General features: G+C 41.3%; 5 protein-coding genes across 19 annotated transcripts; 1 reads left to right on the top strand and 4 right to left on the bottom strand.

The window, feature by feature from the left end:
- Nucleotides 1-3,199: 3,199 nt before the first annotated feature.
- On the bottom strand, nucleotides 3,200-8,812 carry cipcb (CLOCK-interacting pacemaker b). 3 transcript variants are annotated; one of them, XM_080881871.1, is made up of 4 exons: nucleotides 8,434-8,812; nucleotides 7,561-7,710; nucleotides 7,289-7,461; nucleotides 3,200-6,066 (listed from the first exon to the last, which is right to left on the bottom strand). In XM_080881871.1, the coding sequence occupies exons 2-4, from the start codon at nucleotides 7,667-7,669 to the stop codon at nucleotides 5,227-5,229; spliced, it is 1,122 nt and encodes a 373-aa protein (XP_080737997.1). In that variant the 5' UTR covers nucleotides 7,670-7,710; nucleotides 8,434-8,812; the 3' UTR covers nucleotides 3,200-5,226. The 3 variants fall into 3 exon arrangements, with proteins under 3 accessions (XP_080737997.1, XP_080737998.1, XP_080737996.1); XM_080881872.1 differs by having other exon boundaries at nucleotides 7,340-7,461; nucleotides 7,561-7,721; XM_080881870.1 differs by having other exon boundaries at nucleotides 7,561-7,721; nucleotides 8,434-8,810.
- A 5,321-nt stretch (nucleotides 8,813-14,133) lies between these two features.
- Nucleotides 14,134-20,855, bottom strand: LOC308397468 (vascular endothelial growth factor A-A-like). 10 transcript variants are annotated; one of them, XM_080883391.1, is made up of 8 exons: nucleotides 20,776-20,855; nucleotides 20,536-20,629; nucleotides 18,377-18,404; nucleotides 18,089-18,285; nucleotides 17,228-17,295; nucleotides 17,081-17,122; nucleotides 16,928-16,997; nucleotides 14,134-14,609 (listed from the first exon to the last, which is right to left on the bottom strand). In XM_080883391.1, exons 2-7 carry the CDS (start codon nucleotides 20,593-20,595, stop codon nucleotides 16,931-16,933), a joined length of 462 nt encoding a protein of 153 aa, XP_080739517.1. In that variant the 5' UTR covers nucleotides 20,596-20,629; nucleotides 20,776-20,855; the 3' UTR covers nucleotides 14,134-14,609; nucleotides 16,928-16,930. The 10 variants fall into 10 exon arrangements, 4 of the variants coding, with proteins under 4 accessions (XP_080739517.1, XP_080739514.1, XP_080739516.1 ...); XM_080883388.1 differs by lacking the exon at nucleotides 20,776-20,855 and having other exon boundaries at nucleotides 16,928-16,994; nucleotides 20,482-20,635; XM_080883390.1 differs by lacking the exon at nucleotides 20,776-20,855 and having other exon boundaries at nucleotides 16,928-16,994; nucleotides 17,077-17,122; nucleotides 20,482-20,635.
- Nucleotides 20,856-25,112: 4,257 nt separating this feature from the next.
- On the bottom strand, nucleotides 25,113-39,964 carry actr10 (actin related protein 10). Its single transcript, XM_080882315.1, has 13 exons — nucleotides 39,760-39,964; nucleotides 38,704-38,776; nucleotides 38,528-38,610; nucleotides 38,323-38,431; nucleotides 37,348-37,455; nucleotides 37,102-37,169; nucleotides 36,847-36,926; nucleotides 35,952-35,987; nucleotides 35,291-35,370; nucleotides 35,110-35,183; nucleotides 34,855-34,936; nucleotides 25,737-25,938; nucleotides 25,113-25,564 (listed from the first exon to the last, which is right to left on the bottom strand). Exons 1-13 carry the CDS (start codon nucleotides 39,834-39,836, stop codon nucleotides 25,383-25,385), a joined length of 1,254 nt encoding a protein of 417 aa, XP_080738441.1. The 5' UTR covers nucleotides 39,837-39,964; the 3' UTR covers nucleotides 25,113-25,382.
- A 2,418-nt stretch (nucleotides 39,965-42,382) lies between these two features.
- Nucleotides 42,383-53,357, top strand: armh4 (armadillo like helical domain containing 4). Of its 3 annotated transcripts, none has more exons than XM_080882314.1 (8): nucleotides 42,383-42,532; nucleotides 43,640-44,544; nucleotides 45,792-46,163; nucleotides 46,701-46,853; nucleotides 46,981-47,133; nucleotides 47,313-47,344; nucleotides 47,789-47,923; nucleotides 48,053-53,357. In XM_080882314.1, exons 2-8 carry the CDS (start codon nucleotides 43,662-43,664, stop codon nucleotides 48,125-48,127), a joined length of 1,803 nt encoding a protein of 600 aa, XP_080738440.1. In that variant the 5' UTR covers nucleotides 42,383-42,532; nucleotides 43,640-43,661; the 3' UTR covers nucleotides 48,128-53,357. The 3 variants fall into 3 exon arrangements, with proteins under 3 accessions (XP_080738440.1, XP_080738438.1, XP_080738439.1); XM_080882312.1 differs by having other exon boundaries at nucleotides 42,385-42,532; nucleotides 47,789-47,938; XM_080882313.1 differs by having other exon boundaries at nucleotides 42,389-42,532; nucleotides 43,643-44,544; nucleotides 47,789-47,938.
- Nucleotides 53,325-60,531, bottom strand: naa30 (N-alpha-acetyltransferase 30, NatC catalytic subunit). 2 transcript variants are annotated; one of them, XR_013971617.1, is made up of 5 exons: nucleotides 57,860-60,531; nucleotides 57,056-57,179; nucleotides 56,791-56,846; nucleotides 56,269-56,406; nucleotides 54,873-55,013 (listed from the first exon to the last, which is right to left on the bottom strand). XR_013971617.1 is itself a non-coding variant. In XM_080882316.1 (4 exons), exons 1-4 carry the CDS (start codon nucleotides 58,691-58,693, stop codon nucleotides 54,876-54,878), a joined length of 1,152 nt encoding a protein of 383 aa, XP_080738442.1. In that variant the 5' UTR covers nucleotides 58,694-60,516; the 3' UTR covers nucleotides 53,325-54,875. The 2 variants fall into 2 exon arrangements, 1 of the variants encoding a protein (XP_080738442.1); XM_080882316.1 differs by lacking the exon at nucleotides 56,269-56,406 and having other exon boundaries at nucleotides 53,325-55,013; nucleotides 57,860-60,516.
- Nucleotides 60,532-60,948: the final 417 nt, after the last annotated feature.

Raw genomic sequence — 60,948 nt, forward strand, 5'->3', positions numbered from 1 at the left:
GAGATGTGTAATTGAATGTAAAAACTGACCTCTCAGTCAGTTCAATAGCTTATTGGCTTCCTTGTTCCCTTTTACAAATAAATATATCAGAGGTAAAAAGCTTAAGTTGAACGGTTTGGAGTAAAAGTTAGAGGGCCGTGGATATGTGCAGAGGAAGAATACTGGGTATGCTGGACAAAGGATGTTGAAGATAGAGCTGCCAGGCAAGAGGAAAAGAGGAAGATCAAGTAGTGAAGGAAGACATGGAGAGGTATGGTGTGATAGAGCAGGATGCTATAGGGATAGGGTGAGATGGAGAATGTTGACCCGTGAAGACTGCAGCTGAATGACGAAGATTCCCTGGTGGTGACATGCAGTACATTTTACATAAAAATAAATAAGATATTAGCATACAGTTAGTTTTAGACTACCGTGGAGCAAGTATTAATGGCAACAGGGTCTACAGGATCTAAAGCTTGAAAAAAAGTGACTGTTTTACTGGGATATACTGATCACATTTGTTTGGCACTGGATTATTAACATTTAAAAACAGTGTTCATGTTCATTACATTACATTACAAGTAGGTGTAAAGCCTGAGTTCCAACTAAAATTAAAGAAACTACAGCTACCCTCTGTTCGTGTCTTATTTTTATGTCATGAAAGCAGAGATTTATTTTTAACCACTTCCTTTTTCCACACTCAGCTCTTGTGATGAGAGAGGTGTGCTGAAAGAAACGCAACACGTTTCACTGTTTCTAATCTTGTTTCCAGCTGAGATTATACAATTCAATGTTTTCCTCACTATGTGACCTCTGAGTGCTGTTTTAAATGTCAACCAAGCAGCACTACCATTCAAATGGACATGTTTAATTGTAGAAAGGAAAAAAAGAAAGAAACCACAGCAGCTTCTTTGGAAAGACATTTATTACACAAACAATGAGTCTCTAACTTAAAATGTACAAAAAAAGAGCCCTAAAGCATGTAACATCAAACCTTTTCAGTCTTAGTTTATAAGATCTTTGAATGATATAGCTGAAGTGTTTTATAACAAGTTACTTATAACAAGTCTCATGTCCTCAGAGGTTTTAAGACGTAAAACTCAAAAATTTCCCACTTTGGAAAGTATCATGAGGACTTCAACAACTTCCTCTATTTACATTTTATAAAGGAAAAAAAAAGACAGCGAGCTAGGCACATTACATTCAGTCTGCATGATCCTAAAAATATATATTTGAGCTGATATTTAAATATATTTTTGTCCATCGTTGTTGCTGGTGTACTACTGAAACTGAAACCAGCATCTTTAAAGTGACAAGGCAGACTGAAATGCACTGAGGAACCAAAGCTGCCAGTACTCAACTCAAAATCCAGTGTTACCAAACTGTACTGCTCTACAAGCTGACCGTTTAACAAAGAAAAAAAACTGCAGTCACACAACATGATCAGGAACACAGCATGTGGCATACACACTAGTATCATCAGAAACATAAATAGTCCATTACATAAGCACATCTGCACAAAAAGGAACTTCATCCACACAAAGAAACCTGGACAGCGACATGATAATGGCAACGATTACGCACGAGCAGGTAGCAACAAGTACATGTAAAGAAAGCACAGAGCGTTTTTGTGCTATTTTCAGTCGAAAGTTCAGTGACCTTTTCATACGTGATTTATTCCACTGGCAGTGAACCAGCCTCAAAACAGCTAGAACTTCAGAAGAAGGCCGTCCCGACATTTTTAAGATGTTTTTCTTTCTTGTTTTTGAACTGTGCAGTGAACCGTTAAGAAAACAAACTCAAAATTTATCCTAGAATCATTTACAGCCGAGGACAAATCGGTCAAGAGTGTTTTAAACAATTTCATAAACTCGGGTAAAAGTGCGAGGTGGAAACCTGGTCCAAGGAAAAATAAAGGGAATTCTGCAAAGACAGCACCTGAAAGTACAGAAGAAAGTGAGACAGTTGTAAAATGATAGTATTTGCTGTTGGCTGAGGGGAGTTAAAAAAACAAAGAGCAAAATCGTAGCGGCCATCCTGCTGCTCGAGTATCTCAATAAGGCTTTCACCAAGAACATAGGGTAGACAAATTACTCATCTAGCATTACAAAGCCATATGAAAAGTTAGATATATAGGCTACGGCGTGGAAGAATTTAGTTTTCTTCCATTTATTAAAAAAATGAATTCATAACTGAATGGTGGGTCTGTTAACATCTACTGATTTTAGACCATATAATCCAGTCATCATATTTAGCTTGTTATTGTAGAAAAGTTTAGAATGTCACTGTGACACTGCCTCGACATCTCGTCTGTGGTTATTGCAGAAAGTCAGTGGAAACTTATATGAGCCAAATGCATCAAACAAGGCGACACATGGAGCTTATTTGAGATAAAGTGGGAGTAAATAACTGATTACAAGTCAGGAATTTCATTTAGAGCCAAAGCGACTTCGAAACAACTTATTCTCAATACAGCTGTCTCGAGTACAAAGGATCTGAAAGAGCAGACTCAAAGGTCAGGAAAATACTCCAAACTGTTGCATGCTGGACGATAAGGTCACAAACAATCGCAGAAGGATCAGAGGGAGTGGGGTGGGAAGCTGTGTTATGTATTACAAAGTCGACTTTTACAAATTGTTTTACAAGGCCATGAGCTGAAGAGTTTCAAAACTCATCTGAACTTTGTTGCAGATTATATGGAAAATATGATTTCTGAGGGTCAAGCAGTCATTTATCCAGCCACAATAACCACAGCACTCTCAGTAGGAGAGACGCTAAGCCACTAAATCCTTCCAAGATTGTTGATGCAGATGCATCTGTATCTGTGTTGCTGACAGTGAAATTGGTGCACTGCAGTAAGAAAGTGGGTGGAGTAAGTTGGATGACCTCAAAGTCTTGAGTGCAACCTAAAAGGCTGGATGTCAGATAGCGCAACCTCCCTAAACTCACATTATAAATTTGGTTTGGGAGTAGCTTAAGAAGGAAGCAAATCAAAGAATTTACTGTGTTCACTTTAGAAACTTGTAATCTGCAGCTGGCACTTCCCCCAGAGTCAAAATATTTGCGATGTTGAGAGTTGAGGACAGAAGTGTTTACATGTTTGCCTACTGATAAAACACAAGATGTAGGCTGAGAGCACTCCAAATAAGCAAATACATGACAAATGCGCAACAATACAGAGTACCAACAATTCATTCAAGAAAGAAACCAAACCTCTGAGTTTTTGTTTGTGTGACAGACACCTCCACGTTTTATGGTAACATTTTAAATAAACCGTATTCATGCTTAGATGGCAAGTTTAAACAGAAGGTATATAAAAGTATCCCTCTGCACTAAGAGACCATTTTAAGTCAACGTAAGCACTGTAGAAACAGAACCGTCACATCAAATATTACACAATCACATGCACAATGTACAAAAACACTTAACACTGCAGAAACTATCAGTAATAGAAAAGATGAAAATGTTATTTATTGTTATACTACATAAGTCATATGTATAGATTAGTAGTGTGCTTATGTGTTGTAATACACTTCATGTAAAAAACAAAACAAAACAAAAAAAGCTACAGTACCATAGCTGCCATTAATTTCTGTCCAGAAATTGCTTCAGAGCTACTTTTACATTTCTTAGTGCAAATGCAAAGTTATCTGACATACACTGGGTTTGGATTTTAAGGCCATGATTACAAAAGAGAAACTTAAACTTAACTGTACATTAAAAATATCTGGATTTTGAAAGGCCATTTATGCACAACGACTGGTCTTCATCAAGAGTTCTAAAAGATGGGGTTTTTATTAGTGGACTAAAAAAAATTACAATAAAAAGTTGGAAAAAAGTAGCTCTATAAACACATGTAAACATACAGGAAAAACTCTGCTCTTGAAGGCAGTCAATATTGAAATATTAATATTACGGCCATGTGTTGTTTACACTCAAACAGGCCTTAACTACAAGTGGAAAAAGCCAAAAACAAAAACATTTACAAAGGGATGTCAGGGAAGCATTTAAATGGCCATGAAGACAGTTCACACAGGAACATCTGCCATCAACATGATGGGAAAGACAAAGTTTAACTGTCAACTGGCCACACCATAACTTTCAACTCACATTTTCCAAATTGAGCTTCAACAAAAGACACTGTGTAGGCACATGTAAGTCTGACTACGCTGACAGGCGAAGAAGCCCTGAACACATTCAGTGTGACACAAGAAACCGTCAGAGTTTTTGTTGCAACTGTAACTGCTGCATGAACTCAATTGGACTTGAATTTCACTGTCAACTTCGTGTCTGTCAAGCAACGCAAAAGACAACTACCATGAATGATGCAAGTAATTTTTGCAACAAGACATATGATCAGACTGATTTATACATAGATTCTCTTTTCAAACACCTTCTCATGTTGTATCCAGATTTAAATGACCAGTGTCAGGATTTAAATTAAGCTTTGTTGTACTACAACTACACTGAGAGAAGAAATTCTTAGAGCTTCTGAGTTTTGATTGCTAAAATTGTCACCAGCACGGACACAGCTTCAGTGGAAGAGATCTAGTCCGGCTCAGTGAGGAAGAACATTGAGCTGCGTCTGCCTTATTTGGTCCCCAACACAACAAGCCAATAGTAGTCCAGCAGTCAGCACTTGAAGTATGTGGCTGTCCAAAGCTGTCATTTTTGCAGCGTGTCCTTCGCAGACAGGCTGTTGACCCATACATTGCGTTTTTCACCTTTTTTTTTAAAGATTTCTAAAAAAAAAAAACCCAGAAACTACAGGCTGACAGCAAAGTGTACAATGTCCACCGAAAAATTTATAAGGGTGTTTTTGTATTTTCAATTTATAATCTTAGCACACCGACTGCTTCTTTCAATAAATATTTCCCCTCATACAGGTGCACAACACATGTGCACATTGGTGGCCAGCTGGCCGCCTCCTATAATGTTACAATGAGTGCGACTCTTAAATGAGAGACAATAAAAAGTCAACACCAACTTTTTTTTTTAGGTTAGCTTGGTGTGTCAGGGCCCTAAGGCAGCCAGCAGCCTAAATGTAGGCCACAGCATGCTGCCTATCTGAGAGTCCGGGGGGTGGGTGTGTATTGTGGGGCACGCATTACTTTCGGTCCATCTGTCTCTGTATGCAACCAACCACCAATCCTTGTCTTCCTTCCCATCTCAAGTCTATAGGATTACTATGAAGGCCTAGTTCAGGTCTAATCTGCTTTTAAACTGGACTGAACAGATCGCTCTTTCTCATTCTCTGTCTTCTTCCAAAAGAGTGGCCTGCAGTTTAACACAGATGCTGGTGTCTCCGCTCCGCAGAGCCTGAAGAAAGAGGTCTGTTTGTTTTTTCAGCCGGTCTATGTCGTTCTGCGTGCGCTGGTTCTGCTTGAGGAGCTCCTTGGTACGGAGTGTGATGTCTAGCAGGCCAGATTTGCTCAGGATGTTGTAAGTGTTGCAGAAGCGCTTCCTTCTTGTGTCAGCATCACCGTCACTGTCGTTACCTTCACTCAGTGAGACGACCGCTGGGGAAACAGGGAGTGTAAAGTTTTTGGATCCAGTAGCATGACTGAAAGACAGCAAAGTCGTACAGTCTGCCTGGCTGACAGCCGATGAAGGCCTCTCCCTCACAGGAGTGGTGTTGGTTTCTCCTGTTAAGAGACATGATCTGCTCTGGAGCAAAGGAGACATTGTGGTGGGGGTTGCAGGAAGACCAGGAGTGGTTGGGCCAGAGTTACCAGCACTATTACATAAACTTCTCTGTGGCTTCTCTCGCTGACAGTGTTCCCGAGTGATGGAGGTCAAAGTACTACATTTCTCTGACCCTGAAGAAGAAGAGGAGGAGTAAGTTGAGGGGGCAGTTCCTCTTCCTGAGGAGCTAGAGCTGTCCCCGGGATGTGGGGCAATCTTTGGGTAGGATTTTAGGATTGGAAAATACTTCTTAGGGCGTCTGTGTTTAGAGTTGGCCTCTTTGGTGCCTGAGGAAGCTTGACGAGAAACCACAGGCTGGATAAAGACCACCTGAGGCTGCTGAACCACCTCCACAGTTGGACTAAACCCCCAGGGCTTCAGAGCAGGAGGATTCTCTCCAGGCTGCAAACAACAAGAGGGATATTGAAAGCTCTGAAAATCAGGTCAGCATCACAGCTCATACAGTTCCTTAAGGAGCTCCTGGGTGCTCACATAGCAACCAGTTGTTGTGTGATCATCTCATTTCTTTCTGAAGAGTACCCACACAGTACAAGTCTACATACCACACTTTAACCCAAAAAGGACATATTTATGAGACAGCTGTCATTCTCCACTTGCCATCACTAGCAGAATCTCCAGTCTTCAGTGGGTTTAAGCAGTTTTCACACACAACCTTGGGACAATGTTGGAAGAATCAGGTCAAAACATCATCCTAAGTTACCCTTTCTCATACAACACATACAGACCCAAGTCCATTTCAGATGTGCTCTCATTACAGGAAATACAATGATACAGTGTTATAGGTGTAGGCGCCGGAGCTAATACACATGACACCCACTCGCTGAGGTTACACCATGCAAATACCTGTGCACAATCAAGCATCACACAGTGCTCTACTAGGTTACCAATCATTTAATGGAGTACTGACCACTTCTGACTTTGTGTTCTCACATGTGTCCCCGTCTGCTAATGTCTAGAAAAGCTCAAAGCTACAGAACATGTGTGAAAATGGTTTTAGAAACCACAGAATTACAGTTAGCAAATAAGGTTTTCGTTTCGCTTTTCTCAGTAGCTCCCCCATATTCTCTGTCACACATTTTCACACATCCAGTTACTTGCCATCTCTGGGGGCACTGAAATAAATCTTTTGCACACAAATATCGCTAAATCAACTTCCTTGTCAATATAGATGGCCTGGCCCACCAATTTCTGACTTTAATGTCAGGCCCTGACATGTGGCTCATTCCTTAGGAGATAAACAAGTGTGACCCAATCAGTGCACCCGAATTTATTATTTCTGCTAAAATAAACTGGAAAAACAAGGCAAAAAAAAATAAGCTTGAGATGCACACAGTTACATTTTATGAAGACAAATCCTTGAAAGCTGTACTTTATCAAAACACCATGTTGGTATCACCGAAACACAATTAAGAGCAACACCACTATTCCTAATGAAATTCTTCAGATGCCATAAGAAAAAAAAGGCATAATTAAGACAACGTAGTTCTTGGTTTGATACTGTGAATGGAATTCAAGAGATTATTTATTTTGGGGGTTTTTTGTTTGGGTTTTTTTTTCTCGTTGGAATATTGTGGTTTTATAATGAAGTCTTTCCCCAAATTACCTGCTTGAGCAGGACATTGTTCATGATGATCATGGGAGAGAGCCCACCCACCACTGCAAGTCCAGAAGGGTGGGTCCCTGAGCCAGTGGTCCGTGGTCCCTGCTGTACAACAGGGTGTGGTGAATCCTCAGAATCTGTGGTGTCCATCGTGCTCATGTGCTCTGAGCTCGCATCTATAGATCAGATGAAAGGGGTTAATTGGGGTTCAATTCAAATTAAATGTCATCTTCAGAAACACTTCAATATTTTGATATGAAGGAGTGTAACTAAACCTGAAAAGCCAGAGTCTCTCTCTGAATCAGCTTGGGAGCGTCCAGGCTTCATGATGACAGGAAGGTTTCCTGCCCTGGTGTGATTCTCTGCCTTCCTCTTTGTGGTCATCGCTCTTCCCGCAGCACTGACAAGGTCCAGCTCTCCGGAAGCTTTCACAAAACTACATCAGCACATCAAAGGCGAAAGCTGAGACAACACTAAGTAGGCCCTCTTTACATAGCAATGGCAGGACATAAAGTTGTAAAGTCAGAAATAGACACTGTTGGTCATCTTTTTAGCTGACGCGACCAGTTACATAGACATAAAGTTTTTTAAGACTGTAATAAACAACTCCCTCTTCTTGGTGTGGGTGCTTTAGATTCATTTGACCTCATTAAACAATTCCAGCTGAATTTATAAGAACACAAACCCACAATATTAGCCATTGGGTCATCTTTTATTTATATTTCACCCAAAACGTGTGTGATTAACGTAACTAAATGGAAATACAAGAAAACTTCGCCTGCATAAAATATAAATGTCAAATTATTCAGCTGTACCCAATCTACATAGATAAATACAGTCACTAAATAAAGCTATTACAGTGCATGCGATGAAGGGTAGTTCTTTGGGATAAATAACTACCGTTTAAAGTAACTTACAATAAGACAAAGAACACTTGTGAAACGCAAAATAGACGACCTCATTATTACAGTCAGGATTAGCTACGTTAAGCTAACCAACTAGCTAACCATTGTTTACGCTAACCAAAGGTTGATAGCCAAGCTAACGTCAGAGCGTCAACTCGCACTAGTACTATACTGTCACTATTAGTAGTGACAGTATACACACACAAAAAACCGCAAAACGTTTAAAACTTCGAATACACCTACTTCGTCCTTGGTGCTGCTTAAACGTCGTAGTCCTTAAAGCCGACGTATACGACCGTATATCCGGGTAGAGGCTATAGCTGCAACTCAACAACTTCTCTTCGGTGGGGTCGCTGGTGCTGCTGCCCAGATACGTTGACTAGAACTCGCTGGTCCACGGTACCGTACACGAGACAGACCGCCCCTCCCTGCCCTGTCTGCTCGGTCACATGTGGAGCACGGTGGCAGCCGCCTATAGCAGATAGGTTTAATTATCCCCTTTGAGGTTCAAAGTCAAAAGCTGGTAACCGATGGTGGATGAGTTTCTGGTCACCTCATATAGCAGCCATTGTTCAAATACGTCGAAATGCAAAGGACGGTATATTCGTTAGAGCCACTGTGCCATATTTGGTAGTTAAAGGCGTGCCCTTGTCTGGAGTGTCAGCCACGTCACGTTCTCTTAGCTACAGTGCCCGCCCACCTAGACTTCTCCTGCCTCTGATTGGACAGTGGCGCCAGCAGCTGAAAAACGTGACCGCTGCCAAATGTGTGGCAAGTTAAAGGACATTGTGTTCGCTGTGCAGTTAGAGGTGTACTGTACAGCGTAGGCATCTCAAATGCACCGTTGGGGAATCCAGTGACGTGAGAGTGATCTGTTAGACTATATTACATAATATCGTGGCTGGCCTGCAGCTAACCCAAGGAGCTCAAGTCTCCTCTGCAGCATGTCTGAAGAAATAAACAAAAGACGAGAACCTCGGAACGAACTAGAGGCCTCAAGTGTGCCGTATATGAGTAGACAAAGCCACACAATCTCATAAGAGAAGGAAAATGCTCATGTGTAAACATTTAAAATAATCAGTACCTATTTCGTTTAAAAGAAAAACATGTAAAACAACAGCCAAAAACAAAACGTGGTTTATTCTTGCGTACAATTGTGACCAAAAGGATAACATGAAAAGTTAAAACTACTTTTATAATCTTAATTTGAATACAATTTGTGTAGAGTAATGGCTATAAGGTGCTTGTTTGCATTGCACGTGACCCCAGAAAGAAAAGGGGGCAGTCAAGCTGAAGAATGAATCCTATGAAACTTGGTATAGCTTAGGAGGCAGCGGAGACTTGGGAGGGAGCTGACAAGTACCAGCAAGCCAAGCAGAGTACATTCATGGGAGTGGCTGAAGAAAAACCCGGGTGTGGAAGGAGTTCAGTGAGACCATGGAGCTGGACTTTCATTCAGAGGACAAAGAGGCTTCCCGTGTACATTGTATACTGTGCTGCTGACTACACATGGCATCATCCAGACATTGCTCAAGTGTTGTCCATCATATTTGACAACCACCAGTCTTTAGGCCTGTGTAGCTGGGGACTTATTCACTTGGTCCCATATCGTCACCATGGTTGTCACAAAGTGGCGGATAAGATATTGCCACGGTCACATGTCTTCAATACCTCAATAGCCAGGTCATGGAGTACTTCGAAGATCTCCTCAATTCAACTGACACACCTGCAGTGGAAGCTGAGACTGAGGACAAAGAGGACAACTTCCCACATCCCTGTGGCTGAGGTCACTGACGTAGTTAAACAACTCCTTAATGGCAGGGTTTCCAGGGTGGATGAGATTCACCCTGAGTTTCTCAAGGCTGTAAATATTGTGGAGTTGTTGACATTAGGTGGACGTCAGGAGCCGTCACACTGAACTAGCAGATTGGGGTGGTGGTTCTTGCAGACGTTCTTCTCATTACGAAAGGGGGCTGGTACATGTGTTCCAACCTTTGGGGATCACCCTTCTTAGCTTTGCTTGGAAGGAGGAAGGAGGAAAGATGTGGTTTTTGTTCTTGTCGTGGAATACTGGACCAGCTCTTTGTCCTCTGAAGGATATTCAAAGGTGCGTGGGAGTTTGCTCAGTCTACATGTGGTAGACTTGGGGAAGGGATTCAGCTGCATCCCCCTGCATGTTCTGTAAAGAGTATGGGGTACCAGGAATGATTTTATATATTCTGGTTATCTGTTCCATGTATAACTCTGGTGAGAGCTTGGGTCACATTACCAGTCATGAGTCAGAGTTTTTCTCTGTGGATGTGGGACTGCACAACACTGGCTGCCATTTGACACCATTTCTGTTTATGGACAGAATTTCAATGTACGGCCAAGGCATGGAAGGTGTTGTCAGAATGTCATCTCTGCTTTTTGCAGATGATGTGATTCTGTTGGCTTAAATGTGCAGAAACCTTCAGCTCACACGGAGGCAGGTTGCAGCCAAATGTGAAGCAGCTGGGAGGAGAATTAGATCCAGAAAAGGGTTGAGTGCTCACTCCAGGTGATGTCCTGTTAGTCCTATGTTAACATGTTTTAATAACTTTTCGTTTGGGGACTTGTGACACTGAATGTGACACTACACATTCTGTTTCAATATTTGCTTAAAATGCATTTAAACATAATTCAGAAACATTTTTGAAACTTCTAACTACTCAATTTTTGTTTGTTTTTTTGTTTTTGTTTTTGTTGTTGTTGTTGTTTGTTTTTTTTGGGGGGGGGGCATAAAGAGAGTAATACATGGTACTTATTTCTCATCTATGAATTCAGAATTCAGTGATGACTGATTTAATTCATTAAATGCTTGCTCCTTGTCTAGTGAGCTTGATAATCCACATTTGTGAAATACTATATAAGGAAGCGTTGCTTTCAACCACACTCTTATCTCACATGAACCTGAAAGGCCCTGTATGCAATACAAATAAGTGAATAACAGTACGGTGGCATGGTGGTTAGCACTGTTGCTGCACAGCAAGGAGGTCCTGAGTTCAATTCCGCCATCAGGCCGGGGTCTTTCTGTGTGGAGTTTGCATGTTCTCCCCGTGTTTGCGTGGGTTCCCTCTGGGTACTCTAGCTTCCTCCCACCGTCCAAAGACATGCACTTAGTAGGGATAGGTTAATTGATTAATGCAAATTGCCCATAGGTGTGAATGGTTGTCTTTCTGTGTGTGTTAGCTCTGCGACAGACTGGCAACCTGTGCAGGGTGTACCCTGCCTCTTGCCCTAGGACAGCTGGGATAGGCTCCAGTGCCCCCCGTGACCCTGAGAAGGATAAGCGAATGGATGGACAGTACTCGCCTGTTCTTTGCACACTGTTTTCTGCAGATAAAGGTCTTATAGTGTCCTCACATTACATACCCTAATCGTCTGCAAATCTAGATAACAGAGAGGGGGTTTAGGTTTTTTTTTTAAGAATTGGAGTGGGTTTTATTTCATGACCTTACTATGTTTCACAGTAAACCACCATTCGTGTATTCGGTGTTCATGACAAAAAAACAAAAATACTGCATGTAAAGAATTATCCTAAGTTTGCTGACTCTTTGTTAAATTATGCAATAGTTTTCTTGTGATTCTTAGCCATTTTGTGCATTTTCTGTCCCTGCATGGTTGATTTTGGTCAGAGAATAACTAGAAAATCAGTACTTTAAAAAAATGACTACGTGCTAATGTACTAATACATTCTACACTAACCGGAAACAACATTAAAACCACCAGGTGAAGAAGACATGAAAAGTAGCTAATACTGATTGTCTTATTTTAGTGGAAACTTTGAGTATTGGACTTTTCCAGGAACCACTTAGGTACATGGCAATCACATGCCTCGCAGTTTCACTCCAAAAACATAATTTTCATGGGATTGGTTCAAGAAATGCACACAAAAAATATTATAAAAGATACGAAGAATTTCCCCCATGTTTAAACTCTTTAGATCCAATCTTGTGGAATACCTACCAGATGGACTGATCAAGCCTGTGTCACTGAAGTCCCACCGTGCAACCCAGAGATTCGTGGATCCCTGGGAAGCATCAGTCGGACCTACACATTACAATTTCGTGCCTGAAAACTGGGGACCGGAAAAGACTTCTATCCTATTCTTTAAGTGATGAAACTCACCGGCATGTTGCAGTGAGCATTTACCAGTCAGTCAGGCACAGCAGTAATTTCGTCTTTGACAGCCTAATACAACTTCCTAAATTGCCTAGAGGTGCAGCATGCACACACAGACGTGTGCAATATTTCTTTTTTAAACATGCAATACACTATACGAAAAGAAAACAAGCATCATTTTTGATTTTTTGGTTTGCCTAGCTTCTCCAACACATGAATTATGTCTTTTTCATCCCAGCAAATATGTTTTATTTTATATTCCCTGAAATCTTAGCCTGATGATGTTACTGTCAGTTATTGTTAAATTTACAAAACAATTCACGATACAGAATGGTTTTTAAACAAGCGATTTATTCAATTTTTTATTCTGAGCAAACAACAAGTTAATTTTCATACAAACACTTCATCCAACAGCCAAACTGTGTGTTTGTGTGCGTTCATTCAGCATGGGTTAGTCTGTTGGCCAGTGTGTTTGTTTGTGTCTGACATTATATATACTATGTGGAACTTTCTGAATCTGTTCCTCAAAACTGTTCCTAAAACCTGATGCTGGGGACTTTTACTCGCTCTCACTCTGGGTAAGTTCACTGTCCTCACTGAGAGAATAACCCTAACTGTCCAATCACAGTTCTTGTGCCCAGTGACAGCACTGACAGGAACTCCCCTCTTTTCACTCTCTGTGCAGAGCAGTTTATACACCACTCTGCATTTAATCCTTATTTATTCAAATCTGTCTGTCTTCCAGAATGTGTCTTTCGTCCCCTCCCCTCCCCTCCAGCAGGTCACCCCTACCTGAGTCTGGTTCTCCTTTTAAAATGGAGTTTTTCCTTCCCACTGTCTCCAAGCGCTTGCTCATAAAGATTCGTCTGATGTTTGGGATTTTCTCTATTTTTTGTAGGGTCTTTACCTCACAATATAAAGCATGTTGAAGTGGCTGCTGTTGTGATTTGGTGTTATATAAGTAAAACTGAATTGATCCGAAGTTAGTATAAGTTCATATTAGTGGTTGGTTTGACTATGTATACACACCACCACCCAGTGCTCTCGAAACATTAACACAGAGGTTCTCATGAGGACTCCAGTTCCTGTTCCAACACGCCTGATTCAAAAGATCACCTGGGTATTATATGCTGTAACAGCTTGTTAGCAAGACAATCATCGGATCAATGGTAGCAGGGTGGCGCCTAAAGCAATCAGTTTCCATAACAACAGAACCTCTGCTTTAGTTTTTGCCCCAAGAAAAGTGATCTAACTGCATAATGTTTCCCTGAGGTAAGAAACCCCTAAAAAAATGCTGTTTTAGGAAACTAATTATATCAAAATCTATTTACAAACAACCAAATATACTTCTTTATATATTTGTGTACATGCTCATAGGTTTTAATTTAAACTTGTAAAAATAATATTAGTCTTGGCAGTAGCTGGCACCACATCCAATGTGGATTTTGTTCCTGACAAGAGTGCTTCGCCACCAGGTCAAAGGTCAGTCCCTCATCTCCTCCTCATTTTACTGAACAATAGGTTGCCTTCAGTCATTAAATTAAATGGACACTGCAATAACCCAAAAAATTCTGGTTTGTTGTTTGAGGTTAACACCACGCCACAGAGGGATAAACATGCGACCTATCCAGAGTGTTCCCCACCTTTCCTCCTATCACCGCTGGGATAGACTCCGATCAGAAAAAGATCATTTTCCATGATAAAAACATGATATAGGATTAAAATAATAATAATAATAATGACTTGGCTGGGGGGGGGTTCTCACTTTTTATATATTTATTTTTATTTTTAGTCATTGTGAACAAAATAGATACATATATAAATATTCTTTTATATACAAATGGCACAAAAATGCAGACAGCAGAATAAAAATCACAAAGACACCACATGCCATTAATCTGACAAGTTAATAAACACTTAAGGGATGGATTTAGGCTTTAAACCTGGTTGAAAAGCTCAAAGCATTCCAGCCATTATCTCTGATCCTATTCTGTATGTGTTCTGTATACTGTGTCTGTTTTGAAAACGTAACACAGCAGCAAGCTTAAAGTGAAAAGATAAATAGATGAAAACGGAAAAATGGAGGCCATGGCCAAAGGAACTGTACACATCCAGGGTTAGGGTTGCTTTGGTGATTACTCAGCAAAAAAACCCAAAACAAAACAGTATATAAGTTATAAAATATATGGGAATGGATGGAGATATGTGATGTTCACCACTCCATATTCACCAGGTGCAAATCAGCGAAGAGTGATCTTCTTGTCTGGAACTGGCACCTAAAAAGACAGAAACATACGAATGAAGGGGTTAAATTATTATTTTAAATAAAGATGTTCCGAATTGCTTGTGTCCAATCCCGCTCTATCTATAAAACTCTGGACGTTAAAGTCAATATGAGACTGGAGAGTATAAAAAGCTTCCTCAGATGACAAAATGGAAGGTTTTCACCTTGTTTTGTGTCCACTTGTGAAGAAAAATAGTCCTGAAGTTTTACAGGTGTTTAGTTAACATTAAAAAGCAGAAACCACCCAAACACTGCATCCAATGCTTGCCCCTTTCAAGATAACTTGAGCATATGTAGAGCCATTCCCTCCTATATAGTTAGATGTCTATGAGGTTGAGTGTTTTTTTTAATGTCACATCCCAAACTAATCCTCAAATTTCAAATGGGATTTGAATGCTATGATACCCACTGATGTGCTAAATTCAATCTCAGCCTTGCACATCACCACTAAGTTGGCAGTTCTGATATTTTACGATTGATTACAAAACAAGCCGACAGCGCCTGCGAGGTCAGACAGCGCCACGGTCTAAAGTGAAGTTTCTTAGAAATTAAAGGTAAATCATCCTCCTGGACAAACAAAGTCAACACTCAAACGTTCGCTAAACGTTCACATGACGACATCAAAGAGAATATTTATGTCCCTCAAGTTGCAAATATAGTTCAGCCTTCTGAATCTGATGGAAAAAATTAAAGCTGTGCTGCAACTGTGTGGTCCCCGGACCACTAAACAGTGGGTTGCGAGACAGCAGCTCTCCAGGCCTGAGTTACGGCGTACAAATCATGACCAGAACAGGCAGAACACCGAGACCACACGTGTTCCTCGGCTGCTTTTGTTTGAAAAACCTGCAGACCACCACCAAGCAGACAAACTGAAGTCCAAACAACTTCAAACTTAAAAAACCCCGAAACAACCTAAGTTATTTTCAAGCCAGTACTTAAAAGACCCAACTCAGTCACTGCAGATCCTACTGGCTCTGATGATATGATCACCGTGCTCAGCTGAAGCTAGTATCAAGTTTAAAAACTCATATCCTCTTGAGGCTTCTAAATTGAAATTCCCTTCTTGTGTTACCACAGTTCAGACAGTGACAAAATGAATTTCTCCTTTACTAAGGAGGCTGTGACTTTGGAAGACATCCAAGTGATTCACCCAGCGGAGACTGCTCAGACTACATTTGCACACCTCACCTCTTATGTTAGTTTCACCCAATGCAATTTTGCCCTAAAAAGAAAAAAAAAAGACTGTGGATTTCATCTTTCACTGCATGAATTTATTTGATAATAAGAGTTCCTTTCAGGAGGTGATGAAAAGACGAGCCTATTATGGGAGCGATTTCTGCGTGCAACAGTTGCAGAGAGCTACTTAGTGGCATCGTTTCTTTTGTTTACCTGCAGTACAGACACAGACTTCTTTCCAAATCTCACACCGGCCATTAGCAACCAAGGTTTTCTGTTATAAATTTGAAGCATCAAGCTCATGTTCGGAGGCACATTTTTGAAAAATCTGAATGTATGAGGAGGCCATTATGCAGAGCAACTTCATAAGGTGCCACCTGATGCTGTTGGTTACAATGTACCCATTTCACTCTTTGAGGCAAAGTTGTAATTGTGCATTAATTTACTGCTCATTACATAATAATTCCCCTTGTAAAAAAAATCAATAATAAAAGAAAAAAAGCACATTAGAGAGAGAGAGAGCTGGTAGTGTCTCTGATCTGTCTGTAAAATGATGGCTCTGCTGTTGCTCTGGGACTGAACTGCTTGGATTTATTGAAATCCTGATAAATAAAATGTATCTTCCCCTGCGTAGAGGTTAGATTTGAACATGTTGTCAGATGCGATTTCAAAGTCAGAGTGGAACCGTTATCCCCAAATGCCAGAAAAAAAAATAAACCTATGAGTTAGTGCAAACATAGTGAAGAGTTGTGCGCTCAGAGGCTCGGCTGCCTGCTGTAACTAAGAATGTAGATATAGAAGCCTCGGCGCTTCCTCATGCATGATATTTTTTTCTCTCCGATAAAAGATTTTTAAACTTAACCTTCAGACTATCAGTAACCCTGGACTATTGCAAATACTTCGCGACCTTACAGAAGCACAGACTCATCAGAAGTACTTGTTGAATTTATCCAGGGTCATCAAAGGGAAGAGCAACACAGCAGCACCCAGACTATTATGATATTGCTTAGCTTTGCTGCCCTTGGTGGTCTGGCAAAGGGGAGGAAACACTGATGAATGTAGCTGTAAATGCCCAAACATCATTTAAAAAGAAAAGTGTGTGTGAGTGCCACAGGGGAGCAATCAGTCTCTTACTTTCTACAGCCATTTCTTGGTATGTTTCCTCCTCCGAGGTCTGCTCTCAGTGGACTTGCTGCTGCTGCTGCTGCAGGAGAAAGACATCAGAAATATTGATGTTTTCAACTCTGATAGACAAAACACTCATTACTCACTGTGTTACTTACTGACTTAATTACTGATCTTTCATAGTACGGAAGATTCTCAGGGTCTCTAAGAGAAGAAACAAACCACAGACACATTTAGAAGTCAGCTGTGGCATAACTAATAATCTTGGATCTAGTGTTTAATAGAAAGATGAGGTTTTCAGTAAAGGACCTGCATTGACACTGCTGATGTTCTAGAAATGTGAGCTCCACGGGCTGTTCTTGGGAAGAAATCTTCAGCTGAGAAAATAAAAAAGAAGAAGCTGAAACTCTACATGAAGGTAAACACTGAATCTAAACAGAAAATATTTCTCCAATACTGGCTTCACTTCATTGGATTCCCATTAAATCTGGAATCAAATTTAAACTCTTTCTCAAGGTCTTGAATAATATCGCTATCATATCTTGAAGACCTCATCATACCATATCAACCCCAACAGAACACTTCACTCTCACACTGCTGGCTTACTTAAGGTTTCTAGGGTATTTAAAGTAGAATGGGACGCAGAGCCTTCAGCTTTCAGGCCACTCTGTAGAACCAGTTTGGAGGCAGGAGACAAACACCCTCTCTATTTTTAATATTAAGCTTAAAACTTTCCTTTTTGATAAACCTTATAGTTTGGGCTGGATCAGGTGATCCTTAACCCTCCCTTAGTTATGTTGCAATAGGTCTAATCAGCTGGGGCTTCCCATGATTCAGTTTTTCTTTGTCACTCACCTTTTTTGACTATTATACACTGCTCTGCATATCATCATTACTTGTTTTTAATCTCTGACTCTCTGCTACATGGTCACACAACCGATCACAGCAGATGGCTAACCCTCCCTGAGCCTGGTTTGGCAGAGGTTTCTTTCTGTTAAAAGGGATTTTTTCCCTCCCACTGTCACCAATTGTTTGCTCACAGGGGGTCGTCTGAATGTTGGGGTTTTCTTGCTAATATTGTCGGGTCTTTTTCTAACAATAAAGTGCTTTGAGGCGACTGTTGTTGTAGCGTTACATAAATACAATTGATGTGAACAGAACTTGATTCACCTGCAGAGTGGCGTTGCGTTCGAGGGTAGGAAGGCACTTGAATTCCTCACCCGAACAGTAACCAGAGCATCGGCGAACCACCACACAATGAGGTATGTAGTTGTTCTCCACCGACTGGGGGTACTCATCGTACACATACACCAGCTGGTCCATGACCTGACACGAGCACTTTGCCATCACCTCAGACAACTGAATTACTACATAAGAGGTTGGATCTTAATCTTTAAGTCATTTGCAGCAGGTAGGAGAGCCTTTTCAGTGGGCCATGATAAAGGGCATCACTCTTACCTGTATTGGGACCCCCTTCATCTGATATCTGCAAATAATAAAAATAATTCAATTTGTTTGTTTTGTTTTTTTGTTTTTTTAAAAAGAGCCAAACATTGTTGGAGATAATACAGGACCAGCAAATAGCCAGGAGCCTAGAAGTTGGTAGATCAATACAGACACTGATAACACCTATAATAATACCTATACCATCTATCTATCTATGAATGTCAGTATGTAGCCCACTGAATTGTGTTAAATTAAAAGATCTTGGGGGGGATGAAACGAATAGACATGAGACATGCACTTTGAAAAATGTTGTGTTGAATATCCCATCTGTTTGATTAATAGTCTATGGCAGATCATGTCAAGTTACAGTACAAAATGAAACGAGAAACCGTTCCTCCAAGACCATGGTGCTACATGTAAGATATAACAGACCATCAACACAGGACTACATAAAGCATGTTTGTATGAGATTTAAACTACATAATGTGACCTAAAGTCCTGGCCATGTATTTACTTGGTATCAGATCATTATCAATATTTGCAGCATTGCACAGCACTTGAGGAGACTTTCTCTAGTCAGAACCAGGCATGGTGGAAATGGTTTTCATTGCAGCTACGGAGCACCCTCTGGTGTAAAAATAAAACTAGTGCAGGCACATTGATGAGATAATAAAAAAAGGATGACGCAATATGGTGTGAGGAGCGCACTGCTGTGCGGCTGAAAAGCGGCAGGGGAAAAAAAGCTGTAAAATGAGCCAGCAAACAACAGCAGTGCTTCTGATTTCTCAATTGGTTTATTATCACGCGGTCAAAAAGCCTTGAAAACATGCAAAGAATAACAGTGAAGAATAGCTGCTGAGAATAGCTGAGCATTCTCTCATGGGACTGTTACACACTAACCACAGCCAAAGTAAAAGCGATGCTGAAAAAGTGAAAAGTAAAATGTGACACAGCATGAATTTTCTGAAGTTCTCACAGCCCGGCCTGCAGACTCAGGACTGGCAAAGTTCCCGATTTTTTTGAACCACAAATTGGGGCGTGCACAGTTGATCTTGGCTCTCTTCTGCCTTTTGAATGTAAGAGATCTCTTTCTCTTTTTTAAAATTCTCTCTTGGCCTCATAACCCTGCGAACACGGATGGGAACGGAGGCTTCCTAATCTCACACACAGACACTGCTTCTATAGCTCAGGCAGTATAAAAGAGCATAATTTAACGAGTTGGCTTCTGCCAAGAGTTGTTAAATGTGCCGCAGCATCCACCAGTTGGACCAGCTGCATACAACAGCTGTATTCAGCCATGACGTGCTGTGAACAACACAGTGCATTGATTAGGTTTGTAATTTATGAGGAAAGGAAGGGGGGCAGATTCATAAATGGCCTCCGGTCAGACTAAATCTGTGACCCATAGTGGAAATTCATAATAATGGTACTAACCAGTGGTTCTGTCTCACGCAGTCTGCATAGCACAAAGGAGATCTTCGTTAGTCTAATGCAATATTTTTGAAGGTGACTCTAAAGTCTTCTTCAACTCACATATCCCAGAAGCTTTTGGGAATGGATACTAAAACTATTCTGCAGTGTGTTAAAAAAAACCAACAAACCCTACACCTTATCACTGTAACCGATACTCGTTGTACGCTTAGCGCCCTGCTGGGTGATACTAAATGTGCCTATGTGGCCTCGGGTATGAAGCTGCACACCAAGAAGAAGCACCCAAGGGAAAATCACGCAGAAAATGTCACGATCTCCCTCATAACAGCCAGGAAACATGCAAATCGCATGCAAAATTACAGCTTGTGAGCGCGGTTTCAGCCACATTACAGCCTCTAGCTGAGCTCTGGGGCCCGTTAAATCTCTGTGTGCATGAGCAACACACATCTGACGCTATAGTTACGTCTACACAGATTATTGGTAACCCACTATGAATGCAGATAGCGCATTCACTGTGGGGGTACAGCTGTTTTATGCTGTCACGCGTGGAATCAAGTGAAAAGTCGGGGAAAAGGACAAGGTTAATTCTCTTTAACTTCACTAAACTCCAGCCAGAGAGATTCAGTCTTAAGTTTAGCCCGCTTTAACTTTGATAAGTAATGCAGTGATGGGTCTTAAACCCTTACCTTAAAAGGAAAATGAAAAAAAAAAAGAGAAAATCCAATTGGTGGTGGAGTTACCTGCGCAGGTACCCGCTGAAGGACCAGCAGAAGCAGCAGGATTCCGAGGAAAGTTTGCATGCTGCTGCTGCCGGGAATGAGTTCCTGCTATCCCCTAGTCGGCCAGAAAGAAATGAAAATGTTGAAGGGAGAGCGGAGAAGCGGCTGGAGCTTTTATAACGAGCACAGTCCCGCTGGGCGAGGAAGGCTGCGATGAAAAGCGCGCGCCAGCATGGCTGAATGTATACTATATACGCTTACCATTAACCGGTGACTGTTGCAGAAAAGAATTCAAGGGAAGTGGTGATGTAAAATCAGTCCGTCCTGTCGCTCACGTACACCAACACCAGTCCCTGGGGAAATGATCCTAATGAAGCCTCGTGACTGTCTAAACCTGAGCTTAACGTTTCAGAAGTCAGTCGAATACATTTATACAAGTTTCCAACCTTCTCTCATTTCTTTATATTTTGTTCCAAACTTTTTTCTCCATTCTGGCTGCTTTTTCACTCGTTTTCAGTCCAGTTCTTGCACCTGACCATTTTCAGTGGAAAGTTTTGGTTGTTTGTTAAACCACTTAACGCTGACCTGTGAATCATTAAACCATAAAAAATAAAAAATAAAAACAACTTGATAAAGAACCAGCTTTAAATTGTATCCTTAGGCTCTTTCGTATTTATTGTATAAATATTTCTAGTTTCTTTTAGAAATCCATTAATTCTCTTTCGCTTATCCTTTGCTTTCATAATTAAATAAAATATGCTTGTGTATTTTGATGTAGGCTGTCGCAGGGCTAGAGGCGGGGTGCACCTAAATTGCATAAACTCCGTTTCTGTTTTATATTTTTCATTGTATGTTTGCACATGTTTTAATAAAATCACTGCATCCATTACCTTTTTGAGGAGCAACATCTAAACAAATGAGGGGTGACTCAACTTTTGCATAGTATTGTACATACAAAAATAATAATCATCTTATGCAATTTATCAGCCTACATCAGAACACACAAGCATATTTTATTTAATTATGAAAGCAAATAAAAGTCAGTGAAGTGTCATCTGTAAATTATGATAAATTCTTCAGATATCCCAAAGCTGTTTCAGCTGCTGACCACAACAAATATTGAAGTTAATCACCCAGAGTTCATAGCATCATATAAGCAGCGCTTTATATGCTGTGTTTAATAAAATAAAATAAAAATACATGTCAGAATCAGAAACTTTATTGTCATTGTCACGAGAACAACGAAATTAAGAATGGTCCCCGATCACAGCATGTGCTGTGTCAACAGATTTTTTTTATGTTACTAGGCAGCCATCAATAACAACAGAGGAATACACTCAGTCATGTCAGCGGTTCAATGAAATTTACAGATTTCAATGAAAATCTACAGAAGTTCAAACCTTGCTTCAGAATGAGGAAGGAAAGTGAATGAGTCAGTTGCTGATGCCAGACTGGTTCTGGTGAGTATTTGAAAAACTGATGATATTTTTTTGATTTTCCCACACAACCAAATCTAGGGTTTACAGAGAATGAGGCGAAAATAAAAAAAAATACAGCATTTGTTTTCTGAGTGAAAGGTCTTGTCGAGGTCTGAGGGGAATTAACAGTGTTTGAGCTGTTAGAAAGCTAACAGTAACTCAAATAACCACTTCTTGCCATCTGCATACAAGGAGAAGAGCATATCTGAATGCACAGCACGTTGAGCTTTGAAGCAGACGAGCTACAGCAGCAGAAGACCAATACAAGCTAAGAACAGGAAAGGCTCAACAAAATTAGGCCAAAAAAGCCTGGGCATTGATTGCGTGATCCGTTTCTGCTGCAACATTTTGATGGCAACAACCGAATAATGCAGTTATGCAATTTACTTTGAGTGACAACTACAATGACGTCTGCAGAGAACAAATCTGTTAATAGATTTTTCACATTACATATATTTTAAACCAAGAACTCAGACTTGATGCTGCCTTGTGTAGTGGATTAAATGCTCAATGAAAATAAATTCATGTCAGTTTCATTTATATAGCGCCAAAGTACAACAGTTATATTAGTTTTACAATAGTTTTTATTTCAATGTTCCAGATTTCTGGAACATTGAAATACAAACTGGATGGATTTCCAAGCATGACATTCCTGTGATTTGATGTTAAAGAGCTAAAATAAAGAGATCTAATGCTTTATTCAGGCTCGATTACAATACTGAAATACTAACTGGCACAGCACAGGGAGCACAAGGTGCATCTCTACTGATGTGGCTCCACTTCTGGATCTGGTTGTTAGTTTGAGAAGTTTATGGCTCCCAAACATTGTTTTTGCACTCGGGGCCTTCGAGTGTTGCGTGTTTAGTCTCGGCACACATGCAGCAGACCTCAGGTTATCAGAACTGATGTGACAGGAATGAGCAGAATGTCTCAGAGCTACCCTTTCGCCACGTGTATGTGCACTCATGTGTGGCTGTTATCAGGACGTCTACTTTAGCTGATATATAAATGTCTCGTTTTACTTTACACAACACCTGCTCTCTTGCAGTTTGCTGATCCTCCTACTTACAGTTGACGTTGATTTCCTGATTACACGCATGTCCGCAAGTGCCGCGAGCTAGCCAAATCACACTTCTTGTTCTCGGATTCTGCAGGGCATGGCCTTACATTTATAAGGCGGGCTCAGATGTGCTTTCACAGCCACTGTGATTTATGGGATACTTAGTCTGGTGCGTTCTGAAAAATAGCCTCTGTGGAGGCGATACCAAAGACGGAGGATGTGTTCCCTCTCACCACAAAACTGATGTTGGTCTTGTTTGGTGCTCTTCAGAGAAAAATTACATTCAAATCTTAAATCTTAAATGAACAATGATAATCTTGTTATTTTAAAAAGAAAGCAAATATAGTGTACTCACCAAGCCTAGCACAGGCCTACAATGCAAGTTCCAACTTCATATATTTGTGGATTCTTCAAGGCAGCTTTGCACGACTTCTTATTTGTCTCTTATACCAAGTCCTTTTGAAGCCCTTCAATTCATCCACTGTATGAAATAGGCTGTTTTAGTGTAGTTTCCCTTCCTTACCTTTTAAACCAACTTTCTTTTGACTGGCTGCCTCTTACAAACAGAAGGTTTGAATGGCTTCCATGCTGACAGCCACAGCTCTATGGCTAAAATGACTGCATAAGGGCTGTCTGATCTCATTAACGTCAAAGATTTTGAGTATAGAAAAAAGTGAAGCCTGAGCTTTTGGCTCACATTACTTGCACATATGGTGAATTCATATGGTTAAAATTATAAAAAGTCATAACCGATCCTTTTTGATCAAATAAAGATTTTGTGTAATGACCGCTTATTGCAATCTAAAAGGAAGGGCTGAACCAATATCTGGGGAGTCCCCTTTCCAAGTTCCCACCTAGGCTTCCAAATCAGATAGACAAGAGGTCAGAGAGACGGACAGCTGCTGTTTCCTGTCTCTGGGAACCACGCTGATACTCCAGTCCCACTTCTATTCAGGGGAACGTGGGGTTTCCCTCAGCTGCAGCAGAGGGAGCAGGTGGGACAGCGCTGCTCTGTATGTGCAGATGTGGGCAAGTCTGTTTTTAGTTGATGTTCAGTAAAGGATCATTCATGTACGATCAAACTTCTGCCTGTGCCTGAGCATTCACCAAAGCTTTCACTTTACACTCCAAATTGAAATGACGGCTTACTGCCGTCACTAAAGAAAATGAAAAAGAAACAAATGCACACCTTCGTTTCATCTGCATCACTCAGTGTTTATTCCTGTCACTGAAATCCAAACATTTGATTTCCCACAATTTTGTTTGCCAGTCTTGATATACAGGTGCATTGTGGGTAAATGCTACTGGTTCCCAAGCCGTCAGACAGAGCAGCACTGAGTGATTAATGTGACCCAAAAGGCCAAACAGATGTGACTCGGTTCCAGGACATGCAGGCATTAACAGTGTGTCGGGGCAGGGCTGAATAAGAACATAACCTACACCGTCATCTAAACACAGTGCAGCACGAGTGCAGAGGCAGTGGATATAACTCAATTTCTTCATTTTTCTTTTTTAATCCCAGAACTACACAAACATCCTCCTGTCAGTCTGGATATTTATTTATAAAACATTACAGTTACCACTTTTCATGGGAGAAAAATCACTGAAAGCATGTTTGACTGTGTATTTCCACAGGGTTTGAGGACTACAGAACAACACGATAAAACACCACACACACACACAAATCTTCTCAGTTACTCAGCCTGATTACACTTCATCAATATTGCGTACGTGTGGGCAAACACTTTGCATCACGCTGACCCACTAAATAGAAGCAGGAAGCGTAGCTTGTGACCAAAATAAATGACTTGCACAGCAGCATTTTCTGTAAGTCTGCTGACAAATCAATGACTAAGTTTACCTTGGTAGTGACTAGAAACTTTTCAGTGGATTGTGCGACTCACTTTAAGTGCAAAAACAGTACAGGAAAATAAAAAACAAAACAAAAAAACCAACCAAAAAAAAAATAAAACAGGAGGTGTGGATCAGAGTGAGAGAAGTACATACAGATTTAGCATCTCGCTAAATGAGGCTTTAACAGAAGACGCAGCTTCGTGGAGCTCAGACAATATTCCAGATTTAATAGAGCGAGAATTCATGTGCAAAAATATTCCAAATGCTGAAAAATCCAAACATCTGCTCTTTTCTTTTGATATTCTTTCCAAAACTCTGCTTGCCTGATCAAACAGTCAAAATAAAAACACATACAATAACTGTAAGGTTGATGACCTGACATTAAAAACACGTTGAGCTGTTTGTGTCGTTAAGAGTGAACTTCAAGTGTTGTGATGTTATGTTACAGATTACTGAAATGTTGGAATTAATATATTCTACTTCTCTGTAGAGAAGGCTCTCTTCATCAGTGGAGGAGGGGTCTTTCCTGCTTCATACAAAGACTCGGGAGGAGGGGAGCTCAAGCAGCACCAGTCTGGGATTCGCCCCATCTGGTTGTAGTAGTCCCGTGACACAGACCTGCTGCCTAGGATGTCCTGAAGGGCTCCAAAGATGGCACCTGGTGAGGAGTTTACAAATGTTACAAGAGGAGCCACAAACTTTTTTTTCTTCTTACTTAAAAGTAGAAAAATGCTGGCAGTGTGTTTTATCAGAAGTGATGATTGTGATGGATTTTTTAATCCACAAGCCTTCACTTCAGCATGAATATTCAATTTAATTTCATATCTGACCTCCAAGCCACGCAGTGCAGTTGGGCTTTGCAGGGGGAGAATGAATACGGAAGCTCTTGCTGGCCAGCACGTTACTGTATTTGGGTTTCTCCACCAGGAGGCGAATCTCTGCCAGCAGGCGGTGCAGGAAGCCGGGCAGCATGGCGGTGCCTCCGATCACCACCAGGTTCTCAGAGAGCACTTTACGGGTGTCGATGGGGCACTAAAACAAACACAAACAGATATTTTGAAAAAAAAAAACAAAAAAAAAAACACAACGGTGGAAAACTGTTCTTCACTATCCGACTGCTGCTACGGGGAAAAAGAGGCAGGAGGTGGGAGTCATCCCAGCATTACAGAAGGATTCTGGTAAAATGGGCTAAAACAACATGATACATAACAGGGACTGTGACGTTATTGTGAGTGGTCTCAGGGGAGCTGCAATACATCAGAACATTATGAGCAGTTCACTATTGTGTAACATCCGACTTAAACGTTTACATCATTACAGTAAAAGTGTGAAGTTGTGTGAAGTCGGCTGTTTGGGTTTATGAGTTTAAATAGGCTGTTCTGGACTGACTGGATCCCCGTAGTGAAGAGCAACAATGCTTTTAGTTGCATTGAATGGTTGCATCACAGCAGCCAAACAAAGTCAAACTGCACAGCCCGTTTAACTGCTGGATAATGTGCAGAACGACGCTGCGGGGGTTGCTAACTTCCTCCAGCCAGAGATGCTAAAGGTTCAGTAAAGGAGAGCAAGGAACAAACTAAAATCCACCACTAGGAAAGATCAATGAAGCAAAAATCAAAGGAATTATGAAGCCTGCATTATAGTACATAACACACTGAGCTGAAGCACACCAAATAGTGTGAACAAACGTTGTAGAATCGACGGGCGGGACTGTATGCATTAGATTAGGCTGACAGAGATCACTCCCACCTTCACTATTCCCAATCTAACAGATGTTCTATCAAAATCTGGTCATGTTGGTCACGGGTGGTGCTAATACTCAGTTTAACTCAATTTTAAACTATATCAAATGAGTTACTAGTAATAACAAGAGCACGCAGAGTGCAACTCCCCCAAACTTTGATGTCTGATAATGCCTCTATCACAACATACTTTTAAAACTTTTATAAAAGCTTGCTTTTTGTAACCACATGCTGATGTATGACCTCTGCCTGACAACCTCGAGTAACAACCTAAAATGGTATTTTTTATGATTTTTACCCAAATGATTCAAAAAGCTGTAAACACTTGAGATTTCAAAATGCTCCATGCTGTTTGACCTTGCTCTAACACTGAAGGTCAAGGTCAAACGCTCAGCCAAACTAGGTACTCATATTCCCCAAGTAAGAAGGAGAGTGAGAATGGCATTAGGGCTGGGCCATATTATACCGTTCACGGTAATACCGGTATAATGTTAGGCAACGATAGGAAAATGAAATATCGCGATAGAATGGGAGTAAAACGCGCATGCGCAGTGCCTTTGTTTTCATACGCACATGGCCGATTGTTGAGTGAAACAGATGAACCAGAATTGGTTTGTAAAAATGGTGCAACTTCAGTGATGTGGAACTGGTTTGGCGTTTGTCCGTCAGATACACGACAAAGCACATTTTTTTGCAGAACATGCAAGCGGCCGTCGTTATTGTCGTATTTGTCGGACTAAGATGCTCTTAAATCTGGGAGTAATCTGGGTCCTAAACTCCGTACCTTCAGGTCAAACGAACACTGCAGCATCACTGAGAGTTTAAAAACTGTCTAAATTCTTTCATCTTTAATAAAACGATCAGCATTGCTGCTTTACCAGGTGTAACTATGAAGTTTAACTTCCAGGCATCCATGAAAACAAAATTTATTACATTTAACGGAGTTAGAAGTTAGCAGGAAGCTAGCGGAAGTTAGCTCGCTAGTTTCGCTAGTTACCCAAGCATGATATAGCATGTTCTGACTGAGAGATTTCTGAATAAATTCAAACGTACAGCTCTGCTATCACTTCCAACATAAATGAAGACGGGAAACTAAACAGCAGTGACGTTTGTAGGGTTACTGAAGTTGGGCTAGCTGCTATATAATGATGTGCTACGTGATCGCTAGCGACACAGCTATGTTAGCATGACATAAACAGTGAAGCTGGAGGACGAACACTAACACTTTTCCACTTATAAAAGTTAACGTGCCTGATAGTTAGAGACAAATGCAATCGCATGGCAGGATGCTGTAAACGGACCAAACTTCAGTCAGGAGAACAACTGAGATAATCCATAACAACTGAGATAATCCATCCACAATACGAGGTTAGTCATTAATATACTGCAACAACATGGGAATAGAGCAGCTGCCAGAGAATTCAACATTAATGAATCAATGGTACAGAAGTGGAGGAAGCAAGAAGAATGAGTTTAATAAAGTTTGATTTATCTGACTGCCTTGTTTCGCTTAATGTGCCTTATAATCCCGTGCACCTTATGGTCCGAAAAATACGTACTGCACACTGCAGTTTAATGTTGCAAAGCACCTCTTTTTAACTTCAATGGATATTATACATGGTTATGCTCAGGATATGTCAGCCCATTTCTACTGGAAATGCCTTTTGGTTAAACTTTCAGCAAGGAATTTGTATTCGCACTGTTAAATTTTTATATAGCTTTAATGTACATAAAAACCAGCTTCTTGTTTAAGTGAAAATAAAAGGAAGGTTGTCTTTTTGCACTAGTAATGTTGTGGAGTTGTATTTTGTCTTGCATCAATTATATCGTCAGTTATATCGTTATCGCAAATTTTCAAATATATATCGTGATAAATATTTTTGGCCATATCGCCCTGCTCTAAATGGCATCATGCTATGATACAGAGCTGACAGTGATGGTACAGGGGTCTGGAATTAAATGGGATTTGCAAACAGGCTCAGAATCAGTAAATGCCTGGACAAACTTCGATGCTCCTTGTATTTAGGAAAAATTCAATCTGAGAGAGCTGACAGAACCTTCCTCTTATAAAAACAAGGCTAGCAGGGGCAAGCAAACACATTTTAAGTTGCCCCGTGTTTACAGTCAGTGCACTCCAGTCATGGCTCATAGAGCAGGATCTTTAAAAGTGTTGGCTCACTTTAATGTGTTTAATGCAAATGCATCCAAATCCAAAACATTAGATGTAATAAGGCAGCGTTGTGTAAGTAGTGACACCGGCAACCTCTGGAAAGCTTATCAACGCCTTTTTTTCCCCTTTTGTTTTACAGGAGCAGTGCAGCAAGTATGAGTATTTTGCTTTGGTGGGAGTTTCCAGTGCGGATGGGTTTTACAAAACAAAAAATGCCACCGTTTCCACTTCAAGTCAATTATCACTAGAAAAATATACATTTCCTGCGAAAATGCTGTGTGGATGCCTTAACGCTGAAGATGTCTGCTGAAAAAAGCTGAAAAAGTTGGAAAAAAAAAAACAAAAAACGTTGCCCTGAGCAGGATTCGAACCTGGCCCTTCTGGTCTCAAGGCGGCTACTCATCTCACTGCGCCAAACTCTCTCACACAAAGAAGAGGTGGAGAGACTGATAATTCTGCTGAAATGAGCAGAAGCTGCAGAGAATTGTGGTGATAAGAGGTGAAAAGGCTAAAACTTTGCAGAAAAGAGGTGAATCAGCAGAATTTCTGCTGAAAAGAGGTTTTTTTTTCTGAAAACAGCTGAGATTTGTGCTAAAAAGAGGTGAAAAGGCTGAAAATTTTGCTGAAAAGAGTTGAAAAAGCAGAATTTCTGCTGAAAAGAGTTAAAAAAAGTTTAACTGTTAACCGAAAGAAATGTTGCCATAAGCGGGATTTGAACCCGGGCCTCCCAGTCTGAGAACGGAAGCTCATCTCACTGAGCTAAAACACAGCTCAACCCGGCATGCAAAATCAGTGACCACATTGATAATGTGTTCCATTCATTTCAATAACACACATTAGCAGAAATAGCAGAATTTTTTAAAGTTTAAACATAGTATTTCTGCTAAAACTTAGTATTTATACTAAATAATATTTTTTTCCTGCCAAATCATAGCATTTGTGCTGAAACACAGAAAATTCTGCCAAATCATAGTATTTGAGCCAAATCATACAATTTGTGCTAAAACATTATTTATGATTTAGCAGAAACACTGGGAGTTGGTAGAAATACTATGATTTACATGAAATACTTTGACTTAGCAGAAGTACTACAATCTAGCAAAAAAGTACTACAGCACAGCAGAAATTCTATCATTGAGCAGAATTACTAGGATTTAGAAGAAATACTAAGATTTGGCACAAATACTATGTTTTAGCACAAACACTGATGTAAATGGTAAATGGTAAATGGCCTGCATTTGTATAGCGCTTTTCTAATCCATACGACCCCAAAGCGCTTTACACTACATTCAGTCATTCACCCATTCACACACACATTCACACACTGGCGATGGCAAGCTACATTGTAGCCACAGCTGCCCTGGGGCGCACTGACAGAGGCGAGTAGTGGCTCAAGAACCTTTATTGTGCAATTATACTATGATTTGGAAGAAATACTATGTTTTAGCACAAATACTATGATTTACCAGTAATACTATGTTTTGGTACAAATACTAAACTTTGTCACAAATACTATAATTGAGTACAAGTACTATAAGATTACAGAAATACTATGATTTAGCAGAAATGCAATATTTTTGCACAAATACCATGATTTGGCACAAATGCTATGATTTAGCAGAAATACTATGATTGGGTACAGATACTATGATTTGGCAATAATACTGCGTTTTAACAACAACTACTGAGATTTGATTGAAATACTATGATTTAGAAGAAATACTATGACTCCATACAAATACGATGCTTTGGCACAAATACTATGATTTGGCACAAGTACTATCATTTAGTACAAATACTATGATTGGGCAGAAGTACTATGTTTCAGTACAAATACTATGATTGGGCAGAAGTACTATGTTTCAGTACAAATACTATGATTTGGCAGGAATACTCTGATTTAGCAGAAATACTATCTTTTGGCAGAAATTCCTGCTAAAAGGTACTATTTCTGCTTTTTAGCAGAAATACTGTAATTTGGCATAAATACTATAATTTGGGATAAATACTATGATTTGGCACATATAATATATTCAGCACATATACTATAACATAACAGAAATTCCTCCACTTAGTAGTAATACTATAACATAACGGAAATATTATGATTTGGCCCCAAAACCATGATTTTGCACAAATACCATGATTTTGCAAAAATACTATGATTTAGCAGAAATACTATGATGTAGCAGAAGTACTGTGCTTTAGCAGAAATACTATGATTGAGGAGCAGTGTTGGTCAAGTTACTTGAAAAAAGTAATCTGTAACTAATTACTGATTACTTCCCCCAAAAAGTAATCCCGTTACTTTACTGATTACTTATTTTCAAAGTAATTAATTACATAGTTACTTTTTAAAAACACGATTTACAACCTGAAGAGGTGATAAAGCGATAGATCTTTCAGCCCAATTCTACTTTTTCTACATAATCCATCATACAAAATGTAATCAAATGGAAAAGTCTCTTTTTTTAACTTGTTTTATCAGTTTTAATATTTTAACTTTATGCATCAAGCAAAAATTTAATTATATGCAACATTCTCTGACTTGAATAAATTAGTTTAACATTTAAACCTATTTTCTGCACATTCCAGCACATAAAATAAAATATTTTTTGTGTTTACACTCAGTCTTTCAAATAAATGCAAGTAAAACACAGCAGAAAATAAATAAAGTCAAAGACTCAGCGGTCCTGTTGCTCTATTTTCACCTGTAAAGCAGGACTGCGGTAGGCGGAGGTTTACCCTGGTGCAGAAGTGCCGCGGTCAGTGGAAGAATCCGCGAGTTTCTGCGAGTTTCCCATTACGTCGTTGCGCACTCGGTGCTTGCTCGGAAGTTTAGGGGTTTTTTCGCTGTAAAAAGAAGTTTTCTTCCCACGCACGATGGACGCTAATGTTTTTGTCACTTTTTATGGAATCAAAATCAAAGTAAGGTCAGTACTTCCACGCTTTAAACGCTGCACGCTCATACTCTCTCCCACAATCGATATGTGATCCATTGTTGATCTGCACACAGCTGTTGTCACTAACGGCGCACTCGCTTACGTCACTGTCGTGAGACATTCTCGCAAAAAAAATCACGGTTTTAGTAACGCAGTAACGCAGCGTTCCTACGGGAAAGTAACGGTAATCTAATTACCGTTTTTGCAATAGTAATCCCTTACTTTACTAGTTACTTGAAAAAAGTAATCAGATTATAGTAACTGACATTCAGGATTTCCCTTGAACAAATGGCCATAATTTCCTAACCGTAGAGGCTAGAACGGTCATTCAGGTATTGTTTTGTTCAGAAGAGATGGGGGAATCTTCAGGTCTTCATAATTCAGAGATAAAATATAAATTATTAAAGATATATGACTTGTAATACACTGTAACTGAGTAGAGGCGAACCAAAAACTGCCTTGACTTGCTCTCAAACAACCTTTGGTAACTCTAAATCTATATGGAGCATCAAAATCATTCTTTCACCGTAAGAAACAGCAGGCTTTGGTGAATAGTCATGGAAATTTTCAGGGATCTGTGGAAATCCATCAAAAAGATATGACAAGAGAAAAAAAGTTCCTCATTTCCAGAGTTTGAAATCTGAAGAAATCTGAGCGGGGGACAAATTTCCTACCCTCAAACAAGTCTAACTCATCTCAGAACGGTAATAGGTGAGAAAAAAAATTCTTGAATTGTGAGCATCAGGAGTGTCTGAAGATATATCGGGACAAGCCTTAAGTCTTGCTTAAAGCATCCACACAATTATCATTTTTAAAACACGTCTGTAGTCATCAAGTTGGAACAGCATTAGTTTCTGTTCTCCAGTAAGTGACAAACGGCTGCCACGGGTTGTTAGAGGACTGCACTAAACACACTTAAAGAAAACCTGTTCACGAATGGTAGACAAGGGAAAGTGATACAGGACAAAACAAGCATGACATGACTTTCACCAAGTTCACTGGGGAAAAGATTTCAGTGCTGGACAATGTGAGTACTTGTGTGCAAAGAGTATTTGGAGCTGTGTTTACACCTACAGGCCAGTGGTTCTTGTTACTAAACAGGGAATCAAGGAAGCCTTTTAGGTGAAAAGGGAAAGACCATCTCTGAACCGAGGAGGGCGCCTAGGGTACATTATTCAATATCTTACAATGCTGTGATTACAGTCACTCCCCAACTCTCCAAGAGTGAATGGCACTCTTGGAGACTGATCAGTGGTTATGATAATTTGCATATTGACGATCATGAAACTGAGCTCATTGATAGTGGTGCTGGTTTCACTCATTATGCAAATATACTGTTTATAAAGTTGGAGAAACCTGCAGACAGCTGAGACTGAAGGAGTCACTTGGATGAGTGAAAAACTGCTTCCCCTAGAGATGGAAATCACCAGACAGCTGACGATACAACATTAACACAATACTTCACCCGTGATAATATATTGCCGCAATTTTTAACATTTCGCAATAAGCTGAGTAATTCAGTGACACCATCATCTTTTTCAACTGCAAATTATTTCCTCCATGTTTAACTTCCCAGTATCCGTTTTATCCAATAAGATAATGTTAGCTCACTTAGGTTATGTCTTGCTGCATAATGCGACTGTAAAGCACACCAACACAGAGTAAAACCTGCCATAAATGTTGCCATAAGACAGAGTAGGTTTGCTATTCGTCTACAATTGAAAGGGGTCAAGTTGGCAATTACATGCAATCTGTTTCTGATAATACATCTGTTGCTGCCTACATACGCAGAAATCACATTTAACAGCAGTTCACTTTTAAAATATAAATTTTTCCTTAGTAACCTTTGTGCTCTTCAGGAATAACAAGAATGCAACCAGCTGAAAGCCAGCTGAGTTGAGTTGAGTTCCCTCGAGATGTGGTCACTGATAAAGACTTAGTGAGAACTGTAAAATAGATTTGTGATGTAAAGTGGTTGTGAGTGTGCGACACTGTCAAGTTTACAAAACCGTGTAGTCACCACAAGTTGTGGGGGGGAAAAAAAATGTAGTAAAATCTGGAAGCAACCATCAATTCATTTATTTATTTTTAAATGCAAGGGGTTTTAGTGTGTGACTGAGCCATTAGCTTGTTCTGAATTTTAGGTGGTAAATGTGTCCAGTGTTGGATGTTTTGTTCAGTAGAGGGAATTTAATGCGAGTTAGCTGTCTTGTTTGTAGTATTCCCAGAGTATTTTAATTTATTAAATAAAATGTCTACATTCTGACCCTCTGTATCGATACAATATCACCACACAAAATATCACGACACTGTGCTGTATTGATTTTCCCCCAACCCCGAGTTTATCCAACTGAGAACACTATGTCCAAAATCCCAAAAGGTTGATTCTGTTCATCTGGACGAAGCGTTTTCAATGGGAGAAACGTTTCGTCACTCATCCAAATGACTTCTTCAGTCTCACCTGACTGCAAGTTTCCCCAAACTTATAAACACTACATTTGCAAAATGACTGAAACCAGCACCACTAACAATGGGCTGGGAGGTCAGTTCCTTGATCATTAATATGCAAATTGTCATGACCATTGATCAACAACCACTGATCAAAGACCATTGATCAATGTTCATGAGTACCATTTCCAGACAGATGGGCAACGGTTGCAATCACAGCATTCTAAGATGGTGAAAGATGGACCCTTAGGCCTCCTCCTCGATTCACAGATGGTCTTTCCCTTTTCATGTAAATGGCCTCCTTGACTCCACGCTCAAACCAGCGTTCCTCCCTGTCCAGGATGGATGTTTTTCAGTAGAGGCTACGTCCAGAAACAACTTTCAAAGATTGCCTTACCTGGATGATTGATCATGCATCAAAACATGTGGAGTGAAAGCTTTTCTTAAAACGACTAGCCCAAGCTAGTATGATCTCTGCTGTTAGTGGTCCTCATGACCACAATAGCTTGCCAATGTCTCAAAAGTAGCCAAAAACCATATAACATATATTTATACCAAGGTATAAATAGTACTTTCAGTAAGTATCAGCACAGATAACATATTAACGATACACATTACTATGACTAAATGAGAAACTTGTCTTTACCTTAACCAGAGTATCGAGTATCAGAGTGGCCACACTCTTCTCCTCGTTGTCCTGTTCAAACAGAATCTCCATCACTGAGTCCCTGGAAAAAAGGAGAAAATGGCTTTATGATAATTATAACAGCAAGCTGAGGGTGATTACACAGTCATTTTAATTATAAGAACACGTGGAAATACCTGAAGCTGTATAACGTTACAGGAAAATAGAAGGCTCTCTCTGTCCAACTCTTTCTTTAAGCAGACTATGACAGCATACCTGATGGATCCTTTGATATGCAGGATTTTCTCTCCATCAAGCGGGTAATCGACATCTGGAGGAGGGGCGGGCCGCTATGAACACATTTAAAAGTGTTTCATTAAAAAGTGCAGCATTTGTCATTTACTCAGCACAAATGTTTGGGCAGTTGTGGTAAGCAGCATACAAAGAGCTGACTTACCTCTGCTGTGCCATCCAAGTTAAATTTGGCTTCTTGGATTTTGAGGCCTCTTTGCAGGTCACTGACAAAGCAAGTTCTCACTGCAGGAAACAAAACAGCACTGGCGGTCACATAACCAAACTTGTAGACAAGAATGTTTGCGACCAAGCATAAGGAGTTGAAGTATTTTCCTTTCACTCCTTCCATAACTGTGGTTTTTGTTCATGACTTACAATGAATTAAAAAGACATAAAGACCCAAATAAGCCTAAATGAAACATTTATTACATAGCTGACAACCCCATTTTGCAGCACAGTCTCAGTAAATTATACTTTTGCATCATTATAAAAATAAGTGGATGGGTGTTTCGCCTATTCTTAATCGTTCATTGTTCCAGAAAAAAGCCACACAAAAGGCAAAGGAATTTTTTACTTGTAAAAAAATTAAAAGACACACTTTTGTCTATCAACAAAAAGGCTGTAGCCTCCACATCCTAGAAACACAGACAGGTCTCAAACTGTTCTCAGAGTAAAAACAAGGAATTCTGTTGATTAGAAAATGTAGGTCAACCTCGCTGCAAGAATATTCCAGGGGATGAAGGATGGACAGACAGATTTGTTTGTGTATAGACTGTCCATGGTGCTCAAGGATGGCATAAATAAGGAATGTCAGTCAAACCTACCCTTGATGTCTTCCACTGTTTCTTCTGGGATAGTCCCTGGTTAAGAGATTAAAAATGGAATATAAGAAATGAACATTCAGTTCCTTGAATTTACTTATGCATCAATCAGCCAATTTTCCTATTTCTCTTTCCCGTTTGATTTATGATGCTGAATCAGCACTTAGAGAAGCCGATACTGCAGCAGAGGACAAGTGTGACTGCTGGGTCTGAAACGAATCCAGCTATGAAAAACTTCAGGAAAAGCCACCACTGCTGAAACAGAGACTTTTTTGGTGTTTGGCACTACTATCATTACACAGTTTTGGGGAAATACAGTTTCAAAGTCAGTGGTAGAGAGTTAATTACAGAGATCTTAGTGGCTTTGTGCTCACTGCAGAGATGTTTTATGACCCATCTAGACAGACACCCTGTTGTCTTTTTAAATTTTTATATATATATATATATATATATATATATATATATATATATATATATATATATATATATATATATATATATATATATATATATATATATATATATATATATATATATATTTTTTTTTTTTTTTTTTTTTTTTTCCTCCCTCATTCTGCTGCAGCTGTAGATCTCACAGCTCAACTCAATATACTCAGTCTGGTTCCCTCCATCAAGAAAAAGTGTGGAGAGAATCTCTAAAATAGACTGTATGCATAATGCATAATTCACAAACTGAAAAAGCGATTCACTCAAATGTCACACAGAAACAAGTTCTTCCTATGAATAGTAAATGCTACATAATGGGTCACAGCCATTAAATTCTTCTATTCTTGGCACTGTAAAAACCAATCAGCAGTCCATAACAGAGTTATGCCTTCACAAGTGTCCCCATTTAAAAGAAGAGGACAGACGGTATGTGCTGACTTTCTGTATTTACCAATGGCGGCTTGTACGCTCTGCCCTGTGGTTGTGTCTGTGTCCACGGTGCACTGTTCCACGAGAAAGCTGTCTAACTCCCTACAATAAACAAACACATGCATTTTATGCAATGAAACAAGAGATTGAAATGATTCAATTCAACAGTCAGAGATTTTCAATCATGATGCAGGAAAGAGAGACTCAGATGGATTATTTTCTCAGTTAAATGTGTACAAATCACTACACTGATGCTGTTAGAACCTTTAGTACTTACTTATGGATGCCTTTTCCTCCCAGAGGCAAAGCTTCCCAGGCTGGCAAAATAGGAGTACACTCACAAACCTGATTTCCAGCGTTAAGATCAGCATCATAAATGTCCTAGACCTGAAGCTAACAGTACAATAATGCCTGCCAAATATTAAATTTGTGTAAGATGCATCAATTAAAACATATAGCATGTATATAGCAGACCATATTGTTCACTGTTCTAGAGACCACGCTCATGATGGGAAAAGGATACGGGCAGCACCAGCGTCTCTGTGTAACCACAGTCCATCACAAGTGCAGAGTTGATGCCTAAAGTCATGATGGCCATGAGGTGACTGGGAGCAAATAGCACAGATGGCACCTAGAAAATGAAATCATTCATGGAGTAAAACTTTAGAAATTCCTCTACTAACTAAAATTTCCTTGTTAACATAATCATTTTGTTTATCAGTTATTAGATTGTTCTAGTTTATTATAAAGTTTAGGTGGAAATCATGTAAAATTTGAATAACAGGTTGTTAAAGTGTTGAACATGATATGTAGATTAGGCTACTATCTATTACCCATCTGACAATGCAATTGCCACTGATAACAGTCATTTATGAGTCAGGCATCTAATTACACTGACTATTATTTCCTATTATCCATTACATAGAGCATACTCAATGATGCCATGACTTTCATACACAACCTTGAGCATGAACTACAAAAAACAAACAAACAAACAAACAAAACTTAAATATGAGGCACCCATAGGCAAAATAATTTGTCTGCATCAAGTAACAGTAGTTATCATAATAAATGCATTAGTTACCTCTTCTAAATCAGGTCAAATTAATTAAATATAAGGAGGGATTTACACAAGAGCTAATTTTAAGTGGATTACACTGTGATCATCAAGTGTGGTTTTAGCTCAGCTGCAGGAGGAGAGAAGAAGCGCAGCAGTTCAGGGAACTAGGGCAGGTAGAATGACGGGGACACCTGCTGTTCTCTGCTAATCAACTTTTGTGCACTCGTGTGCCAAGAACTTGATGACACACATCACAACCTCAAAGCTTATGCTTCCATGACAGCTGTGCACCAAACTGAGAAAAGAAATCTTTCCTGACTTGTTGTTTAGAGTTGATGGTGCTCTGTCGTGTTGGGTTTTTGTTTTTTGTGCACAGAGTTGCAAACAGATACTTTATATTAACTTGTCTGATCCCAGCACGTGTCTCTGCTTTCGTACCTCAAACTGTTTGAAGAAAACCTTTGTGAGTGTCTCCCTGAAGTGGGATGGGCAGAGGATGGACTCGATGATGACCACTCTTCTGTCGCGAGGGTTCACCAGAAGGTGCCTAATGAGGCAAATGGGAAAACAAACTCTGATGTGATGTAGCCGCAAGAAAAAAAGAACTTCAATAACCTAGTCATTTATTGGAGAAGAATCTCACCTGAAGTACAGTATGTGGATAAACTCTTTGAGAATGACATAAAGCTCTTCTGTATTGATGTTGTACTGAACCACTTTGACTGCCTGAATATGAGAAATCAAATACCAAATATTTTTGTTTATTCCATTTCCACAAATAATTCTACATAATTCCACTGCAGAACACGGCAGACTCACCTGCTGCTGTCCCGGTTTGCGGATCTCGCTCGGAATTATGAACCTGGGCCCCGTTTCCCCTGCAAAGCCACATCTGTGAGAAAAGGAAGCTGTCAGCTAGCATAATAGGAGATGCTGAAAATATAAATATTTATATAATAATCATTACCAGTAACTGTTTTAAATACTATAATTTTAGTTCCCTCAAACTTTATGAAAACCAAAAACGTATTTCTAAAAGACACAGTCATTTAATAAAAAGGGCAAAAGCACCACAGTTTAGTTGTAAATAAAACAACAGTGCATATTTGTGTTGGATGTTCTGTGGCAGTAACTGCAAACAAAGACGACAGTATTTGAGAAGATAATAACAGTCCTCTTGATCTTCACATGACTTAATGTCTGTTTGCCTTCCAGCAAAATATAACAAAAATGACACTGAAATGCTTTCAGTAAATAAAGATCCATTTGCTCACTATAAATACCCGTTAATATACAACACATGTGAGGACTGTGACTGTGAAGTTACAGAGGCAACGTTTAGATTGTTTAGACATATGCAGAGGAGGGATGGTGGACAAAGGATGTTGATAATGGAGCTGCCAGGGAAGATGTAGTGAAGGAGGACACGCAGAGAGTTGGTGTGACAGCGATAGGCAGTCCTAGAAATAGGGTATGAGAGACGGCAGGTGATCTGCTTTGGCGAGCTCTAAAAGAAGCAGCCGAAAGAAGAATGTTTAAGGTCTAATGATAGAGCTTTTAAAATTATTAAATTAGCATTGATAGCACTTGACATTAACTTAAAAAAATGCTAGCTGAATGCTGACAGTTACTTAACCTAGCCTAGCATTGGCTACGTGGCTAACAAGCTAGCCCACATCAGCATTCACTACCAAAACTGTAGTAGGTTTTTTGGGGTCAAATTTAACGATGTGTTAGACTTTAAGTCTTCAGTTCCCTAAAATAAACCTATAGTTGAGAGGCGGGCGAGTTATTTCAGAAAACAAAGATGCATTTTAGCATATTTTGCTAGCTGAGTGGCTCTATTAGCAGGGCGGGCTAACGGTTAATACTCACTTTGTGTATGCTGCTCCTAAGTCAATAACAATCGCAGTCTTCTCTCCTCCGCTTCCGAGCCCATCAAATAATGGCATTTTAAAAGCTGCGTCGGCTTTGGACGAAAACTGTACGTATAATTAGCGCCAGCAGCCTCAAATTAGCATCCCACTACAGGTCTGTTGTCTTCCTGTTGGACTGGGCGGGGCCTTCAGAAAGTAGTGACATCACGCGAGGAGGGTGCCTGATTAAAATGCGCTTAACTCAGTAAAATTTAAGAATAACGCCAAAATAATGTTTTGCTTGCAGAGCACTTATTGAAACCAGTGTTAAAATTGATGTACATTCGATTTTAAGAAAATTAAACACGATTTTTTTAAATTCTGTGAGACTCAAGTGTAGCGATAAAATGAAATAAAATACAATAAAAAAAACTATTTGATAAAAATAATTTGAAATAAACTCTGTTTAGGTGGAGGTAGCCTGTAAGAGGAACATGCAGAGAGAAAGCAGACTTCTTGCAACTAAATCTACTCCCGAAACTGTCAAAATCAGTTGTAACTCCTTTTTACTCCTGCACCATCGAGAGCGTCCTGACGGCAAACATCTGCACCTGGTTTGGGAACAGCACCAAGCAGGACAGACGAGATCTGCAAAGAGTGGTGCGCTCGGCCGAACGCGTCATTCAATCAGAGCTCCCTGACCTGCTGTCCATCTACACCAAGCGGTGCAAGATCAAAGCTAGGAAGATTATGATGGACCTCTCCCATCCCAACTATGGACTCTTCTCACTGTTGAGGTCTGGGAAGCGCTTCCGCTCCCTTAAGGCCAAAACAGAGAGAATGAGGAGGAGCTTCTTCCCCCAGGCTATTCGGGCCCTGAACCAGGTGTAGGACTGGACTCTCCCACACACATCACTATAAGACTGGACTCTCACACACATCACATCACCACACGCACTCTGGTTTTTCTTTTTCTTTATGCACACTTCCTATAATTTATAATCTTAACAGCAGGGTGCAAGATGCTAGCAGGCAAGGCATACATGGAACGCCATAACCAAGTGGCCGGCATAGTGTACAGGAACATCTGTGCCGAGTATAACCTGGAAGTCCCGAGGTCAAAATGGGAGATGCCCCCAAGGGTGGTGGAGAATGACCGAGCTAAGATCCTGTGGGACTTCCAGATACAGACGGACAAAATGGTGGTGGCTAACCAACCGGACATAGTGGTGGTAGACAAACAGAAGAAGACGGCCGTAGTGATCGATGTAGCGGTTCCGAATGACAGCAATATCAGGAAGAAGGAACACGAGAAGCTGGAGAAATACCAAGGGCTCAGAGAAGAGCTCGAGAGGATGTGGAGGGTGAAGGTAACGGTGGTCCCCGTGGTAATCGGAGCACTAGGTGCGGTGACTCCCAAGCTAGGCGAGTGGCTCCAGCAGATCCCGGGAATAACATCAGAGATCTCTGTCCAGAAGAGCGCAGTCCTGGGAACAGCTAAGATACTGCGCAGGACCCTCAAGCTCCCAGGCCTCTGGTAGAGGACCCGAGCTTGAAGGATAAACCGCCCGCAGGGGCATGCTGGGTGTTTTTTGTTTTGTTTTGTTTTTAATAAAATTTACCACATACTAGGCATAATTGGTACGACATCTCAGTTCATTCATGTCTGAAATAAGCCGTTTTAGTTCTCTATATCTTCACCTTTAAACCACATTATTCTGATTGGCTGCTCCTTGCAAACACAAGTTTTGAGCAACAGGTGAGATGTGCTTCTGTACTCACAGCCAGAGGTATGTGACTGAAATGATCACTAGATCCGTGCCATAGATCCAATAGCAAGTAAATACAGGGCCACGACTGCTGAACCTGAGACTTTTACCCTATAAAGGCACATTGTAGGGAAGAGCAGTCTGTCATGATTTATGAAATGAGACATAATCAATTTGAAAATTCTGAACACATCTTAATGATCACCCAATCACTGTCATTTTTTATTCTTTACAATAATTAGTTAACCCAACAAAACACACCGAAGTACCGATCGTATGAGGCTAGTATCGATCCAATTCCAGTGTTGGAATTGGTATTGGTGATACTATAGATATTTGGATCGAACATCTCAAATGATCACAATAAGGATATCTTCTTCTACTAAGAGAAAAACCTTTAGTGATCAACTTATATGTCAGGAGTATCGGAACAGCTGAGACGCATTTTTTCTAAACACGCTGCGCCAAAAAATGGACCACCCCATAAGTACAGGCCCATAAGTGCTGCTTTTAATCTAATGTAGCCCAATGCATCTGGCTTCTGTGACAATTAAAGTGAATTCATAAATATTTTTATTAAGAACTCGAGAACTTGTCCACTCTCCTCTTTTCACACAGAGGAGCAGCCGAGCAGTTTTAAGTGGGGGGAGCTGTCTATTCAGCACCACCACCAGCATGAAGTGACCCTTTGGGAACAACTACACAAGTCTGCATTAGAGACGAAACAGAAAAAAAAGAAAGAAGTGACAGAAGCATCTGAACATTTGAATCAGAGCACTGGCTGTCAGTTCATGATAAATCTTGCAGCTTTGGAGCATTTGGTGGCAGCACTTCAGAAGCAGGCGGAGGTACGTAGGCTGACTTTGAGTCAGTGACGCTGAGCTGCACAACAACAAGCCTCTCCAACATCTTGCCTTCCACAGCGCTGAATTTGTGTGCGTGTCCGACTCTCGTTTTTCTTCGCGCACTGCGAGAGAAGCTCCGCGTCCTCCGAGCAAAGAAACCCGTCATGAACTCCACAAGGTAACACTCTATTTTTAGCTCTGCGCGACTTTAATTCTTGCCTAATGCAAAATCTCGCTTTCGACACCCGAATGTGATGGGTGATGCGCCTTGGGGGAATGCATCGGTGCCCGTGAGCCTGTGCATCGCTCCTTTCTGTGCAGACTCGAGAAGTATGATTCAACACCGCAGTGTGAATTTTGTTTACAACCCAAATTCTCGGGTGATCGTGTTGTCATGTGGGGGACTGCATGAGCGTACCGGCTGAGTGTATCAACTGTATTGATTCCGTGGAAGGCAGGATAGTGGTTTATCCTGTAACATGCAGTTCTGTGCATCATCACTGCTGAAAGAATTTCACTCAGACGCTCGTCTGACTCAGGCAATAAGAAGGGTGTCAACCCTGCATGCACTAGCCATCTCTCTCAATTTGACAGCAGTGATTGATCATTAGTTGGCCTTTGTTATCACATCAAATGAAGCAGCAAACATGGTACGTGATTTTCTTTAAATGTCTTTAAATCCAGTGTGCAATTGGACCGTGAGCACACACACATCCTTTCTGAGGAACGCTCTGTTTTGAGCTGGATGCAGTTGAGTGGAAATGTACAAATTCTTCATGGAGCCATCTGAAGAGGATCCTAGAGGATAGAAAACCTGGTGCTATTTATAGGTGAAGTGTGGAGGGGTGCTGAGGATTGCTGTGTCAGGTTCCCTCTCTTTCTCTCTCTGCTTCTCTCTCCCACTGAGCAGCTCCTTCTGTTTATACAAAAACGAACAAAAGAGTCAGAGATGAAAGGGAATTTCATCCGCATTAAGAAAAGAAAAAAAATGCAAGCGCAACATCAAAGCAGAGGGAGGCAGAAATGCTCTGTTAATCCTCTTCTCTGTGGTTATCAATGGCGATCTCAAATTAAACACAGTTTGCATTCTGACCCTTTAATCTATAGTTGAAAAACTTTCTAACTTGGCCCTGCTGGGTGTCCGTCTCCATTCTCAAGCACCGCCACCGTTGCTTTGTCCATGTCTGTATATGTCAGCTGGGAGACAAGGCGTAGAAGTTGTAGGTAGGGATTGGTTACACCTCTGTTAAGCCTGTTAGCATGTGTCATTTCTGTTCACTGTCAGCAGGCACTGAGAAGAGCCAGAGATGCTGATGCTTGGGATGCTCCATCACCTCCTACTGACTGGGACGTGTCTCTGTGTCTACGGAGCCCCGTTAAATCTCCCACACTTCAGCCCTACGCACGCCGGCTCCTGTGAAGGACTGTGTGCCAGCTCGATAACAACCACCGGGTCAACACATGCTACAGATTTAAAACCTACACCATCAGATTCCAGACATGAGAGTGACCTGACAGTGAATGTAGGTGGAGGAGGAGGGACTGGCCCACATGAACGACCCAGGGGGACTGATGCAGTGACGCAGACAGAAAATGGGGACAGTCTTGATGGAAGATCTAGGCTGAGTGAGGCTGGTGGAGAGGCATGGAGCCAAAGCGCCGAGATAGAGAAGATCGGGAGCACATCTGAGATGAGAGACTCTGAAAAGCAGTCAGAGTCTGTGGATTCAGAGAGCAAAAAGGAGGATGCACCAGTTCACGGTGAGCATTTAATTCCAACAGGTGGGACAGAGCAGTCGGAAATGGACACCAGTACCCGAAAACGGACTCCAAGTAGATTACTGACCTCCACTTCAGCACCATCACACCTGCAGACTTCGTACAGCCAAAAGAGTAACCCCGCTGGAGCATATGGGACAAAAAGCTTTGATTCTCACTGGGATAAAGACACAGAAAGAAGTTTGCCAGAACCTCCAAATCCTTCTGTTTCCCTCTGGACCCAGACCTCCCACAGTCCCACCCCTCATGTTTTTACCCATCAGACCTCTTCACCTTTGGGAATTTGGGGCCATGACAGCACAACTATGTCCTCACTACCAGACCCATTTTTACCTGAAATCGGACCAAGCCTGATACCCAGAGAGGATGGCCCGGAAAGTCTGTGGACTGAAGCAGCAAGACTCGGCGGAGGTAAGGCAGGACAGTTATGCAATTAATGTTAGCATAAAATAGGCATGCACAGTTTCATTTTATTGGGGTGGCACTCCCTCTACTCCCTGATTCTTCATCAGTTGCACATGTGCACACTAAAAAGTCACAGTATGCCTTCAAAGTGTGCGAGGTATTGCTCCACAGTAATCGTCACCCCAGTAAGAATTCGTTCCAACAACATTCCAGCTTGCTAGATTTCGCAGGGTTTCATAGGGCTTCATTAAAAAGTATGGCAGAAATAGGAATGGCATATCCAGCAGCGGATTTTGCCTTTGATGATTGGCAAAGAAGGCGCCTCTTTTTGCAGACTCCACTTTGAACCCCAGCTGGGACCCATGGCAGTCTAATTACTTTCTATTCTTGACTCGAGTCTGAAAAAAAAGAACACACACACACACAAGCCTGGAAAAGGCTGGTGGCAAGGTACGTTATACAGCTCCGTGGAGGAGTCAGCCCCCTCCTCTGTCTCTCTCTCTCTCTCTATATATATATCCATATATATAAATATATATGGATATATATGTTTAGCCCCGAATGTCCTCTCACTCCTTCTCACCCTTCATACTCTCCATTCAGGCTATTGTGAAAGGGCCAAGCTGGTTATTATTCAGTGTGTCAGGACAGGGAATTGGATTAAAGACGTCTGTCTGAGCCAGTGTGCGTCCATGTGAGGATTGTCTGTTTGATGAGACTTTCTCCCAATGGCAAAGGAAACTCAACTCCCAAAATAGTCTTATGTAAAAGGATTGCAGCGTTCAGAAGCATTTTTCCACCTCCTTCAGAATGCTTTGGACTAAAGGTAGTAACAGTTTCTCTTGTGACAGCCCCCCTTCCTGTGTGCTAGCCTCTTATCTCAAAAGAACATTTTTTTCCAAACCATCTTCTTTTCATTGTGCCTTTGCTGCATTGTTTTGAAGCAGTTTATAATGAGAAAGCTGCGTGAGCAAAGAAGCTGTTTCAAAGGGCTGCTTTCTGTCATAAATACTACATAAGCTACAGTATGTGCTGAATACAGCTGCTGCTTCTCTGTAGAAAACATACATTTTTAATTTTAGCAGTCAGCTGAAATGTGTGTAGAGAGACAGCGAGACGCCTGTCTCATCGTCATTTGTCTTCGTTCAGTCAATAAATAAAAGCCAGCTGATCGGAAACGTTCCAATTAGATTGTGATGCTACACACAGTGATTCTCCATGTGACTCTGAGCTTGTCTTGGCACCACCTGCAGCGGAAACTGCCCTCCCAATGCCCCAGGATGAATCCACAGAGGCCACAATGTCATCGGAGGCTCTCCCTCTCATCTTTGAGCCTTTTGAAGACATCACATCTGAGAGTGCGACGGCGGCAGCAGCAGCGGTCACCCACGTGTCAGGCAGCAGCCGGCCCAGAGGGCTTCCTCGGTCAGAGGCAGGTCTGGACCAGCTGGTCACCGTAGAGAGTGACAGAGACGGTCCATCACATGCCTCACCCGTCCTTATTCCAGACTGGACGTCACCTTGGCAGACATCTGGCAGCGAGCTCCTAGAGCCATTCAGTTCCTCGGGTCCATCTGCTTCTCAGCAGCAAGTCAGAACTGAGCCGGACGACCATTCGGAGAAAGGTGAGACAGATGATGTGGCACGACCCGAATGTGGATATTAGATCATATGGAATCATGATATAAAATCATACATATAGTCTGTGTGTAATGTGTAAATGTGCCATATAAATAAAATCAACATTGCCATTCAGTTTTTTTTCAAGATTTAGTCAATTTCCTACAAATTAAAAGTATTTCATGGTGGTGCCAAAGTAGAACTATAATAGGGATCAGAAATTTTAACTGTTCAACAACACTGAACATTTTCTCTGTGTGAAGTCGCCTCGGTGGGTGGAGGTGAAGTTTTTTGGCCTTTATTGGTAGGTTTCACGTTTACATTTACCTTTTCTAAGTTTGCTTCTTGCCAGACTCCGTCTGACACTGACAAAGTGGTTGAATCTTTCATCACTACCACTTCATTGTGGCATGAATTGACCCAACAGCTGCAGAGACAGCAGTATTGTATACTGTGCATGGCTTTTGAAGTTGCGCTCCTGCAAACACGTACAGCTGTGCTCACACTGCTCCTGCTGTCCTCTTATTCTGTTTTTCATTTAGCAAACGTAGTCTCTGCGAGGACACTAAACCTGGAAGACAACGTGTCCTCGGCCGGCCCCTCCCTCTCATCTTTCCAGCAAGCAATGACAATGGTAACCATGACAACCCATCAGCCAGCACACAAATCCACATCAGAGGAGATGGACTCTGAGGGTAGGACAATTTTTAAAATGCCACCTACAAGCCACTCCATTTGCGAAAATGTTCATGTTCAGTCATAACACGTGTCCCTCTGTACATCCTCCAACGCTCCTGGATGATTTTTCATTATTCTCCACAGAGGACCTGGAAGATGACTTTGAGAACTCTGAGGAATCGGTGGAAGAAGACAGTGAAGAAGACCAAACAGAAACATCTAAAACATCCTCGACGCAGCCTCCATACAGTCTCATCCCACCACCTCCCATCTGGGTTCAACGCAACCAGGGGCTGAGTATGAGAACACAATTTCTAACCCATATTTTTAATCAGCAGTGGGACATAACTTTTAGTATTAGCACTTCTGCAAACATGTGTTGCCCTCTTATAAAAGACCTACAAAAATAAAGAAATTTTCAGCTTATCAATTTTCAGATCTGTTGCTCTGATAAACGAATGTCTCTTTTCTCCCAGTGCGTAGCTGGGTGGAGCTAATCAGAGAAAAGGTAAGCCTACCCTCTGCTGTCTGTAAAAAAGGTCAATTTTTCTTTTACCTTGCCTTGAGGCGACGGATGACTCACTGATATATCTTTTTCTTTTGAGCTGCCAGGGTTTTCTTTAAGGTGCATAGTGTAAATATTTGTTACATGTTCATAGTTTTCAGTGGGTTGCACAGTTAAAATAGTTTGATGACGATCAAAATATAGATTCGTGCCAGGTATACTTAATAAAGAATGCTTAGGTCATTTTTCATAATCAACTACAGTATGTTAGCTAATCTGTATAGGGTTGGGGGTGGATAAGCGGGAGGTGGCGGCTGGGGAGAGGGAGGTCTGGCCTTCTCTGCTGAGAATGCTGCCCCCATGAACCAGCCCCGGATAAGTGGAAGATGGTGAAAGATGATGGATGGATAGGTTTGGGTTTGACCTCTATGCCATCACCCTCTACAGGCGGGTTACGTGTCCGGGATGTTGGCCCCTGTGGGTATCGGTATCACAGGGGCCCTGCTAATTGTTGGCGCCCTCTACAGCATCAGGATGATTCACCGCAAGAGGAGGAACAGCTTTAAACACCAGAGGAGGAAGGTCAGACAGCAGGAGGTCAATAACTTACTTTCTTGTTTTCACTCGTTATTGTTGACCAGTCACATGGAGCAGGTCTCTGTGGATCTTAAATGCATAAGCTCAACCTTAAAATGATTTTTCCCTCTCCAGCAACCCCGAGAACCCGGCACCAGCCGTCAGGACCAAGCCATGCTGCTGGCCGACAGCTCTGAGGACGAATTCTGATGAGAACCTTTTGGGCCTCTTTTGTTGGTGACCAGCCGCTATTGCTCCTAAACTGGATGTTTAGCAAACACCCCCATCGCTACTGCATCTCCACTTACCCTGGGGCTGTTTGGGTATGACTCCTCTGATCCACTGAAAGGGACTGAGCATAGGGCAGTATTTGCATAGGTGGCGCACAGGTCAACCAGGCACCCACCTCCCTTTCTGAAATTATCTGAGCACTTGTCTAAATGTTGTCAGATGCTGCTGAGTCTAAGAGTGTGGTAGGATTGGTGTTTTCCACCTTTTTTGACAACAAAAATAACTAAATAAATAAAAATAATAATGCATTGAGGGAGCGGTATTCGTAGGATGGAAGTGTTGCTGGCAAATTAAAAGGGGGGGATGTGAAAGCCAGCATGTTTTCCGTCAAGTTATACATTGAATGAAAAGTGACGTGACACAAATAATGTAAATACATTACATGTAGTACATGTAGCTGACTGGGGGTCAGTTGTGTTAGTGTAAATAAAGTCTTATGTATTCCTAGACTTCAATAATTTTGGGAAAACTGCTAATTTACAGGAAGCTGGATTAGATCACTGGAAGCATATCTGTCTGTAAACTGAAACTAACAGCTAGCCTAGCTTGGTCCAACGATAACAAACATGTTGGCTAACATTTCCAGAACTCACTACGAAATCAATCTTTAAAAAAAACAATAGAAGAAATTTAAAGTATTAGTGTCCTCTTAATTGTTTTCTAACCATCAGACAGAGTTAGGCAAGCTTCAGGCAAAGGTAAGCTAAAAGCTACTGAGCTAAAAAAAAGCTACAGGACTGTGCAAAAGTCTTGATACGCCCTGCATTTCTTACTATTTTGCAATTAATTTGGTAAACAGGTAGTGTTTTATTTAAAGCTGCAAACAGCTTGAACTCTCTTAAGCAGCTTTCTTGTTATTTAAGTTTTCAGGAACAGTTCTCCAGGCTTCTTGAAGGACATTCAACACTCTTCTTTGGATGTTGGCTGCCTTTTGTTCTGTTCAATAATGCTGCTTCAATAATGTTGACGTCCAGGCTGTGAGAAGCCCAATCCACAACTGATAGTATTACTCTGTCAGGTATGTTTTTACTGCATTGCTAAAAAAAATAAATAATTAAGCTGGGGCTCTGACAGTACTTTGGCATTCCATCAATTTTGACAAGATCCCCAAAACTACTGGCTGAAACGCTGCCTCAAACCATGACAGAACGCAGTTAAGTGATTGTTGGACACTTATTTTTGCATCTTTCTTCTGACCTCCATGGTATTTATTGATAATTAACCAAAATCTGAAGATTTTCATTCATCACTCCGTAAGACCTCTTGCCAATGATTTTCAGTCCAGCTCTTGCATACCTCGGTCTTTTCTCCATTTCCCCCCTTCCTTAAAAATAGCTTCTCGATAGCTACAGAGAGCACTAAGATCATTTCTGATGAGGCTTCAGTGAAGACGGATCAACTGAAGGGCCAGGTCTTTGCTGGATTTTTCCAATTTCTTAAGGACAGGACTTTCAAATACTGTTCATCTGCTGTAGTTTTACGTCTGCCACTTCTTTTTTCCTCAAATATTTTAAGGCCACACTGAACACCATGCCAAGACATGCCAGTATTTTTTGCTAATAGCTCTTTAGGAGTCACCTTGTTGGTCTAAAAATACGGTTTCATATCTGTCAAACTGGAAATGGAAACAAATCAAGTGACAGGCTGCTATTAACAAACTGCCTAAAGGTACAATTTAAATTGGTTCTTCACCAAGTTGTCTATTACACTGGTTAATCTCTTGAGTTAGGTGCCTTTTTTATTCTTGAATGATTCATAGGTCAGTATTACAAAATGAACATTCCTCTGAAAATGGTCAGGTAGAAGGACTGGACTGAAATTAAGTGAAAAAGCAGCCAATTTCATGCCAAAGAAAAGCCTGGAGAACTTTTGAAGTTACACCTCTAAAAAAATAAAGTCTGTCTGTATTTATTTCCAAGCAGCCAGACAAAGAAATGAAGCGCAGCTCAAGAGCTTTGCAAAGTACTAGAAGTCTCTACCATCTATATTATCTTCACACACACTTGACAGACATCATAGTAGTATTAAACTCTTTTCCAACTCTTCTTAACCTCCTAGGACCTGGCATCCACATATGTGGACATCACATTTTTGGTTATTTAGACCCAAATACTCAATTTTGCTCTACAAGGGCCTGATATCCACTTACGAGGACATTATACTGCTACTCTTCTGTCGAAATTTTAAACGAATATCCTCATTTGTGGCCCTCATTTTTCTTAGAAACAAAAATCAGGTAACCCCCCCCCCCAAAAAAAAATCTGGTATTTCTTTGTTTTTACATTCATCGGGCCCCGATATGCCCAAATATCAAAGAGGAATTAAAGATGCATGCTGTGGAAGAGTTTGGGTCTTAGAAGGTTAAGGAAGTAAATAAGCATTTTCTCCCAAAATGTCAAACTATTCCCGATAGAACCTGTCACATTTGCTTGGTTTAAAGTGTGAAATTTGTGCAAATGCAAACGTTTTATTGAAAGGCATCTGTTCATATTAGTTACTGTGAGAAACACGTGCAAAATACCACCATCCTATAAAAGTATGTAGCATAATGCGATATGAACTCACTGCCACTTACAACTCCATTTTTGTCCCTAAGTGCATGACTGAGCTTCAGTCGATACATACGCCGACTTGCTGCAGAGATTTCCCATAAATTAAGTGTTCCTATTGGCTGGAAGAGCACAAACACGAGACAAGAAAGCAGATTCATATTTCCGTGTGTGCTGATCTGCTGCTGACGTGAAGGGTTTTGTCGGACGCTCTCGAACCAGAATTTTACCTTGCTTGGATAAAATGAGCAGAAGTCAGGTTAAGTTTAAAATCTCGTTTTTGAAAGATAAATTCAAGAAACTTCTCTGCTGCAGTCCAGACAGAAAAGAGGCACAAAGCAGTTCTAGGTATTTGATGCACATTTGTTATCCCAATGTTAATAAAGTGTCTTTTGTTTGGGGAAAAAAAAAAAACATTTTCTGTAACTTCATGAACCATCTGACATGCTTAATGAACAAATGCCTGTTTATACAATATAATACTGTTTTAGGGTATGTGTGATGTAAAATGGTAGACTCTTTTCCCCCCTCTTGATGTGGATGTGATCAAATAAACAGCTCTTTTTGATGTCTGATTGTGACTTCTTTTTTTTGACACACAGATACAGCCGCTTCAGACAGCAGACAAGACAACCCAGTTTTACAGCATTAAAAAAAAGAAAAGAAAAAAAATCTAATAATTTATTTCTGTGTTCTTTTTCCACATTAAATAAAAGCTATTGGACATTTCCGGATCAAAAATAAATCAAGAGGGGACAGGAAGAGGAACAGAGAAAAACAGACATGCAAAGAAAAGAAAAACAAAACTTTTGCTCTCCTCTTTTCACACTTCGTAGATGGTAGAAAGGCTGCAGAAAGCCCCTGTGGACCAGCTGCTCGCTTGTGTGGTTTTGTGTCACACATCGACTGCCAAAACAAATGCTAATAATAATTATCTGATCAATGAACTTACATCAACTGAGAAATTAAGGGTTATAAATTTAGGATTTCAGTCACCCGAGGTCATGACAGCACAGTGGATGATCAGGATGAGGGGAGGGGGAAAAAAAAACAACTGTTTCTGATGTCATTTCAGGGCAAAACTGAGTCTCTGAGAGAAAACTGGGTAATGGATGCAACGCCACAAGGCACAGCTCCAAACTGATTATTGATGACGAAGCCCTTCGGTCTGTGAGCGTGATCTGAACACAGCCACTGTGGCAGGCTGTAATGCCCATATATACCCTAATGGAACCGCGACAGTTTGGCATGACTGAGGCAAAGAGACCCAGTTCCTTCAAAACTGAAAACACCTCTGTTTGAATGAGGAAGATGGGTGGGACCTCCAGAGTAAACCACAAGTAGTTTGATAAAAATCTAAACAGTGTCTGATGAGCAGCAAAGGTAATAGTTGGCGTTCGGGGATCTATAGATTGTTTTTGTACTTTCACATCATCTCTGGATGGGGTTAAAGTAGCACAGAAATTAAAAATAAAAATCAAATCTGATAAATCAACACAATTCGCCCCAAACCCAACAGATGACCAAAAAAAAAAAAAAAAAAACATGCTTTCAATATATTCAACGTAAAGAACACTCGTATACAAATCTGAAAAAACAAAAGTTGTCCATTGTTCCAAATGCATACAGACACAAACTTACATAGACAGACCATTATGTGGGTGGCGACTCTGTAAACATCTACTCTCCCTTCCAGTCCTCGGCTCCTGGGGGTGTACCAGCTCAGCTCAGTGGTTGAAAAAGGGGGAATAAACCATTAAAATACATTAAAACTCCCTGTGACTGTTTGCTGAAAGCATGTGTCTGTTCTGGTGCAGCAGATTTTAAAAGAAAGAAAGAATTGAAATAGTGCCACATGGCAGCCCGCTGTGGTGCTTTCTACTTTCAATATTGTGGAGAAAAAGCACACAGATGCCCAATTGCATAATTTGTTCTTGCATTTGCAACCTGTGAAAAAAAGAGGTTTTTTCGCCCATCAACAACCACTGCAATCCGTCTTTCTGCCTTCGCTACAACACCAAGCACTAACCCTACTCCTGAAAAATAAAGGTCCACTTTTTTTTGTTCCTTCCTGTATCTAACAAGGAGTTCTTGTTGTCCTTATAAGGCCAGAACAAAATGGCAGCACCTTTTAGAGGCTCGATTTTCCTGTACGGGGCAGGGACAGGGTGGGGTGGGGGACTCTGAAAGTAGAGATGTAAAGGTCTAACAGAACATGATCCATACCATTGTCAAAAACAGCAGGAGACACACATTCATACTCACGCATACACACTGCAGCAAATTTCCAAAGAAGTGCATCTGACCTTTGTTCAAGCGAGCTTTCTTTGCCGCTTTAGTGTGTCGTCGGTCTGCCCGGGCACATCCGTTCGCAGGAAAGGAGATCTTAGAATGTTATAGCGAGGTTGGCGGTGCGTCGGGTTAACGCGCCCGGGAAGTGCATTGTGGACTCGGCCGCTTGAGAGCGGCATGAGGTTATACAGGTGTCAAGTAGACAAATGGAAACAAAGTTAAAGTGAACAAAAGAATAAAATATAATCTGGTAAGAATACTTCTCAATTTTTCGCTTTTTTTTTTTTTTTTTTTTTTTAATTTAAATTGCACGCACACAGCACACTCATACAGGAATCCAGCATACGTAACACTTTGTCTCGGATCTCGCGCTTTGGTGGACCGGAAGCGGCTGCAGAGGTTTGCCCACTCAGCGGGCAGATCGCTGTGGCCGCGGCTGTCGGCGCTGATAGGTTTGAGTGGCACTCACGACGAGGAGATTCAGGCTAATATTGCAAATTAGTAGGAGAGGAGAGGTCGGACCACACCATCATTGGTGAGGAGTCTCTTTTAAACATGCTGTATTCTCCTTTTTGTTTTGAGAGGGGGGGGATTTTCCAGTAGCTGTCAGTGCATTTGGGGAGAAAAAATAAGTTATGATCTGCAAAAAAACAAGCAAACAGAAAAAAAAACTCCTCACCCACGTCCTGTCTAGGTTTGACGATGAAGACACCGAAGCTTAAAACGGTCCACGAGTCGGGCAAAGCTTGAGGTGCTAATGGAGTGATTTGTTTCAATCAGCTGCTCTGCGCCAACATGCGTACACAAACACAGGATGGGCTTCTTGGAGAGGGAGTTGGGGATTGGCCTCAGTCTGAGTTAGTCGACAAGCTCTTATTCCCGCACTCACATTGAAACAAAAAGCATGCATATCTTTACAGGCTTCAGTCCTGGGGGCTGAGGCAGGTGATGGAAGCAGCGGCAGCAGCAGCAGCAACGGGGGAGGGGGTGCTGCACCTGCTGGACAGGATGGGGAGACAAAAACATACCAAGCACGCGCAGTCATACAAACGTGTTCTTCACTCGCTCACAGTGAAACCAACAGCAAATGACAAAAACAAAAAACAAAAGCCACTTGCTTTCTGAAAAACACCAGGCGGTACAAACACACAAACTATAGCTTTTTCCGTCCCCCTGCCCAACATATAAGGTTAAAAAAGAGAAAACAAAACAAAAATGAACTCCACAAATATCTTCCCAGTCTGTGTTTACCGCTCCACTTCCTTGTTTCATGTGGTGATGATTTTTTTTTTTTTAAAGTTTTTTCCTTGTGTTTTTTAAAAGTCTGCTTTGTCCCAGGTTCTGCAGGATTTTGGTGTGGTGCCTTGTCCTTTTTGTTTTGTTATTTTTTTGTAGGGGGTGGAGTCTGGATGCACATCCTCACTTGAGCTGCCTCACACCTGGTCGAACAGGCGCCCCCGAGCTTCCAAGGTTGCAATGTCCCCCATTCAATGAGGTCACCCTCACTCGCCCCGCCCTCGTCACAGAAGGCAGCGGGAGACCCCCCCGTCGTGTAACACCTGGTGGGATTTCAGTCCATTTCTGCCTAAACGCTTGTTCAGAGGTCAAGGATAAAAGGAGGGTGTGTCTGCTTGTTTTATGCATACTTATGTGCATACTCCTTGGACACAGGTATATGTGTAAGTGTGTGTGTGTGTGTGTAGGTGTCTGTATGTGTGACTATAAGAGTGAAATGACCAGGGCAGAGCTGAGGCCGTCAAGCTGATAAGTGTTCGAGGTGAACAGCACCTGCTGTCCCGTCCTCCTCCCATCCCTTCTGTTTTCTGCTAGCGGAGCCACAGTTTGAGCCGCAGCGCGTCCACTCCGTTCAGGTAGTATCTGAAGAGCCGCTTGTCTCTGACAAAACCCAAGTTTTCGTAGAGCTTCAGGGCTGATTTGTTGGTGATCTCAGTCTCCAAAACAACCTGGGAACACACAAATGAGTGCGTGAGTGAGCTGACTGAATTTTGGAGCCTGTACTCGTTATTTGGTCGTTCGTGATTGTTTGGACTTGAACTCTTTACCTGAAGAATAAAAAAAAAAGTTAACAATACTGAAAATGAACTCGTTTGCCATCATGGGATCAACATAAAATTTCCTCTCTTTTTCACCATACACTGCCTTTACTTGTCCCCATTTTTCAGCCATTCGAGACTGATTTTCTGTTAAACAAACCTCACTCCCTTGCTCCTAACCTGCTAGCTCCAGGCCTTTTCTAGACAGGAGGGCTGTTCAGTCACCACTGTGGTGGTCCTCAATATTAGCCACTCTAACCAGAACAGATGAAAAGCTGGTACATCTGCTACTAATTTGAGAAACAGCCCAGTCCAAGACAGTGGAGGTCCAGCAAATCCACAGGATAAGACTCCTATAAACATTGCAAAGAGCATTTTTCTCCCATATTGGCTTCTCTTTATTGGGCCCCTGTCAAATCCAGAATTAAATTTCAAATCCATCTCCTCACATACAAGGTCTTGAAAAATCAGGCCCCATCTTATCTTAAAGACTCTCAATAGAGCACTTCACTTCGCTCTCAGGCTTACTTGTGGTTCCTAGGATATTTAAAAGTAGAATGGGAGGCAGAGCCTTCAGCTCTCAGCCCCTCTTCTGTGAAACCAGCTCCCAATTTGGATTCAGGAGACAGTCTCTACTTTTAAGTTTAACATTTCCTTCTTAATAAAGCATATATAGTTAGGGTTTCTTCCTGTTAAAGGGGAGTTTTTCTTTCCCACTGTCACCAAGTGCTTGCTCATAAGAGGCTGTTGGAGTATTTTCTGCATTATCGCGGGGTCTCTGAGGTGACTCTTGCTGTGATTTAACGTTATACAAATGAAATGAAATTAACAGCTGAAATATTTTCAGGGGACAGCAAACACTTTAGACATCAATATGCACTTGTACAGTATATAGTGACAGCGTTTCCTCACCTTAGAAACCTTCAACTGCAACTGTGACCAATAAATACTCAAACTCTAAACCTACCTTACTTGTGGTGTTATATCTTGGTAGCTAACAAGCTGTAGGTGCAATATTTAAGTTGCTATTGCAAATCACTGCTTTTATAAGAGAAGATATTTGGATAGAAAGCATGAGCACAGGACACTAAAGACCCACCCACACATTTGCTTGTTCTTTTTCTTTTTTTAAATAAGTAAAAACATATCCTATAAAAACATGTACCGTTTGTGTGTGCACATTCAAAGCACTGGATATTGCTGGGTTGTATCAGAGTGTCAGCTCTTTGGTCTCAACCAGCAAAGAGACTGAAGAAATCGTAACGCTGTATCACATGTTTCATCTTCTAGAGGAATTCAAAGTCTGCAAAGGAAGCAGCGTGCATGTTTGCCGTTTTCAGGGAGAGGCAGAGCATATGAAATAGTTTATGGTAGAGGATCAAGGTTACCAGCTAGTTTAGATAAGTGAAGGACAGCCCAGGAGAACTGGACCTTGAAATAAAAACGGCTTTAAACAGCTATAAATGTTCTCTCTTTCGGTTTGTGTTCCTTTCAGAAAACCTACAACTTAGAATGGAATGCCAACAGTGTAACATGTGCTTATACTATTGATTTTATGTAGGATGCATATTTTCACAGTACGACTGAATATGCTGGCACTCTGGCTTGAATAACGGCTCTTATGTAATGTGTGCAAATGTGTTAAAGTTTGGTTCATAAACAGCGCCACTGGGTCTAGCTCGCTTACCTCGTCGCAGTCGCCCTCCACCATGGCATAGATGGCCTTTTTCACCAGATTAGTACCTGAAACAAAACAGTGGACTCTAAGTAAGAAGCTAAACCCATGTATGGTCTCCATCTCCAATATATTAAAGTATAATGTTACTCATCACTCTGAGTGCAGAGTCTATCTAAACGGTGCATTTGCATAAAGAGATTTGGTTGCCCGGGACAGCAGAGAAGACGGTGAAGGGAGAGACTGAATATTCTGAAGAGGAGCGCCGAGATCTCACCGATGCTTTTCCTTCTGTGTTTCGAATCCACGGCCAGCATGGCAATGTAGCCTCGACGAAACATCTTCTTATGCATGTCAAGCTTACATACAATGGCTCCGACACACTCCTGCTCCACCATGGCCTGCGAGAAATGCACACAGCAAAAAATACACGCTCAGTGGTTACAAGTGTCCACTGGGGTGGCCACTGACAGCCTAGCAACCGTTCCTCTGAAGTTCCTGTCATCCTGCCAGTTCAGCTGGCTCCACGTGCTGACCTCTGACCTTTTTATCTTTTTTTTTAAATAGCACTTCCTCTTCTGTCACATGTGGTGATCCAGCCAAAACTGGAAATGGGATGTTTTGGACCTTGATGGCCACAGAATGAAAAGAAGGCAGGCCAGTGTTTTCAAAGCAGAAAATTCTACCATGACACAGCACATGCAGAAGGAAACCTAAGGCACATTACTCTCTGCTAATACTGACGATTAGGATTTTATAATTGCTTTATGTTACAAATCTGTACATATGAGTGGGCTGGCACATTTCTTGATTCATTAATAACCTAAAAAACTGAATCAATGTTGGATCTGTAACAGCAGAAGACAGGTTGTTTACTGCCTGCCAGCAGTAAAATAGAAACAAAGCTTATGATCTGAAATGTTATTGACATGTGTGTGCTTTAGCTTCAGTGGAGGTCAGCTGTGACAGGCTTGGATGTGAAAAACAAAGCTGTCACACCCAACTCCTATAATGCTCCTGCAACTCAGAGTAACCAGTCAGACTTCATAACTGTGAGCGGTGCGTTCAATCTACTACTTACCAGAAAGCAGAGCTGCGGCCAGTTGTGGATGAAGTACCTGTACGTGTAAATTGAATAAGGCTCAGATAAGTCCTTGGTGATCAGTCTCATGATCCACGGCATCTGAAGTTCAGACTCGTAGCGGACATAGCGGATGCCGTGGTTATCCCCGGGGGAATCGCTCAAGTCGAGCCGGGCGAGCTCCTCGGCCGGCGGCTGCTGCAGGTCAGCCTGGCTCTCCTCACCGCCGGGCCCAGCAGCGTCCGGCTGCTCGTCACTCGAAGGTCTAGAGGGCGGCGTGTGGTCCAACTCTTTTCCCGCTTCGCAGGCCGCCTCAGCTGTAGTGAAACCCGGCATCCCGTTCACGCTATTGTTACCATGAGGAGAGTGACTGCCGTTTTTGGAACAGGGGCTGTGGCCTTCGTGTTGGCAGTGCTCACTATTGTTCCTAGCGGCAGGAGCCTCCTCGTTGCTGCCAATGCTGTTGTCACAGTTGTCTACGGACGATCTGGGATTGTCAGGCCGGTTTCCTACGTGCTGGTGACTGTCAGGGTCCTCTGAGGGGCTTGCCAAGCCGTTCAACTGCTGCTGCTGCTCTCGGGCTTGCATTTTGAGGTGAAGCGCCGCCGGGCTAGCTCGCGCTAGCATGTTTTTCTGCTTCTTCTTGACCGACCTTTTGACTTCGTTTACCGACTGAGACTTCGTCCCTGTACCGGCAGGCACACACTGCTCCCCGTGGCACGCCGGCACGCCGTCTTCCACCGCCGGTTCCGCGCTCCCAGCCGCGGGGAAAAGAGGAATTTCAGCCGGGGATGCAGGCAGTGCGCTACTAGGCCCAGGCGGCACTGTGGCCATCCCACTGCATTAAGGTGGTGATTGACACTTGGAAAACGTTGAACACAATTTCATCCACAAGGCGAAGGCATATACAACCAATGTACGAGCTAGTTCATCGAATATTGCATAAATCCAGGGTTTTCTGGGGCGATAACGTTTCCGCTGGCGATGGTTGTCGCTGCTTTCTCCTCGATTTCCCTGCTGCCGCAAAGTGCCGTCGCAGCAAACGCCATTGCAACGGCATTCATACACGTTTTACGACAGTAGTGTAAAGCATGGCTGTTGTACGGTTTTTCCCCACTTCCATTGCCCCCTGCCCCCCGAGCCTCTTTTTGGTCATCCTTGTGAAACTTTTTATATTGTTTGTCAAATTTATCTAACCAGTCAATATTGATATTTACCTCCTTCTGTTCGCCTTTATGTTCTGTCTGCTTTAAATAATACATATGTTTGTGTCGTACCCTGCATTGCCACACTGTACTCACAACATTGTGGTAATGCAGACCTCTTCAACACTGGATAAGTCAAAGGTGACTGAAGAAGTCCTTTTGCTGCCCCGTTAAACCCAAGAACATATCATTCCTTACCAGCAGAGGGCGCCAAACCGAAGCTTTAGCATATGGAATAGTTTTGTAAGCGCAACAACAGCAACACTGCATTTTCTCCACAAGATGTCGCCATTCGACCAGTTTGTCGCTTCATCCTGCAAAGATGGTGCAAGTTTGTGCGTGTATGTCCAGTAGTATCCAATCATGGCCTACTGTCCTTTCCAGAAGCATACTGTAGGCTGCTGTTAATTCATCATTCCCAGGATGCTGTGAAGCAGGAAAACCACAACTCTGCAGCGGTTCATATTACACTCAACATGATAATAATACAAAATAATTTGTTTTCTGTTTATATTTACATTTAACCATTTCCCTTAGTCTACTAAGGAACATATTCATATTCTTCTTTCACTTTTATTACGTTTATTTCCTTTTAAGGTTTCATTTTTCCTTAACCTTTATTAGACACAAAAGTACAGAGAGCTGACAGAGAAGCATGGAAAGAGTGGAGGGAATGACATGCAGGAAATGGTCTGGGGCAAGCCTCAGTAGCAGCCTTTGGCATACGGATCACCTGCTCAACCACAAAACCTATATACATTTGTCTTTGTAATCAAAATAGTCTAGGCTCACATTAGAGGAATAATCTCCAGATAAAATTTGCCAGGTGCACAAGTCATGAGTTTGAGTATTGGAACAGAGTTTGTGATATCATGTGCCAAGAAACCCCCCCAGAAAATAACAACCAAAAACAAAAATTTTACAGGAGGCAGCAGCCTGCCTGTGGAGAGCGAGAGGAGAGAGATTGTGTGCCAGCATAGGAAGGAGAAGACAACAACGCAGAAGACTGCACAGGGGTCCTTCCCCTGTTACACTGTGAGGGTGAACACAAAGTGTGAGGTCACTGAAACTCAAATGTAGCGACAGGAAGTCAAGTGATTCTGAAAAATGTTGTTACTGTACTATTCTGTTGCACACAATGGGCCATGTTTTATTACCACAGTACCTGTTTCTGAGTATCGATGCTCCTCATGCCCTGGTAACTGTGTTACACATCTTTGTGTCACCACGTGCTTTTCCCCTCACAAAACACACACATTTAGGTAAGCCTGAAATCAGCATGACATTACAGAGTATTAACTTTGATATTTTTAAAATAGCAGTACAGTGCTCTAATTATTCAGTGTCAGCAGGAATTCATAGGACAAGAACTTCAGGAAACGAGAAGATAAATTATGCATTTCTAGTATCCACACAGATTCTGACCAAATATTTATATATGTTGACTCCCCTTATCTGTAAGGTTGTTTTTGGTGGTGATGACTTATTTATTTGAATCAAAGGTTTTGGGTGAGTTCATTCTAAGAGCTGTAAAAACTGTAATGCTTAGCTCTTGTCAAAGACATAAAGCTTATCCTTTTCACAAGGTGTTCTTTAACAAGATAAATGAGATGTGTCTTTTAATCTCAAAACAGACAAAATGGGTGAAATCAACCATCAGTGTATGTGTTACATCTTCATCCTTTGGCTGCTACTTTTTAGGGGTCGCCACAGCAGATCATCTTCCTCCAACTCACCATATCCCTACCACACTCCTCTGTAACACCAACCCTCTGCATGTCTTCCTTCACTACATCCATGAGCCTCCTCTGTGGTCTTCCTCTTTTCCTTCTGCCTGGCAGCTCCATCTTCAGCATCATATTTGTCTTGCCTGCCAGCACGAAA

The sequence above is a fragment of the Rhamphochromis sp. 'chilingali' genome (assembly GCF_963969265.1).
Source record: "Rhamphochromis sp. 'chilingali' genome assembly, chromosome: 5".
Classification (NCBI taxonomy): domain Eukaryota; kingdom Metazoa; phylum Chordata; class Actinopteri; order Cichliformes; family Cichlidae; genus Rhamphochromis; species Rhamphochromis sp. 'chilingali'.

Bases quoted from the DNA above. Each gene is read 5' to 3' on its own strand.
- cipcb (XM_080881871.1), bottom strand. From the start codon at position 7,669: ATGACCACAAAGAGGAAGGCAGAGAATCACACCAGGGCAGGAAACCTT. The intron at 7,462-7,560 runs GTTTAGTTACAC...TCTGATCTATAG, and splicing joins GAGAGACTCTGGCTTTTCAG to ATGCGAGCTCAGAGCACATG. The intron at 6,067-7,288 runs GTAATTTGGGGA...TGTTGTTTGCAG, and splicing joins ACAATGTCCTGCTCAAGCAG to CCTGGAGAGAATCCTCCTGC.
- LOC308397468 (XM_080883388.1), bottom strand. From the start codon at position 20,595: ATGCAAACTTTCCTCGGAATCCTGCTGCTTCTGCTGGTCCTTCAGCGG. The intron at 18,286-18,376 runs GTAAGAGTGATG...CCTCTTATGTAG, and splicing joins TGAAGGGGGTCCCAATACAG to TAATTCAGTTGTCTGAGGTG. The intron at 17,123-17,227 runs GTCCTTTACTGA...TTCTTCTCTTAG, and splicing joins CATCAGCAGTGTCAATGCAG to AGACCCTGAGAATCTTCCGT.
- actr10 (XM_080882315.1), bottom strand. From the start codon at position 39,836: ATGCCATTATTTGATGGGCTCGGAAGCGGAGGAGAGAAGACTGCGATT. The intron at 35,988-36,846 runs GTAAATACAGAA...TCTCTTAACCAG, and splicing joins GAGCGTACAAGCCGCCATTG to GGACTATCCCAGAAGAAACA. The intron at 35,371-35,951 runs GTAGGTTTGACT...TGTTTCCTGCAG, and splicing joins AACAGTGGAAGACATCAAGG to TGAGAACTTGCTTTGTCAGT.
- armh4 (XM_080882312.1), top strand. From the start codon at position 43,662: ATGCTGATGCTTGGGATGCTCCATCACCTCCTACTGACTGGGACGTGT. The intron at 47,134-47,312 runs GTATGAGAACAC...CTTTTCTCCCAG, and splicing joins TCAACGCAACCAGGGGCTGA to TGCGTAGCTGGGTGGAGCTA. The intron at 47,939-48,052 runs GTCAATAACTTA...TTCCCTCTCCAG, and splicing joins GGAAGGTCAGACAGCAGGAG to CAACCCCGAGAACCCGGCAC.
- naa30 (XM_080882316.1), bottom strand. From the start codon at position 58,693: ATGGCCACAGTGCCGCCTGGGCCTAGTAGCGCACTGCCTGCATCCCCG. The intron at 57,180-57,859 runs GTAAGTAGTAGA...CATTTCTCGCAG, and splicing joins GGCCGCAGCTCTGCTTTCTG to GCCATGGTGGAGCAGGAGTG. The intron at 55,014-56,790 runs GTAAGCGAGCTA...GTGTGTTCCCAG, and splicing joins TGGAGGGCGACTGCGACGAG to GTTGTTTTGGAGACTGAGAT.